Consider the following 72,089-nt stretch of genomic DNA (forward strand, 5'->3'; position numbering starts at 1 on the left):
CTTAGAATCCATAATGATAATTTATATTTCTCTATCTATGTTCTTGAAATAACATGTTTGGCAAGTTCCAGTTCCTTCCCATTTAATGCGTTTATAATTGCTAGCAGAAGTTTTAGAAGTTTCATTAAAATGGCTTAAGAGGAGTCTTCTAGTATGTTATAAGTCCCTCAGATTTAAAGTTATACCCTTGTTCTTATGAGTTATTTAATTAAGATAGAGTAAGTTGTATTTTTAGATCGTTGAATGTTGTGTGTCAAGTTTCTATCTCTTGTATTATGTAATCTTGTTATCATTATGTTTGTGAAAAATCAAAGTCTAGTGAAGTCGTGTGAGGCCTATTTTGATTCACTAGCATAGTTCCTTTGTTATTCATCTAATTCTTTTGTTCAAAATACAAAACCAAAGTCTAGTGAAGTCGTGTGAGGCCTATTTTGATTCACTAGCAACTTGTTGTTTATCTTTTTGTTCTGGAGTTAGTTGAAAGTGTGGGTTTCTGTGCAGTGACAGAAGTAGTAACGTTTAGTTAAAAGTTTTACATTAGTTGAACTTGTGGGTTTAGAAGTGTAGTGGAAAGAATGGTGTTAAGGGTGATTTATTGAATATGTATAGCTGAATTTTTGCTTATGATTGAATTAGTAATGAAGTGATATACCCTTGTTTGTTAGTTTAGTGAAGTTAGAGAAGGAGATTATTAGTTAAGGTGGATTGTTGTTTGCTTGAAGTATGAAAAGAGTTATTGATGGTATTTGTTGTGTTAGGAAAGTATAGGTTTTGATGGAAGTACTTGGTGGTTGAGTATTGTTAATTAAGGATTTCCTGATATTGCAAGAGAAAGTTTAGTTGAAATTTATAGAGATATGAAAGTAATTTAGGTGCGAAGATGGGTAAATAGTAATAATGTGAAGAAGGAGGACGTGTTAACGAATTATAAATAAGATAGGCCATATGATTATGATCAATTGTCATTGTGTACTAGTTTTTCTTAATGTTGTGTTCTACAGTTTTGAAGTGAAAATTGTGAGTGAGATTGGGTTGTAAATCATGATTAGCTCTAGACATTAAGTTTGAACAATTAATGGTTCGGTGATTGATGCTAGTTATATGGAGATGATCTAGTAGGCCTGAACAGTGTATGCAAGAGTGCAAGATCATGTGTTCGTAATTAAGTATGATGTAGATGTGTGCCCATGGTGCTATGAGGCTGCGTTATTTTTTTGAGAATTATTGCATATTGTGTGGTTAGTAGTAACGTTGAGTTGCTAGGTGGAGAAAGGCTAGTTAGATAATTTATGTTGTTCTTGATAGCTAAGTTAAGGAGTTATGATTGAAGATGTTGAGTCTTTTTAGAATGATTTTATTCTCATGGTTTGGAAAAAATATAAGTATAGAAGTGTGATGTTGGTAGGCTATGATTATGTGATTAGAGATGTAGATATGGTTGCAAATGAGAGTGTAAGTGTTTGATGATGATTATTGAAGCTAGAAAGTTAAGGATGGCACATGGATGGGTTGTTCAGGAATGAAGTTCGTAAGTTCAAAATTAGTTTATTCTTGTGAGTTTAGCATTTATATGTAGATAATAGAATGATGAAATTTTGGATTAATCTCAAGGATATGGAGTAGACCATCATACTTAGAATACCATCTTTGACCTAAGAGTGAGATGGTTAGTGAAGAACCAAACCAATTTTTGAGAATTAGATTGTGATACATGTCAATAATGAGTTATGATGATATAGTGATCCCTTCTTACTCTAGAGTATTCCTTAGATTACAGTCATTACAACACCAAATCCATCACTTGCTTGCCAAATCCATGCCACAAGCCTATGCTTATACTTATCATGTGTGCTCAAGCCCATTCTCAGCTTCTAGCAAGCATGTAACAGCTTCACTTTGTGATTCAAGTTATCTCTTATGAATTTATGAACTCCAATCTTATGTTGAATAGATCATGATAAGTATAAACTCATGTTTCAGAGTATGACCAGTTTTTAAACTAATGATACTAGTGAAGTTCACATTATATCATGCATGTCCTCAGCTTAGATTTCTTTAATGAATCCATATGCCTTTGATATTTTATTCCTCAGGACAAAGATAAGTATTAATGTTATGTATTGTAGTTTTCGTGCTTCTGGTTCATATGTGTTACACCTTTGGTGACCTCTTCCTATATTAAGATAGTGGTGATAATAGTGGATAAGCAATGGTTTATATGTGAGAGAGTTGATGACCCTCATTAAGAAAGATTATTTATGCTTTTCTATCTAAGGCTAAAGTGTGAAGTAAGATTGAGGCCAAGCCTTTGATACATGTCATGGTTAGTTAGAAATTGTGTGTATGTTTTTAAGAATAGTGCAATAAAATTGTTGTTGATAAAGGTCTAGAGAATATGCGAATTATGCCTTTAGGGGTATTTTCCTTAAAGTTATATGTGATTTTTAATGATAGGCTTGAATTTCATGTTGGGTGTAAGATGATGAATGCAATATGCATTAGTGAATCCATGTCAAGAGTTTTAAATTAGTCATTTAAGTGGTAAGGTATGTTATGCTTAGGGTGTGAGCTCTAAGAAGATATATAATATTGAACCTTGTTGTTTAGACTAGTATTGTGGTTTGGCATGTTGTATCTTGTGATTTAGTGTTAGGCTTGATCATGGTGAGAGAACTCAGTTTAGTTTAGACCTTATTAGAAAGATTTTGCAGTGCCAATATAAGATTTATAAGTTGAATCAAATGAGTATGGTATTTAAGGGGAATAGTATAGTTGAGAGAGCATTTAGGAAGTGATGCTCAGCTTGAAGTAAGAAGTTGTGTTGCCTGCGGCCTAGCAATCCTATCCTAGTTTATGAGTTATATAATTATATTCCATGCTATAGAGTTATATCAATGTTGTAATTCCTTAGTCAAATGTCTTGTTCAAAGCATGCCCAGAATTCTTTGCTCCCTAATGTCAATAGAATTTCATAGAAAAGTGCTGAAGAAATACTTCATTTGAGTATGGGTAGTTAGTATGATCCAGTCCGTATATCCTGTAATTTAGTTTAGCAAGCAAGGAGATAAGCTCCTATAGATTCGTAATTTTCAGCTAGTCTTACTATCCGCAGTCTTATACGTATGTACATTCCAAGAGGCAATGTGTTTGTGTCCAATTAAACTATGAATTCAGCTCAGTTCATGCATCAGTTTCAGCTTCAGATATTAAGTTATGATTTAGTTCGTAAGTATCCTGTGTAGTATCACAATATCTTCTTAGTATTTTCATCAAATTATTATCATTCGGTGACGAACGATCACAAGAGGGGGATGTTGTAATACCCTGAGTTTTCATGTCATAAACCTATCATCCTTCTCATGAGATCCAATCCATTGCAAAGTAATGGTTACTCATAAGTTGACACTCCCGTTTCTATCTTAGTCATATAGTTATTTTTCTTGAGGATTCATGCATTTGTAGACCAGTTCAGTAGATCATTATTCTTGAGATCCAGTGATTCAGTTCTATCAGTTACACATGATGGCTTGAAGACTAAGATTTCTCTGTCTTTCAGGTTAATTATCCACATTCAAGGACGAATGTTCCCAAGGGGGAGATAATGTAATACCCTATATTTTCGTGCTAGAATTCTAACCATCGTTCCTGTACGTCTAAGATCTAGTCCAAGTGATTCTCACATGAATACAAGTTGCATTATCATTATCCTAGTCTATGGAGTAGTTTAGAGGTGAGAAATGTTCATAGCAATAACCTAGAAAAAAGTTGAGCTAAGACCAATTGATTCATCCAAAGTTTGACATTTGATTCTACAAGGGTCAAAGTTAAACGTGAATATCTCTTAATATACATGGAATTTTTCATTCCAAGACCTATCAAATTGTAGATAATTGAATTATCTTTCCAAAGATACCAATTTCATCAAAATCTGACACCCGAGCAAGGAGTTATGGCTTTGCGAAGTTGAGTGCATCGCCTAACCAATCACACATGGCTACTGGAATAGGTGTGCGATAAGAAATGCAGTGCATACTTAAATGTGTGCAATAAGCAATGCGGAGCATACTTAAATGTGTGCGATAATCAATGCATCGTATACTTAAATGTGTATGATAAGCAATGCGGCGCATACTTAAATGTGTGCAATAAGTAATGTGTCGCATACCTCACTTTCAAGTGCCAAAAACACCCCTATATATGCCTATAACACGGGATTAAACTCCCATAACACCAAACTAAGTTTACTTTCTATTAAAATCACCAAGAACATTCATTAGGGTTTCAACCCAAAAATTCAAATATCTCAAGATTCAACCATGAGTTTTCAATAACTCTTCAAGATTCGGAATCCCCATTCCGAGGGCTACAAGAAACACTCATTATTTTCACGAATAGAGTCCCAAGTTCAAGAGTTCATTAAAATCTTCATGTTTAAGCTATGTGGGGTTTTTCAACAAGAACATTCTTTCATTCTTGTGCCCAAAATTTGTATTATTTTACAAAGATATATGATTTTACATACTTTGATATGAATTTGAGATTGAAACTATTATCCTACATTCTTGGTCAAAAGAATATTATATTTTTATGATGTCTTGAAGATAAATTCCTTGAGTTTTGATGTTAATATCATGTTTGAAGTTGAATCTCCAGATTTTCATCTGAATTACACATGTTTGCTACATAAAGTGTGAATCTTGAAATATTTTGCTCAAGTATTGATATATGGGTTTTGAACCCTATTTGAGAATTATGATTTTTGTGAAATTAATGTGTTATGCACAACTTGAGATTTGAATGATTTGACCTTTTGGTCTTGAAAGAGTTATTTTTGAACTCGAATGAGAAAAGATATCCATATTTTGATTTATTATGAAAAAGGGGTAGCATGATGGCTCCCGTTGAGAATTGCTGAATTATTTTGAGGTTGATTTTCTTTGAAAAGATCTGAGGTAAGTCCGAGAGTCGCTTTAGCACCGAGTGGGAGGTATAGCTGTGTTGGTACTTCCCTAGAACTATGTTTCCCCATAGGAGCCGGAATTGAGGCTGATTATAAAGAGTGATCACTAGTTTTTATATTTGATACTTATAGTCCTACTCCGATGGCAAGGATAGGACGACTCTCCCCAACGTGGGTTGTATGTTGGACTCCCTGTGGCTCACATGGTTTATGTTTGTTATGATATCTCCCAATATGTGTGTGTGTATTCTCCTATCTAATATGAAAAATCTTATTCTTCTATCTGAGATGAAAATATATTTTTTTGAAAGACTGAGTTTGAGAAAGTCATTATCTTCGAAAGATTTAATAAACATATATTCCAAAGAGAATTTTTATGAGATTTGATTTCTTTGATGATTTGGAATTGAGATGGAAGTGAATTGAGATTTATTATGATGACTCATATGTTTCACCCGATATATTTTAATCTCTTATGATTATGATGATTTTAATTTGAGCTAAGTGAGTCATTTAGATCAGCATGCAAAATTTTATAAACTGTGATAATATTAAGACATTATTTTATATATACATTGTACCCCCATATGCTTGGTATATTTCCATGGTACTGACCCACATATTCGTATGTGGGATATATTTTCTCAGAATGTAGGTACAAGGTATAGTGTACATCTTCAGATCCAGTTAGTTCGTGGCATCTAGTCAGCAGGTAATGAGTCCTTTTGATTTAAGGGCTTGAGTTAGTTATATAGTTCGTGAAGTGTCGTATTTTCTTTATTAAGTCATATTGATTTGGGTTAGTCGGGAGTCATGACCCGGATACCTACAGTCAGTACTAGTAAAAGCTTCATAGACAGTCAGTAGAAGTTGATGTATTCCGTTTCAGTTTTAGTTGTAAAAGCAGAGTTGTAATCTTGTAAATTTAGTTTTGTATCTATCATATTTAGATAAGAGTTATTTTTTGCAGATTTGTATAGATTTATACTTTTTGTTCAGTTGCTTATGAGTTATGCCAGTAGAAGGGTTAGCTTGGGGTCACTTGTGATCTTAAGCACCATGTGATGTCTCGGGACACGATTTCGAGGTGTTACACTTTGGTCCCTAAAGCCACTAGAACTCTATAGAAAGAGTGTCAAAGAAATGCTCCAATCAAATTCAAGTTTTCAGAATAAATTAATTGCCAAACCAGCAATTCAGTTTAGCTGTTAGGCGGATAATGTTCACATGGTTGGGGTTCCCTTCAATCCGTACATCTAGTCACACTATCCGAAGTCTCATGAATGTAGCTATTCTAAGACCGATCAACCATTTGGCTGTGAGTTTAGCTCAGTGAAGATGTCATGCCTTAGATTCAGAACCTCGATATGCAGTCATGTTTTAATTCGTAGGTTCCCTGTGCATCATCTTAGTTTTTCCTCAGTATCACAACCATGTCAGTATTCTTCAGGGGGCATAATATCCCTAGGAGGAGTTGCACTATAATCCGCAAGCTCTCATGACCTAAACCTTCTATCTTCTCTTCACGTAATGAATCCAGTTTAGAGTGGTGGGTACTCATAGGTGGAACCTCAAGTTCCAATCGTAGTCATAAGCCATGTATTCAAGGGCTCAATTTTATTCATGATATTCAGTTCCTATATCACGTTTCATGCTCAGTTATGTTCTCATGTTCCTGTTCATACGTATTAAGTAAATAATCTCAAGCTGGACATTAGTGATTTTGTATTCTTAAAAATCTCTCCTACGAAAGGAGTGAAGAGGTTTGGCAAGAAGGGGAAGCTTAGTCTCCGATATATCGGTCCTTATCAAATTCTCAGCTGTTTTTGAAAGAAGCTTATGAGTTTGAATCACCTTAAGACTTAGCTTTAATACATCCTGTGTTTCACGTCCCTTTTCTAAAGAAGTGCATAGTTAACCCCGCATTTGTAGTCCCTATAGAGGTTATATACATTTAGAATAGTCTTTCTTATGAGGATGTCCCAGTTGAAATCCTTAACTATCAGATTCGTACACTAAGTAACAAAAAAGTCCCTTTTGTCAAAGTTCTTTGGCAGGATCTGTCTATTGAGGGAGCTACTTAGGAAGTTGAAGCAGATATGCAAACCAAGTATCCTTACCTCTTCTCCGCAAACTCAGACTTAGCCTAAGGCAACAATTTTCCTTAAACTTACTCAGTTCTATGCTCAGATTTTCATTTATAGACTTGGTACCAGTTACCATGATATATTTAATTGTGAATTCATGCATCTTATATACATGTCTAGTATGAGAAAGTTAATTTATTAGATATCCCAGTCATGCATTCATAAATCATGTTCAAGTATGTTTAGATGCATCAGCTATGCATGTGCAGTATGATAATTTAGTATATCAGTAATTTCAGTCATGAAATCATGCTTCAATTGTGCATGCCCAGTGTCTAAATCCAGTCTGTCAGTATTCTCAGTTTAATCAGTCTCATTCGAGGACGAATGATCCCAAGGGGGAGATATTGTATGACCCCACAAAATAATAAGCTTAACTCAGTCCCTTAAAGCTTTTCAAGGGGTCCCAAACTTAGAAATTTTTTTTTAGCTAAGTATTCAGACTTAGCACTATTTTGGCCTTCATAATTTGGAATCTCTATTTCACAACTCTTATGACCATAAAGTATTGATATTTAGATTGATTCATGACCAGGAATGTCAGTAGGTGTTCCCAAATAAGTTTCAGATTTTTTGGACCTTGTTTAAACCATGTTGAGCGACAAAAATAGTGATTGAATGCAATATTGATGCATTGCATCGTCCATCACGTCGACAACTAATTTTTCCCTCAGATCAGTGAAAATTCTCATGAACTGATGTAGACTCAACGTGGCATGTTAACCATCGTATTGATGCCAATGACACTACGCATCAATCTGCGTGTCTATAGTCTGGTTTCCAATCAGTAAAACATTGTGTCATCAAGGGTATTTGGGTCTTTTTCCCACCCCTATTCATCCCTAAAAATTGAGATTCGACCCTCATTAAGAAAATATACTCACTTTCTCTCAAATTGTTCAAGAGCAAGAACCCTAGGTACTTTAATTTCAAAGCCAAGGCTCAAGATTTGAATATTTTTTTTCAAAAAATTTGAAACCAAGGTATATGAAGTTTTCATCCAAGGGTTCCTTCCACACCTGGAGTCCAAGAAATTCTTTTAAACTTCAAGTTGATTGATTTCATGATTTCCATGATTTGGAATTAAAGTGTATTCATGATATTTTAATTGAATTTTCTATTTCATGATTTATTACAAGATTGATGTAAAATTAATTGATATGTGTGATTTATCACATGAATTCATGTTGAAACCCATGGAGTTGTGAATTTGGAATTGAATCATGATACTCACGTGGTGTTTAGTATTATGTGCATATACTATGCCATCAAAGTGTTTGATGTACTGCTCATGGAAAGTAATAATGAGATTATAACATGATAGTACGTATACTAGTTCATGCCATGCAAGTATTTGATAAAATGACTCTATAGATGCATTATGAACAAGTATGCATTGTTATGCTATGCAAGGTCATGTGTTTCTTTACTTTTCATGTTATCGAGTCCTTGGGGTCTTTAATACCCGATAATTTAGCTATTTACCTAGAGCCATTGTTAGTTACCAAATAATCTCAGTCATGTCATAATCAGTAGTACTCTCTGTCAGTTACAGGACACAGGATAAACTTAGTAGACTTAGTATTAGTCCCGTCTAGTTCAGTATTCAGTTCAGACTTCAGTAAACTCAGTCAACTAATAGAATTCAGTAGTATTCCATCGGTCAACGTAATTCACTAAACTTAATAACAGTTCAGTATAGACTAGTATGAACTAGGAAATCAGTTCAGTGTCTATTCAGTTGGGAGTAAGATTCAACACCGAGCTAACCCAGGGATAGGGGCATTCCTACTAGTAGAGGGTTTAACCCTTAGTAGCAATCCCTACATTATAGAACTACATAGCTAGCATAGGTTGAGATAACTTCTTGCCAGATTAGGGTTGATACAGCTCATATGAGTTTTCTTGCCAACGAAGGTTGACGAAAGAGCTTTCTATCAGAGAGGGTTAACTTACAGCTTGTCTCTACCCAGGGCACGATACTGATACCCTTCCAACTAGGGTTATAGGTTGGACCCCTATCAATTTAGAGAGGTGCATGTCGGTTAGATAATTACCCCCTAAAATCTCAGTTTTAGTCTTCAAAATAGAACTTAGTTTAGTTCTGCAGATTCAGGACTATCAGACACAGTCACCCAACTCAGTATAAAATCTAGTTTAGTACGAAACTCAAAATAGTTCCACAAAATTAGGACTGTTAGATACAGTTGCTCAATTAATCCTAATACAATATCATTAAAATCAGATATCAGTAAATCAGTAATTCAAAACTTAGTACCTAGTGTAATCACGACCTCAGTTACAATATACGTATTTATGCATGTACTTTCATTCAGTTATACTCATGTTATTCAATCAGTATTGTTCATGCATATGAACCCATGCATCTTAGACTACCTCACTTAGCGTACCAGTACATTTAAAGTATTGATGCATACCTTTTTTTTTTCTCTATAATATATTATATTATAGGTCCAGACGCTCAGGATTGCGATCATAGTTAGCAACCTGATCCATTAACAATAGACTAGTTGTAAGTCCTCATATTTTGAGGACTTGATTATTACTTCATTATCTCAATTTATCAGTTTTTTCAATAGTTGGGGTTTTGTCCTATCAATCCCTTATTCAGACAGTAGAGGCTTATCAAACTAGAGTATTTCAGATAGATGTATCAGTATTCAGTTCTCAGTACTTAGTATTTATTTATAGTTTTGAATCTTACGGCAAGTTTCTACCTAATTTTTACATATTTACAGTATTACTATTCAGTTATTGTAGAAGGTACCATTCATGGGTTAGCTTGTGGTCCTTCGGAACTATGAGAATCGTGTAGCATATGGGGTACAAACTCGGGGTATTAAAAACTTGGTATCAAAGCCTAAGATTCAACAGAGTCCTAGGAAGTCTAAAAGCTTCATCTAGTAGAGTCTTGTGCATGGGTGTGTATAGCACCACACTTATGGACAGGAGGCTATTAGATGTTTTAGGAAAAGTATCTCTTCTTTCAGTATTCATGTCGGGCAGTGAGCATGAGCTCAAGTTAAACTCTCAGTCTAATTTATCTCTTATTTATGCTTCTAGAACATGTCTACCAAAGAAGTAATGAAAATCGGTCAGCCCCTCCGCACGTTCAGGCAGATCCGCTAAATGAACATGTTTCTCATGCTAAGTTTAGAGCTTCTTTTACTGCCTTAGCTCATTCAATAGTTTCTTAGAACAATCAGGTGGCTTTTATCCTATCTGTTCTTATGGCTCATGCTCCATAGAGTAAGGAGGATAGGCATAGAAAAAAAGAGAGAAAGAATAAGAGGGCCAGAATATCTAGGCGAAAGAGTGGCCAAACTAATACCCTTTGTCTGAAGTGTAGCAAAAACCATTAGGGTGTCTGTAGAGCTGGCAGTGATGTATGCTTCGAATTTGGCAAGCCAGGATATAGAGTCAGACAGTGTCCTCAGGTTGGTTCGCAGAGTCAGCATAACTGTCCCTCAGCTCATTCCAGTCGCTCGAATCAGTAGGGTGCCACTTCTAGTTCCACTTGTAGGCAATACCCAAATAGACTTTATACACTTCATCCCCTGTAGGAAAGTTCTCCTGATGTGGTCACTAGTACATTACAAGTTTATCATTTGCATGTTTAAGCAATTCTAGACCAGGGAGCTTTTTTTTCCTTTGTTTCTCGTTATATAGCTGTTGACTTTGGAGTCAGTCCCAAAATCCTATCAGAGCCTTTCTCAGTCTCTACCTTAGTGGATAAATCTATTGTAGCCCGGTGGATATACAAGAAATTTCTAGTTATGGTATCTCAGAAAGTCACTTCAGCTGACTTAGTCCAATTAGAAATGACCAATTATGATGTCATTATCGGCGTGAACTGGCTTTATTCATGCTATGCCTCAGTCGACTATAGAAATAGAATGTCTAGTTTCAGTTCCCAAATGAACCCATACTAGAATGGGGGGGTAGTACTTCAGCACTTAGGGGTCAGCTTGTTTACTACATAATGGCAAGGAAAATGATATCTAAGAAATGTGTCTACCATCTCGTTCTAGTCCAGGACTCCATATTAGAAAACCCTACTTTTTAGTTAGTATCAGCACCATGTGAATTCCCAGACGTGTTTCCTGAAGATCTTCCCAGACTTCCCCTGAAATAGAAATCGACTTCAAAATAGACCTTCTTCCAGATACTCAACCCATATCTATTCTTCCATATAGAATTTCTCTAACAAAACTCAAAGAATTGAAGGAACAGTTAAAGGATCTCCTGGATAAGGGATTCATTAGATCCAGTGCGTCCCCGTGGGGCGCACTAGTTCAATTCGTGTGTAAGAAAAATGGTTCTCTTAGAATGTGTATATACTACTATTATCTAAATAAAGTTGCAGTCAAGAAATAAGTATCCACTTCCCAGAATCGATGACTTATTTTACAAACTTTACGGTGCCAATTATTTCTCTAATATAGACCTTAGATTAGGCTATAATCAGCAAAGAGTTAGGGAATGGGACATTCCGAAAATAGCTTTCAAAACTTGGTATGGTCGATTAAAATTCTTAGTTATGTCATTTGGTCTTACTAACGTCCCAACATCTCTCATGGACATGATGAAATATGTGTTCAATTAGTACTTGAACATGTTCATTGTAGCCTTCATCGATGACATTCTTGTCTATTCCTGTAGCGAGAATAATCATATAGATTATCTCAGAATCATATTCTAGACTCTCAAAACCCATCAGTTATCTTGATATCTATTCATGTCTTATATTTCAGCTCTATGATCATAGCCTATACTCGTGCACGTTAGAAATCATGCACTCTTACAGTCCCTAGTATAAAAAGTTCTAGTTTACTCAGTGTTACGAATAATGTTCCATGAATACAGACTCAGGTACCCATGTCATGACTCAGGTACCCATGTCATGCTCATGACTTATGGTACCTATGTCATGAATACAACTCATGACTCAGGTACCCATGTCATGTTGTACACTATGCTTAGTTCCCATGACCCATGCTACACAATCGTGGCTATCGGCTAAATTCAAATTTGGTCATGCATATCCCCACTTTAGATCTTTTGATAAATCCATGGTGTTGATATTCTATTCCTCAGACCTTAGTAGGCAGAGTTATCAGAACCCAGTATTTAGTTCCAGTACAGTCTTTGTTTTAGTATTACTTACAATCTCAATCACAGTCCCAGTCCAGTAATTAGAACAGTAACTTAGTTTAGTTTCAGATTTTCTTGACCACAGTATATAGTTATCAGTTATTCAGTTATCAGTATTTTAGTAACTCAGTTTACAGATTACTTTAGAGTCATGTTATATGCTTGGTCTTGCCTTTTCAAATAATATAGTTTTCACGAATTTATGCTCAGTTATCTCATGTTACCTAGTCAGTCCTTACCTCGTATGCATGATACTCTACAGTTCTAGTCCAGTTATTCAGACTAAGTACAGTTCATTATTTCATCACCAAGTATTCAACTATCAGTCATTGAGATAATTAGAAAAGTTAGTAAGTTTATGAACTCATGCTCAATACCCAAGTGAATATTTTTATTAGTCTTAGGTGATGTGTTGTACTAAGGTGAAGAGTATAGTTGAGAGAGTATTCAAGGAATAAGTCTAAGCTTGAAAATTTGTAGTCCTAGTGCGTAAGGCTTAGACACTTTGTCTTAGATAATGTTTCGTATTCCCCAACTCATATTATAGAATTTTAGCCATGACATAATTATTTTATTCAGCCATTCCAAGACTCCTTGCTCCCTAAAGCCATTAGAACTCTATAGAAAGAGTGTCAAATAAACGCTACAATCGAATATAAGTTTTACTTATAAGTTATTTTGCAAAACCAACAATTCAATTTAGTTGTTAGGCGGACAATGTTCGCATGGTTGGGGTTCCCATCCATCCATCCATCCATCCTTCTAGTCGCACTACCTGAAGTCTCATGAATGTAACTATTCCAAGATCGACCAACCATTTGTCTATGAGTTCATCTCAGTGAAGGTGTCATACCTTAGTTTAGAACCTCGATATGCAGTCATGATTCAATTCATAGGTTCCTTGTGCATCATCTCAGTTTTCCCTCAGTATCCTAGCTAAGTCAATATTCTTCAGGGGGCATATTATCCCAAGGAGGAGATGCACTAAAATCCCCAAGCTCTCTTGACCTAAACCTTCTATCTTCTCTTCGCATGATAAATCCAGTTTGGAGTGATGGGTACTCATAGGTGGACCCTCAAGTTCCAATCTTAGTCGCAAGCCATGTATTCAAGGGCTCAGTTTCATTCATGATATTTAGTTTCTGTATCACATTTCAAGCTCAGTTAAGTTCTCATGTTCCTGTTCATGTGTGTTCAGTAAATGATCTTAAGTTGGAGATTGGTGATTTTGTATTCTTGAAAATCTCTCCTATGAAAGAAGTGAAGAGGTTTGGCAAGAAGAGGAAGCTTAGTCCCTGATATATCAGTCCTTACCAAAATCTTAGCCGTTTTAAAAAGATAGCTTGCGAGTTTGAGTCACCTTAAGACTTAGATTGAGTACATCCAGTGTTTCATGCCCCCTTGCTAAAGAAGTGCATAGGTAACCCCGCAGTTGTAGTCCCTATAGAGGGCATAGATGTTCAGAACAGTCTCTCTTACGAAGAGGTCCTAGTCAAAATCCTTAACTATCAGATTCGTACACTGAGGAACAAAGAAGTCCCTCTTATCAAAGTTCTTTGGCAGAATCAGTCCATTGAGGGAGCTACTTAAGAAGCTGAAGCAGATATGCAAACCATGTATCATCACCTCTTCGCCGCAAACTCAGACTAATCCCAAGGTAACAATTTTCCTTAAACTTACTCAGTTCTATGCTCAGATTTTCCTTTATAGACTTGGTACAAGTTACCATTACATATTCAGTTGTGACTTCATGCATCAGATATGCATGCCTAGTATGAGAAATTTAGCTTATTAGAAATCCCTATCATGCATTCATGAATCATGTTCAGCTATGTACTTATGCATCAGATATGTATGTGTAGTATGATAATTCTGTATATCAGTAATTTCAGTCATGAAATCATGCTTCATTTGTGCATGTCCAGTGTCTAAATCAAGTCTATCAGTATTCTCAGTTTAATCAGTCTCATTTGAGGATAAATGTTCCTAAGGGGGAGATATTTTATGACCCCACAAATTCCTAAGCTTAACTCAGTCCCTTAAAGCTTTTCAAGGGGTCTCAAACTTAGAAAAAAAATCTAGCTTAGTATTCAGACTTAGTATTATTTTGGCCTTCATAAGTTAGAAACTCTATTTCACGATACTTATGACCTTAAAGTATTGATAGTTAGATTGATTCATGATCAGGCATGTCAGTAGGTATTCCTAAACAAGTTTCAGATTTTTGGACCTCGTTTAGACCATGTTGAGTGACCAAAATAGTTAGTCAATGCAATCTTGATGCATCGCATCATCCATCGTGTCGACAAATGATTTTTCCCTCAGCCCAATGTAAATTCTAGTGAACCGATGAAGACTCAATATGGCACGTTAACCATCACATCGATGCTCATGACACAGCACATCAGTCTATATGTTGATAGTCTAGTTTCCAATCATTAAAATGTCCTGTAATTAGGGGTATTTGGGTTTTTTTCCCACCACTATTCAACCCTAAAACATGAGATTCAGCCCTCATTAAGAAAAACACTCACTTTCCAACCCTAGGTGACTTAATTTCATAGCCAAGGTTCAAGATTTCACCATTTTTTTTTAAGAATTTATCAACCAAGGCATGTGAAGTGTTCATCCATGGGTTCCTTCCACCCTTGGAGTCCAAGAAGCTCTTTTAAACTTCAAGTAAATTGATTTCATGATTTCCATGATCTAGAATTAAAGTGTATTCATGAGTATTATTTTAATTGGGTTTTCTATTTCATGATTTATTACAAGATTGTTGTAGAATTAATTGATATGTGTGATTTATCACGCGAATTCATGTTAAAACCCATGAAATTATTAAATTGAAATTGAATCATTATGCTCAAATGTTTTTTAGTATTATGTGCATATACTATGCCATCCAAGTGTTTGATGAACTGCTCATGTGAATGTAATAATGAGATTATGTCATGATAGTATGTATACTAGTTCATGCCATGCAAGTGTTTGATAAAATGCCTCTATAGATGCATTATGAACAAGTGTGTATTTTTATGCTATGCAAGGTCATGTGATGCTTTACTTTTCATGCTATCTAGTCTTAGGAGTATTTAATACCCAAAAATTTAGCTGTTACCTAGAGCCAATGTTATTTACCGAATAATCTCAATCATGTCACGATTAGTAGCACTCCCATTCAGTTATAGGACTCAGGAAAAACTCAGTAGACTCAGTATTAGTCCTATCTAGTTCAGTTTTTAGTTCAGACCTTAGTAAACTCAGTCATCTAATAGAATTCATTAGTATTCCATCAATCAATGAAACTCTATAAACTCAGTAACAATTCATTCAAGCCTAGTATGAACTAGGAAATCAGTTCAGTGTCCATTTAGTTGGGAGTAGGATTCAGCACCGAGCTAGCCTAGGGATGGGGGCATTCCTACTAATAGAGTGTTAGACCCTTAATAGTAATCCTTGCATTACAAAACTACATAGCCAGCATAGGTTAAGATATATTCCTGCTAGATTAGGGTAGATATATCTCACATGAGTTTTTCTGCCAGTGATGGTTGATGAAAGAGCTTTTTGTCAGAGAGGATTAACTCAGAACTTATCTTTACCCATGGCATGGTACTGAGACCCTTCCAATTGGGGTGATAGGTTGGACTCCAATCCATTCATAGAGGGGAATGTCGGTTATATGATTATCTCCTACAATCTTAGTTTCAGTCTTCAAAATAGAACTTAGTTTAGTTCTACAAATTCAGGACTGCCAGATGCAATCACCCAACTTAGTATAGAATTCATTTTAGTATGGAAATCAGAATAGTTCCACAAAATTAGGACTGTCAGATATAGTCCCTTAGTTAATAGTAATATAGTATTGTAAACTCAGATATTAGTAAATTTGTAATTCAGAACTTAGTATCCAGTGTTATCACGACCATAGTTATAGTTTATGTTTTCATGCATGTACTTTTATTCAGTTATACTTATGCTATTCAGTTAGTATTTTTCATGCATATGAACCCATGCATCTCAGCCTACCTCACTTAGCATACTAGTACATTTAAAGTATTGATGCATACCTTTATTTTGCGCTATGATGTCATGTGTCATAGGTTCAGATGCACGGGATCCCAATCATACTTTGTAGCCTGATCTATTAGCAGCAGACTAGTGGTGAGTCCTCATTATTTGAGGACATGATTATTACTTCGGTATCTCAGTTTATCAGTTTTCAGTAGTCGGGGTTAGTTGGGGTTTTGTCCCCTCAATCTATTATTCAGACAGTAGAGGCTTATTAAACTAGTGTATTTTAGATAGATGTATCGGTATTCAGTTTTCAGTACTCAGTATTTATTTAGATTTTTAAACCTTACGACAAGTTTCTGCCTAATTTCTATATATTTACAATAGTACTATTTAGTTATTGCAGCAGCTACCAGTCATAGGTTAGCTTGTAGTCCTTCAGGACTATGAGTACTATGTAGTATCTGGGGTACAGACTCAGGGCATTACAATAGCCATATATGCATAATCTAAAATACGAAAAACATGCCAACTAGTACGTACATGAAATCCTAGGTATCAAGTGTTCATAACCCACTAACTTTGGCTAATTCAACTGAACATGATAATAATTTAAAGATACTCATAGCAGAGAATTTTAAAAAACATATCACAAACTCAATAATTTATCAATAAAAAAGATATTCATGATAGGTTGTTTGGAAAAATCCTAATCCCATGGGAAAATATGTACTCGTGGTTTATTTACAAAAATAAACAGAAGGAATTAAGAAAAACTCTTATTTGACCTAGAATTCTATTCTTGGAAGGAAGTTAAACTTGAGGATTTAAAAGTTTTTAGGACTCAATGTGTGGAAGGGACCCATTGATAAAATCCCACATGCCTTCAGTGGAAGCCTTAGTGAAATCCTTGGAACTGAACTTGAGATGGAGAAACCCTTGCTTGATTTTCTAGATATAAGAATCACTTTTTTTTGGCTAAGTATAGAGTGATTTTAAGTTTATCAGGGGTTACTGTAATGGTGTATGTAGTTTTGATGATGAGCAGCTAATTGCAAGAGACCATGTCCCTAGATGTTCAAGGTACAGTATAGGTGGCACAAATTATATGCATTGTTTTGTCCTTTTGTATAACAAATATGCAGGTTCTATTTTGTACTGATTAGGACTATTGGCCTAATGATATTTCAGTACTAATCATCACTTAGCTATAAAAGAAACGCCTCTTCCTCAAATGGTTTTTTAAAATACAAAGAGTGAAGAGAGGCAACATAAACCTAGTTCTAATACTTCTCAAGTTCTTAGGTTTATGAGTGCTTAAATAGAAAGTGTTCTTGAGTGAGTTCTAATTTGTAAACAAATTACTCGTGTTATAAGAGTAATGAATTTTTCTCCTTGAGAAAAGAGTACTTTGGTAGAGTTACCTAAGTGTAAGACTGATTAAAGTTAATTAGTAAAGAGGGTCCTTGTGAAGCTACCAAGATGAGCTTGTAATAGAGTTGCTACTAGCAAAGGGAGCCTAGATTTGTGCTAAAATCTAGACTATAATTAGGAGGTTGATTATAGTGGAATTCTTTGGTGCTTATGAGGTTGAACCGTGGTTTTTCATTTCCTGGGTTTCCACATAAAAAGCTTGTATTTTTTAATCTTCCTACACTATATTTTGATTCTTGGATACTTTATTGTATTTTCCTCGTGATTGACTTTGAGGGACCTAGTTCCTCACTGTGTAGTGCAAACCTCAAGGTTTCAGCAATTGGTATTAGAGCGAGGTCCCTCTAAAAGGTTCACACCTTGTGTCTTGGCTAGCATAGATGCTCCACCTAATCTAGAAGATGTGTAATCTATCAGTAGATCACTAAGATTTAATAGGCAGTATTATAGGTGATGAAAAACCAGGATGTTTGACTTTATCATGGTTAATGATAGGGAACTGATGGACATAGTCCTTGATGGAGCTCATGTTAACGTTAAATAAGTCAAAGAAGGAGAAATAACTAGAATGGTTGTTAAGAGTAGGAGAGTATATAATGATGAAGTTAGAAAAAGAATTATGAAGAATTAAAAGACCAAGAAATTACTTGTCTGTGGCATAGCTCTGGATGAATACAACAAGATTTTAGCTTGTGAATTAGCTAAGGAAATCTGGGAATGCTTGAAGACAACTCATAAAGGAACAATTGATGTGAAGTATTCCAAAGTTGGCATTCTGACTACGCAGTATGAAATGTTCATGATGAAAGAAATAGAGACAATAAAGGAAATGCATACAAGATTAACTCCCATCACAAATGAGCTACACTACCTAGGAGAAGAGATTCCACTATATATATAAGTGAGGAAGATTCTTGAGTTCTGCCAAAATCCTAGGAAAGTAAAGTAGATTCTATTACCGAGGTAAAGAACCTGAAAACTATTACTATGGATCGGTTTGTTGGAAATGTAAGGCTCATGAACTCAAGAAGTAACAAAAACAAGAGAAGAAGGAAGGAAAAATCTTCTGGCACAAAAAGCATTTAAATTAGACTCTAATGAAGAAGACACCGATGTTGACTATTTGGTAAAAAGAATTGTCAGTTTTAAAGAAGTGGGAGTAGAAACAAAAAGGGATACACTATGGAGGTTTGTCATAAATATGGAAGTATTGAGTACTTTATTAAGGATTGTCCAATGCATAAATTAGACTATCAGGAATATCTCACGACTGGTGGTGACAAAGGAAAGAACAGGGACCAGATCCCTATAAAATTAAGCAAAAAGGAAGCAACTAATTATGCAGTAAGATAGGATCTAGAAATATGGGGAGACTTCTCTATTGAATCTAAGGAAGATAAAAAGCAGGAAGATGTTTCCATGATGGAAGTGGAGGATGAGAAAGTGACCTTTGATTCCTTATTTTCTTTTATGGCAAACACTAAAGATAAAGAAAAAAAGAGGTAACACTTTCTGACATTAAAGAAAACATAGAGAATTACTCTGCCAGAAAAATAATAAATACTTCCAATGTGCTGATTTGTTCCATGTGTGAAATAACTAATGAAAAAATGCTTTAGAAGAAAGGTAGAAAGTCAGGAGTTTGTGTTGATAGCTCTAACCCTCCAGATATCTAAAATCAAGGATATAATTGTAAAGATGAAATCTAAACATTAAATCTTAGTTAATCAATTAGATAAAGCCAATAGTGCTTGTGATAAAGTAAAAAATAGTTCTCTAGAAGGAAAGATAGAAGTTCTGGATATGGAATTGATAGCTTTTACTCTCCAAATATCTGATATTGAGCTATAGGTTGCTAAGCTCAAATTTGAAAATTTGAGCTTGGTGAGCCAATTGGAGAAAGTAGATGCTTCTAAGAGTAAAAGAAAGAAAGAAGCATCAAAATTTTAGGTTGAGATTGAAGAAAAATTGGAGAACTCTAAAAGGCTTCTCATGATTGCACTTCATTAGAATGAGGAGTTAGAAAGTGACCTTGTATTTCAAAGAAAAGAACTTAAAAAATCCCTGAAATAGACTTCATCTTCTCAGATCCTTTCTAAGTTGACTAATTAAGGAGTTAATTATGGTAAAGGGCTTGGCTATTAGTTAAAAACATAATCACCTAGATCTTATGGAAAGACTGCTTAAAATGCTGAGAACAAGGTTCACAAGCCTGTATGTACTCACTTTGGTACAAATGGACACATGAAAGAAAACTGTCAAAGCTAGATTAAAGAAAGAATGACAGATGTTAGGCATGTCTAAGGGGAGTATCTATCCAAAAGGTGTAAGACCTGTGAAAGACATTAAAAAATCTAATTACCTAGATGGATAAATAAGTATTTAATCCTGCTTCTTTCTTCCTTCTTGGAACTCAACTCAAATGGGTTCCCAAGTCTAACAAATGATATTAAGTATAGGAGGGAGAAAGGGTTTGTAATCAGAAAAATCTTTTTGTTATGTAATTGTTCAAGGCTATGAATAGACGGTTTGATTGCATTCTCTTTCCTATGACTTTTTGAGTGAATAAGTCTTATGTGATTAGAATTCCTGTCCCAATAATTAGCTCAAAAAGATGTGAAAGAGGTTGGAAAGTTCAAAACAATGCAAAAAAAACTTTGGACATTTGAAGAATGCCATGTCTAGGACCTAGTCCTTAGAACTTTTTCAAAATCAAGTCATGAAATAATGTGGTGTAATGAATCTAACAAGATGATGCTAGGATTGATCAGATAAGCCTGACCTACTATCAAGTTAATCCGGGTCTCCTCACAAAATTAGCTATGTTTAGGAGGTAGGTACCCTTGGTAAATTAGGTATTTGTTATCTAACTCAGTACCATACCCTTGTAGGTATACACCCGTGGGAACAACTGTGGAGGTGGATAGATGTGACAAGCTTAAAGTTGAAGATTCACTCAAACTAGAGGGGGACATGTTCCTATCTCTTATATTAGTATCTTGTATGTGCAAATTTTGTTTGTTTTATTAAGAAAAATCTATGTCCTCCTTTTCTTTGTGTCAAAAAAGGGTTGTACTGCTCTAAAAGAGAAGGCAAGTCACCTAAAAGTCTGAAATTAATCATCCCAGAAAACACTTACTTGTTCTTATTATTCTTTAAATCTTGTTTCACCTATTACTTCTCTTATCAAGAAGGAAAATCCAAATCCCAAATAGCCCTTCTAAGAAAATAACCTTCTTGATGGATGCAACTCTCCTAATTTCATGTCTTGGAAAGAATTCTAAGTTTAGTATTGTGAAAAATCCCTTCCCAATCCTTTTTGAAAAACATCCTTCTTCTCCTACTCTTCCAAATCTTAATTCCTTCATCACTCAAATAGTTAATGCAGAATTTTCCCTGAACCTTTAAAATTGTTCTGATAGTGGTGTAGTGGATGCAACTTAGGTTGCTAAAAATCTCATCTTGTTTTCCAAAAGCCTAGGAAAGATCATAGTTGATCATAAGAAAAACAATGTCAGTAAAACACCAAGATTTTGGAAAATAGTTTGGAAGTTTTACTGAGAAACAGTTAATTCTTGAGGTACCTGGTCCCAAGAAGAGAAAATAAGCTGAAAAAGAATCTGTGATCACTTATACTTGAAGAAAGAATAGAGAAAGAAGTGAGTTTGCATCCAATTAAGTTAGAAATAGGTTTTTGAAGAATCAAAAGGTTTTAACTGGAAGGATTGTTGATTCAAATATGGTAACAAAACCTGATATGGTGGAATTAGTTGAGATAGTCAAACATCAAGGTTGGATGCAGCTCATGAAAGGACCTATTCCCTCTAATTTTTATAAGATAGTCAGGGAATTCTATTTCACTTTAGAATTCTCAGAAGATAGGATTAATTTGACTGCACAGATTCAATAAAAGAAAATAAAGTCGAATGAGGAAACATTGATAAGGATTTAGAAGTACCTATATATGGAGTGAGAACTATCTCCAAGTAGCTACCACAATAGAATTCTTAGTAAATGCATCCAAGGTAAAAAAAAATATGTGGTTGCAATAAATAGGAACTCATTCAAGAGTGAACTTCAACTGATTTTTGACTTTATGAACAAGGTAATTCGGGCTAGGTCAGAAAAGAGAAACGTTGCCTTAGCCACTAACATATATATGATGGAATGCCTTAGTTGCTTTGAGTTTATTAATCTTCCTGGATTGATGATAGAATACATTCACAAAGTTGTTCTTGGAAAGAATGGAAAGAATGGCATGCCTTATGGATATTGGTTGAACAATATACTTGGTCATTATGGCATTGTCTGTGAGTTTGGAACCCAACGATCTATGGTTCAAATTCTTGGCATGAAATCATAAGTCAAGACTAAAAGTGTCAAATCAATTAGCATTTATCAAAGGGAGATCAAAAAGTAAATTGAGATGCTGAAGTTTATCCTAGCCGCCAAGGATGAAGAAATTAGAAAGCTCTAACTTACAATTGAACATGTCTCCAAAGGAAGTCCATTTGACAATGAAATGTTTAGAACTGAAAATGCTGAACTGAAGAAGAGAGCGTCAATCTCAACTGATGAGGTCCTTAAGTCAGATGCAGAGATAAGGCATCTCAATAACAACCTAACCATACTTCTTCAAATCTTTTTCCCAGTCCTTCAATTGTTGTTCCTTCTTTATTCATGTGGCTTTTTCCCTAATAAAATTTAAATTATGTTATGATACTTATTCTCTGCTTATGAATGAATCTTTTCATTTTGTATTATATTTGTTCTCTTTAAATTGAGAAGTTATTCCTCATGTTAGTATTGCCCAGTGGACATAAGTAACTAATTTATTCTTAATTTAATCTTGGTTTACTGTTCTCATTTTAAGTGATGACAAAAGAAGGAATACTGAGTTCATGTAGTAGGGACCAGTAAGTTAAAAATTTGAATGACATACTAATAGAGGAAGTATGTGATATGCTGAATATTGATAAAAGAGGGAAAACACATTGATAGGGGAAAAGAAGTGATGCTCTAAGTGAATGATAAGGCAACAGAGGGAAGAAAACAAAAAGTTCTTGCTACTAATGACAACAAGGGACCAGGTCCCTATGTTGCATGATAACAGGGGGAACATTTATCTTCAGGTGGTAATCACACTAATTAAATATGATGAATGTGCATTGATGCTCAAAGTTGTATGGTTGGTATGCCATAAAAAAGGTGAAAATTTACTATATGTAGTTTTGCTGATAAGCAACTAACTGGAAGGGAATAGGTCCCTTGATGTGTAATATGCAGTAGGCTGGCACGTGTTATCTGCATAGTTTTGTTCTCTTGTGTAAAAAAATTGCTAGTGCTATTTTTCTACTAATCAGGATAGCTGGTCCAATGATATTTCAGCCCTAATCATCACTCATCTATAATAGGAAAGAGAAGCCTTTTCATTAAATGGTTCTTGCAAATACAAAGAGTAAAGAGAAGAAGCATAAAAATAGTTCCAACACTGCTCAAGCTTTATGAGTTCTTAAATAGAAATTATTTTTGAGTGAGTTCTGATTTGTAAATGAATTACTTGTGTCATAAGAGTAATGACTTTTTAACTTTGGGAAGAGAGTTATTACCTAGAGTTGCCTATGTGTGAGATTGATTAGAGTTAATTAGTAAAGAGGGTCCTTGGTAGAGTTAACAAGATGAGCTTGTAGTGGAGTTGCTACTAGCAAAAAGATCCTATGGTTAGGCTAAAATCTATACTGTAATCAAGATGTTGATTATAGTGGATTTCTTTGGTTATTTTGACAGAAATCCATAATTTTTACCCTCCTGGGTTTCTAGGTAAAATTATTGTGATTTTTACTCTTTCTTTACTATATTTTGATTCCTAGTTTCTTTACAGTATTTTACCTGTGATTGACTTTGAGGGACCTGGTCCCTCATTATGTGGTGCAACCCTCAGGTTTTCAATAGGTAATACTAACCCTTAATAATTGGTTTTTGAGTGCCTAAATGATGTGGGTCTTTGGTTAGGAGAAGTCGTAGTCAGAGACTTGATTTTTGGATTTTATTTTTGTTATGGCGGTGGGTCCACCTAATAACTCATTAGCACTAGTAAAATGTCATATGTTGGACTCATCACCACTAGGCTAAAATTTAGGATTCGTCAATACTATAGAAATGACACCACACAACTACTCGTTATGATTGATAAAGGGTCGTTGCTAGAGTAGTTGTCACTGGCAGTTGATAGACCCTCAGTAAATTTTCCATAACTTTTTGCCACAATATTGGATTAAAGAGAGACTAGTGGAATTTGTATGTTAAATTAATGGACTATCTTTTGATGGGTCTAGATGTTGAAAATTTAGGTTAGTAAAATATCTCCCTCTTTGCAGCATTCATTCTCGAATGAAACTGACTAAGCTGAGAGGCAACAGGAAAGCTGAAATTTTACACTGAACAATAAAAAGTTCATGGGTGTAAAGTGCGCCAAACTTATGGGTGAGAGGCTATGAAATATTTTAGGAAATTCTCACTTCTTTCCTGATTCATATCATGTGATAGAGAGTGAACTCTATTAAAATTTACTTTCTAACACATCCTGTATTCATTTACAGACAATGCTTCTTAAGAGAACCAATAAAAGACAGAATGGGAACCAACAAGCACCGCCGCTAGTTCTCAAAGAAACTTTGAATGAGAAGGTCTCTCATGATGAGTTTTGGGCTACTTTAATAGTGCTATCCCAATCTATGACTAATCCCAATCTCCAGTATTTAATGAGCATCTCTCTTATACTATTTGGTTTCTTATTTTCTAGATCATCTTTATGTAGAAGTGAACAATTGCTTCCCTTTCATATGTAGTCAATAATAGCTTCTCTATACTAACTACCATATTCAGTTTTAATGACATAACATCTTAGTGCTTCCTGATCAATATATGGTTTTGTCATTTGGGAATTTGATGAAGTTCTTTCTTCATAAGTGGATCATGTTTTATCGCTTGATCTTCATTTAGAAAATGTTATTATTCTAAGATTTTTGGATATAGATTGCAATATATCTGCTTCCTTAGTGACGAGTGCACTACTCAACACCTAAATCCCGTTTCTCTTACTACTCTTTATTTCATACTCTTTAAATAATCTATCATTCTCTTGTCGCCAGAGCATGTTTTTTTTCCCTTGAACTAAGATCTTGATATAATCTTAGTTTTCCTTTGAAAAATTTTTTCTTCCCCGCTGATCCTCTCACTTATGGAATCCTCACTATGTTTAGAGATCCTAACTAAGTACGCTTGTTGGATCAACTTCTTAGTCTCAAGTTTGGGTTAGAATGTTTTATACTCAAATGATATATTTCTTGGTGGGATGTTAAGTAAAGGATGATTTCTTTTAGATTAATTTATATCTCATATGTACAATTATAGGAAGATACATTCAGAAACATCAAATAATACAAAGAAATAATAGAACAAAGGCATCTTACAGACGTTAATTATTGTCCAAAGTAAAGCTGAAAACATGATCAAATCTTTTAACATAAAGTTCCAGTAAGATTTCCTTCAGCATAGGAATTCTAACATCATTAATCCTGACCTAAAACATAATCATTAGATCTCTAATGAGTTTAAAAACCATCAAACATGGAAAATTTGAACACACAACAGAATTCTCTCTGATCCCAATGCTTTAACTGAAACCTTGTATGATGTCTCGGTATAATTAGTTCTTAGAGGTAAGATACCTCAAGTTATACTTGGACAACTTCTTGCAATTTTCAACAACTCCAAGCAAGTACACAGTCTTGACTATTTTTAGCACTATGTTTATCTCAGGGTTGCTAAGATTAACTTTGTGAGGTGAAGGAACTAATTTATCCACAGTATCAATGATTTTTATCATATTGATTCCTGTATTTGTTCGAGCTTCATAAAGACTACAATCTTCTTTGGGGTGTCACTTTCAGAAGGCAAATATTTTGTAATGAAAATTTGTATTTCCTTACCAATTTCCTTCTCTAATGCATAACATGTTACTTCAACTTGTAACACTCGCAATATAAACCATGATACATGTTTCTTTGTCAATGTAAGTGAGGACAAGATATGTTGAATAATTTCCTTAGGGTTGGGATCTCCATCTTTCTTGCTCATATGAACAAACAAAACACCATTACAACCTAAGTCAAGGTAGCTAAAATACCGCTTGCTTTTGTCTCCCAATTCAGCAAGCTCAACTTCAATTAGTTTATCAATAGATTTCTCCTCTGTCTTACAAAATGCAATATTTCTTGCTTCTGATGCTTCTCTTTCCACACATTGTTTCTCTGCAATTGGCACCCTAACTTCAATATAATTCGGTTCATGAGTTGTCTATAGCTCATTCTTATTCTTAGTATTTCCTTGTATTTGTTCATAATTAAGGATGTTATCCTTGCTGTCAGGCTGAGATTTACCAGTTTTTAAGATATCAATCTCATCATCAAGTTTCTCCAGGTGTTGCTCAAATTTTGAATTCTACTCCTTGGTCTAGTGTTCATCATTCCTATTATTGTCGTGTTCATCTTCATCATCATCATCACTACTAGAAAAATTAGAATATTTGAAATCAACTTTTTTATTTATAGGTTTTTTTGATAATTCTCCTTGTCCTAATGTTAAATTTGTCCCCTGGACCAGCTCTTCATAAAATTCAATAACATTAAAAAATTCTTGAGGAGCTTATCATTTCCTTTCGCTAACATAAGTAATATAGAAACCTTGTACTCTTGGATGTAAAGGGTATACACCTTTCTTCACTGCCTTAATTTTTGGATGATAACATTGTATATTCTTTGTTTGGCTACAATTTTTGTCTTTGATTTGTTATCTATAGCCATTGAACAAAAATGTGGCTACAGGGGAAAAGAGGGGACTTGAGAGAAAAATTATCAAACTATAAGTAAAGGAAAATTCTCTTTTCTCTTTTAGCTTCAATTGTTTCTTTTTGCTATCTGTCAGACTAATTGATTTTTTAGGTGACGATCATGTTTTCTCTTTTATGCTGCTTGGGGAATTCATAGGGAGAATAACATATGAAGGGTTTTGACATAGAGAAGGTATAGTTTCAAATGTTGTTGCCTTAACAACTTGGCAGATGTTGATCTATCTTATGGATTTTTCTTTAGCATGTTTTTTATTAATTTTTTAAAGATGGGGGGGGGGGTATATAATCAATGTGGAGAGAGCAGAACCCAGTCAATAATTCAGAATATTAGCAACCATATATCCAATTTGTAGCCATAGGGTATTGTCAGTAGGGAGCTGAGGGCACATGTGTTTGGACTACCAGCTATTGAGAAAGCACGAAATTTTACATTGATTAATCTTGCTAATCAAAATCACCAAACCTTATATCATTGTCCTCTATGGTGTATATATTGCATAACTGAGGTATTTGTGATGAATATAGTTTGAATGCAGATACTCTAAAGCTAACAAACTCATCTCCTTATGTGCAGTGTACAATTGGACTTTTTCATTTGTATTGCTAAATGTTTCTTTAGCATTGTTTGTGTAATGCCACGAGTTTATACCTTGGACGCTACACGGTTCTCATAATCCTAAAGGACCACAAGCAAACCCATGTCTGGTACCTATTGCAATAACTGAATAATAGTACTATAAATATATAAAAAGTAGGCAGAAATAGGCCATAAGGTTTAACACTGTATATAGAACTGAATACAGTATAACAATACCAAATCTAAAATATCTATCTTAAAATACTCTAGTTCGAAAAGGTTCTAATCTGTCTGAACTGTGGAGTTGATGGGACAAGCCCCCAACTAACTCTAACTACTGAAAGTGAACTGATAACTGAAATGCTGAAAGAAAAAATCATATCCTCAAACTATGAGGACTCACCACTAACTCTGACTGCTAAAAGTTTGAACTTCTAAGAGTTCTCGGGAGCCCGCATGTTTGAACCTATGATATGTACATCATAGCACAAAATAAAGGCATACATCAGTACTTTGAATGTACTAGTATGCTCAGTGAGGTAGGATAACATGCTTGGGTTCATATACATGATCACTACTAACTGAATATCATGAATATGATTGAATAAGAGTACATGCATAAATACATATACTGTAACTGAAAACATAATAACACAGGATACTAAATCTAAATACTAATTTACTGGTATCTGAGAATACTGATACTGAATTACTGATAACTGAATGATTGTATCTGACAATCTTAAATTTGTGGAACTGTATTGAGTTTTGAACTGAACTAAGTGACTGGATCTGATAGTCTTGAATCTGTAAAACTGAACTGAGTTATATACAGAGACTGAATCTGAAATTGAGACTGTGGAAAATAATCATCTAACCAACATGCCCCTTCTCTAACTGATTTGGGGTCCAACCTGTAACCCTAGTTGGAAGGGTGTCAATAATGTGCCACGGGTACATACAAGTTTTGAGTTAGCCCTCTCTGAAAGGAAGCTCTTCCATCAACCCTTGCTGGTAGGAAAACTCAAATGAGATATATCAACCCTAGTCTTGTAGGGATATATCTCATCCTACGCTGGATACATAGTTCTAGAACTCAAGGATAGCTTCTAAGGACCACACTCTTCACTGGTAGGTGAGCTCCCATCCTTGGGTTCACTAGGTGCTGAATCCTATTCCCAATTGAATATATACTATACTGATTCCTAGATTGTATTGAGCTTGACTGAACCATTACTAATTGTACTATATGACTGAACTGAATTGAGTTTAGTGAGTTCTATGGACGGATGGAATACTAGTGAATTTCCTGAGTTCTTTGACTGATTGAATCTCTAGGTAAACACCTAACTTTTCGATTATTGAATTCCCCCATCACCCGATAACATGACAGGTACATCATAGCATAAGTTTGAAAAGCATAATCATGTGCACGTTTTCACTACTCATTCAACTCCTAATGAGCATACATATGCACATAACACTAAACAACAAGTAGATATGATAATTAGGGTTGTACATGGATCCTCATGATACTACATACATGTCAATTAACCTCACATGAATTGTATCATAAAACATAGATTAGAATCCCAATTAATCATTATAAACATGGATATAATCAAACCTAACATGGAATTCATGAAATCCATAAAATTGAAGTTTAAAAATAGTTTCTAGGACTCCAAGGGTGGAAGGAGCCCTTGGATGAACACTTCACATACCTTGCTTATTACTTTCGAGAAGATTGAAGTGAGTTCTTGAGACTTAAATTCTTGAAGATGATGAGGCTAGTTCTTGCTCTTGAGAGAGTTTATAAGTAAAGAATGAGATTTTGCCCTATAGGCTAATTAATTTTATGTTAAGGATGAATAAGGATGGGGAAAATGACCCATTTGCCCCTATAACCCTATTAAAATAATGCTGAATAGGGATGACCTCGTGCCACAACCCTTCCTTAGGTCAAGTAGCTATCACAATATGATCCATACATAGGTTAAGTAGCCATCCTAGCGCGATCCTTACATAGGTTAAGTGGCCCTCATGAAATGGGTCTATCACAACCCTTCACTATTTTGGGCATCCAAACTCGCCCCTACGCTAATCTAAAAATTTCAAAACTTGCCAGTGATGATGTACAAGTGACCCTGATCATGAATCAATTTAAAAATTGACTAACTTGGTCGAGAACGTTGGAAATAAAATCCTCCAAATTTGGAAGGCTAAAATGATTCTAAGTCTTTATACTTCGCTAAAATTTTCTAAGTCTGGGACCCCCCTTAACAAGCTTAAAAGACTGAGTTAAGCTAAGAATTTTGTGGGGTCTTCGAATAAGAATGACTAATATGGGAGAACTGACAGACTGCAAGTACGTACCATACATACACAACTAAAACATGATTTCATGGCTGAGACTATGGTTATACTGGAATTTCATACTGAACATGCATATCTGATGCATGATTTCGTAACTAATATTACTGATAAGCTGAGCTTATATATATATACTGAACATGCATGTTTGATGTATGAGTACATGACTAAACATAATTGATGAATGCATGACTGAATATGCAATGGTAATTAATACCAAGTTCGCGAGGAACAATTAAGCATGGAACTGAGTAAGTTTTTAAGGAGAATTGTTACCTTGATCTGAGTTTGATTTTACGGAAAAAAGGTGGGATACTTGGTCTGCATATCTATTTTTGCTTCACAAGTAGCTCTCTCAACGGATTGATTCTGCCAAAGAACTTTGACTAGAGGGACTTCTTTGTTCCTCAGTCTACAAATCTGATAGTCAAGGATTTCCACTAGAACCTCTTCACAAGAGAGACTATTCTGAATGTCTATGCCCTCTATAGGGACTGCAGCTGCTGGGTCACCTATACATTTATTTAGCAAGGAGACATGGAACAATGGATGTACTTAAGCTAATTCTGAAGGTAACTCAAGCTCCAAAGCTACCTTTTTGAAACAATTGAGAATTTGGTTAGGACCGATATATCAAGGGTTGAGTTTCTCCCTTCTTTCCAACCTCTTTACTCCTTTCATAGGAGAGATTCTTAAGAATACCAAATCATCGATCCCGAACTCGAGATTATTTACTGAATACACATGAGTGGGAACATGAGAACATAACTGAGCCTATAATGTGATATAAGAACTGATTATTATAAATGAAATTGAGCCCTTGAATAAATGCCTTATGGCTGAGATTGGAACTTGAGGGTCCACCCATGAGTACCCACTTCTCCAAACTGAATTCGTTACGTAAAGAGAAGATAGAAGATTTAGGTCATGAAAACGTGGGCAGGGGGGTTATAGTATATCTCCTTCTTGGGATATTATGTCACCTGAAGAATACTGACTTGGCTGAGATACTGAGAAAAAACTGAGACGATGCATAGGGCACCTGTGAACTGAATCATGACTTATATATGGGGGATCTGAAACTAAGGCATGACACTCAGAGTGAGCTGAACTTGCAACCACCTGGTTTCTCGATTTTGGAATAGTTACTTTCATAAGACTTCGAATAGTGTAACTAGATGGAAAGATGGAAAACCACACCACACCAATTTATCCTTCTGACTACTAAATTGAATTACTGGCTTTACGGACTAATTCTTACTGAAAACTTATTCTCAATTGGAGCTTTTTTCTGACACTCTTTTTATTGATTTGCAAACAACTTTAGGGAGCAAGAAAAACTTTGCATTATCTAAATAAGATATCACAATGTGGCTAAAATTTTATAATATGAGGCGAGGCCTACTAATCATCATCTAAGATAGAGTGACTAAGACTTATGCACTGCAACCATAAATTTTCAAGCTTTGACATATCCCTTGAATACTCTCTAAACTACACTCTTTACCTTAGTACAATAGTTTACTTGGGACTACTGAAAAATATTTGCATGGGCGCTGCATATGAATGCATAAACATACTAACTTATCTGATTACCTAAATAACTGATAGCTAAATACTAGGTCTATAAGACTAAACTGTACTTAGTTTGAATAACTGGACTAAAACTGTAGAGTATCATGTATTTGAGGTAAGGACTGACTGGGTAATATGAGATAATTGAGCATGAATTCGTGAAAGCTATATTATTTAAGAATGCAAGACCAAGTGTATAACATGGTTCTAAAATATTCGGTACTAAAATACTAATAACTGACTAACTGATAACTGTATGCTATGGTCGAGCAAACGAAAAACTGAACGGAGTTCCTGATCTAATTACTGGACTGAGACTGATACTATAACTTATACTATAACTGAGTCTATGAGTCAAATGGTAGTTCGTATTGAACACACTGTAAGGCATGAGTGTAGAAGTCATGAACTACATGACCTAAGTTTTGGAGTTTTCGTGTTCATAGAGCATGATTTGTGCTACTGAGTGAACTGGAACTCCTCATACTAAGAAAAGGGAAACACACATGATTCTATGGAGAGTACGCAAATGTAAGTTGAGTTCATGGAGCTGAGACATAAAGTATGCGAAGGTATCATGATGACTGAAGTACAAAACTTTAAACTGAGGTAAAAACGGATTGGGCATCATTCTCACCCATTACTTTTCTAATATTACTACTGAAATCAGGAAGCCTGACTTTCTATGATATCATAACCGGACAGTTACTATATACCCGGAGGGCTATGATAGACTGACCCACTAGGGTGGAGGCTGAGAAAGGTTTTGTTAATATTTGGTCTGAGTTTAAAGTTAAATGTTATGCAAAGAGTTACAAAAGACATAGAAGCTCCTGGATCTAATGAGACATAAATATGTAAATGGGAGTTCTATAAAATACCAATGACCACATCAGGGGAACTTTTCTGATCTTACCTGGACTGAAGTGTATAAAGCCAATTTGGGCACTGCCCACTGGTGACACTGGAAGTTGTACCCTGCTGATTTGGGTGACTGGATTGAGCAAAAGAACGACTATGCTTACTTTATAGACTAGCCTTAGGACAATCTCAGACTCTGTGACTTGACTCACCCTATCTAAAGCACACATCACTGCCGACTCTACACATACCTTTACGATTCTTAACACATTCTACACAAAGCGGATTGTACGACCACCATTTGTACAACTCTGGGTTTTGGAGACTGGCGTCCCATCATGACTATCATTCCTGAACCTTGGTACTGGTGTACTAGCTGAAGATGGAACTGGGGCTGAGAACTTCTGACTAAATTAAGAATGGTTACCACCCTCTAACCTTGGCTAGGCAAAACTACAGCTACCTATTGTGGCTCTCTTATTTTCTCTCTTCTTCTTGAATTTCCGCTCCTTAAGCTATTGAGCTTGGACAATAAGCCTAGATATGTCCATCTCCCTAATCAACATCACAAGCTTGCACTTTTTAAACACTCTACCCGATACCCCAGACACAATCTTACTCATTCTGGATCTATTGTCTGCTATTACATGGAGAGCATACCTAGGTAACTTAGTAAACTTGAGGGAATGCTCTTTCACACTCATATTTCCTTTCCTAAGATTGATGAACTCTAATACCTTAGCCTCTTTAAACTCTAAGGGAAAGAATCTATCTAAGAAGGTCGTAGCAAACTCTTCCCATTCTATGGGCTCTACATTAATACCCTTGTCTACCTTTCACTGCCAAAACCACGTATGGGCTACATATTGCAGCTAATAGGTGGCTAACTCAACACTCTCATTAGAAGTCACTCCCACGATATTTGTGACTTTCTGAACCTGGTCGAGGATCTTCTATGGATCCTCTTCAGACTTAAAACCTAAGAATAATGGAGGATTCATTCGTGTGAAGTTCCTAATGCTGGCTACAGCAGTATTGACCACTAGGTTGGCTAGAAAAATAGCTGGCTGTTCATTCTGAGTTGTGACTAAATTGGCTAGAGTATTGAATGTAGCCCTAAATTCTACATGAGAGACCTGCTCATCCAGGGGATCTACCTGAACGGGCTGAGGTGCTGACTAATTTCTGATTCTTCTTTTTTAGTTCTTTTGGGAGGCATGTTCTATAAGTGAAAAGAAGAAGTGAATTAGGATAAGAGTTTTACTGGAGGTCATGCTCACTTACACGAAATGAATACAGAAAGAAGTTAATATTTTCCTAAACATCTCGTAGCCTCTCGTTTATAAGTGTGGCGCGTAACACACCTATGCACAAGACTCTACTATATATAGCTATCAGAATTTCTGGGACTCTATTGAACCTGGCTTTGATACTAAGTTTGTAATGCCCCGAGTCTGTACCCCGGATGATACATAATGCTCATAATCTTGGAGGAGCACAAACTAACCTATGTTCGGTACCTGCTATAATAACTGAATAATAATACTGTAAATATGTGTTAAGTAGGCAAAAATTGGACATAAGGTTCAACACTATAAATAGACTGAATACGGAATAATAATTCTAAAACTAAAATATCTATCTGAAAATACTCTAGTTTGAAAAGCCTCTAATCTATCGGAATTGTGGAGTTGATGGGACAAGCCCCCAACTAAATCCAACAACTAAAAGTGAACTAATAACTAAAATACTGAAATAAAATAATTATGTCCTTAAACTATGAGAACTCATCACTATCTCTGACTGCTGAAAGTCAGAACTGCTAAGAATACTCGGGAGCCCGCGCTTCAAAACCTATGATATAAGACATCATAGAGCAACTGAAAGGCAACATGCATCAGTACTTCGAATATACAGGTATGTTCACTGAGGTAAGCTGAAATACACGGGTTCATATGCATGAACAATACAAACTGAATATCATGAATATGATCGAATGAGAGTATTGATTAACTAATATCTGAGTATACTGATACTGAATTACTGATAACTAAATGAATATATCTGATAGTCCTAAATCTATGGAACTATACTAAGTTCTAAACTGAACTGAGGGACTGGATCTAACAGTCCTAAATCTATAGAACTGAATAGAGTTTCATACTGAGACTGAATCTGATATTAAGACTATGGAAAATAGTAATCTAACTGACATGGCCCTTCTCTAACTAATTTGGGGTCTAATCTATAACCAAAGTTGGAAGGATGTCAATACCATGCCATGGGTAAGGACAAGCTGTGAGTTAGCCCTCTCTGATAGGAAGCTCTTCTGTTAACCCTCGCTGGTAGGAAATCTCAAATAAGATATATCAACCCTAGTATTGTAGGGAGATATATCAATGTATACTGGCTACATAATTCTTGAATACAAGGATTGCTTCTAAGGACCACACCCTCTACTGGCAGGTGAGCCCCTATCCTTGGGTTCACTCGGCGCTAAATTCTACTCCCAACTAAATAAACACTGAACTGATTCCTAGACTGTATAGAGCTTGACTGAACTATTACTAATTGTACTATTTAACTGAACTGAACTAAGTTCACTGAGTTCTGTGGATTGACATAATAGTACTGAATTTCCTGAGTTTTATAACTGACTAAAGCTCTAGGTAATCAAAAATAAGGTTTTGGCGATTGAAAACCCCAAGGACTCGATAGCATGAAAGGTAAATCACAGCATAAGTTTGAAAAGCATAATCATATGCATTTGTTAACAACTCATTCATGGAAACATTTTATCAAACACTTGCATTATACAACTTGCACATAAGCTAACATGACATGATCTCTTTCCCTTATTAGTTCACATGCCTAATTCATCAAGCACTTAGTGAGCATTGATAATGCTCAAATTACACTCTTGAATGGGTGTAAGCGATCGTTGTCAATATAAAGCCCAACTAGGTTGGCTTCGAATCCCACAGGGAATAAGGTAAGAACCTAAGTTGTTTACGATTTAATTTGTAGTAGTTTACTGTTTCCTGAAATAGGGTTTAAGTTTTGCCGATAATTGATTGTCACTTTGAATTTGATGTTTGTAACCAAGATTTTATGAAATAACCAGGAATATGTTCACTAGGGCTTACGGTACATGACAGATGCTAAAATTTACTCAAGACTCTCACGGTGGTTAGGATCACAAGCTATCTTTATCGATGATATGCTCAAATGTCTCTCGACCTATTTAAGCATCTAATTTCCTAATCCTCTCAGACTTAGGGAATTGATATGCACTGTCTAGATTTTAACTCAACTTAATCAACATTGTTACAACGCTGATTATAAAATAAAGCCTTTCCGAGTCCCTGTTGATAATTCACTTTCAACAATTTATGATTTCTTTCTCAAGAAAACCAAAGTAGGTACGCCTACTGTTTGTACCCAACAAACATAAATTATAATCTCAGAATTACCAAAAAATCCTAACATCTACTAAATCTTGAGTGTTTAACACCTTATCATGACCTAACCCTAGATCCCATGATCAAAGTCACAGGTGTTTAGCCACTTATGATGCAAGAAACAAGTATGCAAATTGAAAGGATTAACTTACAATGATGAAGAAAATCAAAAGTATACTTTGAATTGAATCACAAGGCAAAGCTCCAAAATATTGGTCTTAGAGAGAGAGAAAGAAAAATCATATATGCTTTCTTGTGGGATATGTCAATCGATCCTTAGATAACCCTAAAACAAGGCTTTAAATAGTTAACCCTAAATAAGGAAATAAAACTAAAGTTATAGATTTTCCTCGGAATAGATGATGGCGACTGTGACGTCCTATCAGGAGTTTGATGGCCTATCATGGACGTCGTCAGATTTTTTTTAATTTTGGCTTTTTCTATCTCAGGCTGACAGCGACAATGACGTCCTATCAGGAGTCTGATGGCTTGTCATGGATATCATCAGCTCCTCTTCTATTTTGATAATTTCTGCCTAAGGTTGACGATGATCCTGTCGGCTTATCACAACTCTGATGCCTTATCATGACATGCCATCACAATGTTTAAGCAAATCTCATTCCCTTGTTAAGGATGATGGCATCCTTGAAAGCCTATCACCAGGCTGATAGTGTGTCATGGATGTCGTCATCCACTTTTTGTTCTTTATTTGCTTCCAATTTTATGCTTGTTGCTTCTTTTATTTGTGGTTCTCCTTCTTCTCTACTTTTACAGCAAAATCAAAGTAAACTAATCAAAAACAACTAAAGTTGCTTAAGACCTTACAATTATTTAGAGTTAAAAACTTCAAATGTGTTAGCATAGGCTCACACATCAACACCCTCAACTTAAACAATTTTTTGTCCTCAAGCAACCATAACAGAACTAAGAGTATACAGAGTACAATTTGGCAGCTAACTACTCATATTAGTTCAGAGTACATTTACCATCTCCAAAGTCAATCAAATTTAGAGAAACCATGTCTATCATTTAAAACAACCATGCAACTCACAAAGATCAAGATATGGCCAAAATTTAGCAATAACAATTAGCACATACCCAAATCACGCTATCCGAGCAAGTCACTGATTAGCAACATACCTAGTGTGCCCTAACAACAAAGAAATCCCTTTTTTACTTATATCATAATTCTCATACATAAACACAAGGATAAACACAAAACTCACTCTCATAATGAAGTTCCAAACATTGCCTGTCAAATGCAATAGACTTTCCCTTATAGTCAGTACCCAAGTCTTCAGATAGGTCAGATAGGATCACTATAGGGCTTTTCTTAAGCTTGTAACATTGTCCAGGGGCTGGTAAGATATTCATGGATATTTCAGAGTGGCTAAGCCTCCTTGACACTACTCTAAACTCTCGGGGATTCAACTCTTAACCTTATTTTCTTCCCCTCTTTTATTGATTACACATGCTCAAGGTGGGTGTGGCCTTTTCAATTATCATATTACCTTATTATCATCTTTTAAACATCTTTTTCTTTTCTTATTTTTTTTTGCTGCACCCAACTTTTTATTTATTTCTCTTATTCTCCCTCTCTTCATACTCATTTTGCATCATGCACCCCTATGATAGCCACCCTCAACTTAGGCTGGTTGCTTGAGTCAAGGTGCACAGTGTCCAAGGAGGACCAGGGTCAAAATAAGTTCATTGTGATATGAACGGGAAGGTACGAGGTATTGAAGAAACAAACAGGCTAATAGGCTCAAAAAGGGATTAAGGGATATTATGCACATAGGGAAAGTCATTTTGGCTAAAGTAAGTAAAAAATAAAAAATGGCCTATGATCCTTTCATAACGCCTATCCTATGACCATGGCCAGACTAACAGGGAAAGTTCTAGATTCAACACACAACGGTAACTAAGAACTTACACACACATGGCACACAAGTATCTCACATATCACTACTTATTCGGTTCATGCATTTCTTTAACAAGGGTTATTCAGTTGCTAGAGTAATGCCACAAAAATATACATCATGATCATAATGGATGCAATTTTCACAGTACACACTATACAGACCAATGGAGAGGTATTCAAAAATGACAACACAAGCTAACTGCCTCAAGTACTTACACTACTCCTAGTAATCTACAGAATATGTTACACAAACAACCTACCCTACACCCTTAACTTAAAATAAAAAATAAACTTCACTAAGGGTTAGGGTATACCCGGAGACAATCAAGCACATAGATCCTGGGTCTCCTACCCTACTACTGCATCATCTGTTGTCTTTTCTCCATTGGGAGCATCTGGACTAGCAGTGTTGGGAGCTTGGGTAGATGAAGCACCTGCATCCCTAGCTTGGATGGCTGCCTCCCATTTCTCTGTATCATCCAGGGACTCCGATCTTGCATTATTCAACTCTTTCTTTTCGGCCTTTTTTCTTGGCTTTCTTTTTTACTCTCTTTTCTTCCTTACTGTCTAGCTCTTCTCTCTTATATTTAGCTTTTTTTTCACCTTTTTCTTTATTTTTTAGGCAATCTGCGGTGAGGTCAAGTATGGGAATTTCTTCTTTAGATTTAGGCAAGGCCGAACTTGTTGGCATTATAATTTGGTGCTGTTGCAGCACCCCAATATCTGCTTTTACTTTTTCCAATGCTTCTCTAAATTTAGAAAGATCAGCTCCCAATATTTCTCTTGCCTATGCATCAAATCATTTCTCCTAATTTGCAACCCGCTCAGGAAAAGTCACAAAAGTCTCAAGGGCAGCCTTGATTCTCTTGTCCACAACAGCGACAAACTGTTTAGAAAAATCATGTAGCTGTTCCTTACACCACTTGTCCTGTTTAGCCACTTTTTTTATATCAATAGGCTAAAAGGTAAATGTTGCTGATATTATAGGAACTGAGGGGATGGCTTCAGTCTCAGGCACTAAACCTGCTTGTACTGAAAAAGTTGGCCGCAGAATCTCCGAATCTTGCACTTCCACATGAGGTGCTGCTCCTGTATTTTTAACTAGGGGGTCCGCTTCTACCTCTACACCTCTATCAAGTCTCAATCCTGGCTGATTCTTATCAAACCATATGGGATTGTGAGTCTTTTAAGAAGGAACCTCATCATTAACTCTTATAATTTTCGGCATATTATCAGCTTAGCACAACTCCATGATAAGACAACGAAAAGGATAAGCAGTGTCGGTTCTCCATATCCTAATATTCACCTCATTAGTAATGATTTCCTTGAAGTTTAAGAAAATTTGTTGCACCATGCTTCCTACTAAAATAGCTCGGTAATTACCCAGAATATTGTCTCCATCAGTAGGCATCAACCAGACACACACTATACCCTACAAAAACTTTGCCTCTTGAGTTAAAGAAGACTTACATATTCTCTCACTTGGGTTTGTCACCCATGATGGTTCTTTGTTATCTATGATGTTGGCCAACCACGGACATTATTTCTCTTTGTTCTTAATTCCAACATAAACTGATAGTGCAGTGGCCTAAGGAGTAAAGTTGGGGCTATGAAAGAATCTGTTGATATTTTTAATGGAAATATCAACCCTTACACCCCTTACCTGCACTCTATCCAATAGGGGTAGGTCTGCTACTCTTTCACCTGGCCTGCACATGTTTTCTAACTGAGCCTGGTAGTTCACGTAGAACTACCGAACCAATGTAGGACAAAATGATCCTCCTTCTTTTGTGGTCTGCCCCAATCCATACTCTTGGAACTTCTATTCTACCTCCGAGTACCTGCTCAACCCTTTTGTGATAATCAGCTTTTATTCCTGAAGTAGCCTTTTAGCTCTTCTTCTGTTAGTTTTGTGAAGTCCAATAGTGTAGATACTTTTTTATCTAGGAATTTACCACCTAGCATTGTCTCGAACTTCGGGGTTTATGCATTTGATAAGTGTTCCTCGAGGTGGAGACTCTTCCCCTTCTTGTTGTTCAGTGGACGGGGACCTCGATGCTGTTTCCTCAGACTCAGACTCCTAAGACTCTTCTTGCTTCTCTTCTTCAGATTCAACATGTTCAGACTCATGCTGTTCAAAATCCTCTTACTCAGAAGCTATTGTTGTTTTAGTGTCATCACTATCCTCCACTTTAATAGGCAGAGGTGGTGAAGGTTTCTTCGGACGTGGCTTTTTATTTTGCATCCTGAGCAAAGGTTTCTCCTCCTCATAATCAGATTCCTCATCGATGAACTTATGACATACACTTTATTTGCCCTATTTCTTTGGTGCTGTGGGGCTCTTTCTTATTGGTTTCATTGTAATATTCCTGGAGACAATAAAAGAATATTAGTCAAACCTCAAGAACACAAACACGCATTCATTAATCAATTAAGCTCATTCATGCCTCAGGTTCGACGTGTCATGACATTTCTTGATAAACCGTCACTACCGTGATAGGTTATTGCGATTGTCATCAACCTTAGAAAGAACCTTCAAAATTTGAACAACTTTTGATGACATTCTTGATAAGTCGTCATAATTATGATAGCCTAAGACCAATGCCATCAATCCTAAGCAGAATCCAATTCTTTTTAGCAGCTTCTGAAGACATTACTGATAAGCCATCACAATTGTGATAGCCTATCATAAATGTTGTCAGCTCTTATCAAAATCCACTTTTGATTTTTACTCAATTTTTGGTCCCCATTATTTCCCAAAATTCACTTGAATTCCAATTTGTGAGCTGACTTTTAAACCCTGGGGTCTGCTCAGCAAACCCTAGGTATGATTTTTCAGTTTTTTTTCAAGTTGAACTTGGTGTAAGCTTCTTCGGGACTTAGGTTGAAATTTTTATATCACTTACCACAAAAAAGGAAGAGTTAAAGTAGAGTATACCTGATAGAGCCTTTAAACTGGTTTCACGTACAAAAAGAGGAAGAAATAGGAAGAACTCCTTGATTGTGAAGTGTAAACCCACACAAGAGAATTTGTTTTCTTAATAGTTTTTTTAAAAGAGTAGGATATCAACTAACTAAGGAAATAAATAACTAAAGAAAAAGAAATAAAACTAGCAAAAATATGAAAAGGTTTCACAATTGGGCTGGGTCAGATCTTCTTTAAAATGGGCCCAGAATTCATCTTTTAAGGTTATAGGTTGACGGTGATTTATGACAACTTATCACGAGTGTGATATCCTATCACGAACTTCATCACCCTTAACAGAGAATGCCTCAAGCTTGGCCTAGATGACGATAATCGTGATAGCTTATCACAATTGTGATGGCTTATCACAGATGTCGTCAGGACCTTTCAGCTAACCTTCTCATTTTTCCACCTGCTCGTACTAAATCCTAATTATAAAAATATAAAAACACTTGCTTAAACATAAAAAATTTGGGTTGCCTCCCAATAGCACCTGATTTACTGTCGCGACACGATTGGGTTATCTTGACTACTCAGACTTAGCCAAGACAACCTATTGATACCTCTTTTCCATCATCATAGAAGACGTCAACGATTGAGAAGACACTTATATCTTTTTGTTGGGTCATGGGTTGATATATTTTGAATTTTGCCTCTTTTTTTCCATGCCTAAACATAAGCTCATTCAACTCTATGTCAATTATTACTCTTCCTGTTTCTAACAATAGGCCTCTCCAAAATAATGGGTACCTCAAAGTCTACATCATAATCCAGTACTACAAAATCCACAGGAAGAATAAAGTCTGCTACTTTCACCAACACATCATGCAAAATTCCAACGGGCTATTTTATCGACCTATCTACCATTACCAATCGCATGTTAGTGGGTGCTAGAGCTTCTAAACCAAGCTTCTTATATATAGCCAAAGGCATCAGATTCACGTTGGCACCTAAATCACATAATGCCTTTGAAATATCCCGAGACCCAACTTTGTATGGAATAGTGAACGCTCCTGGGTCGGCCATCTTTTGCACTAAGAATCGTGTGGAAACTATGCTGCAATAGTGGAGATTGTCCACCTACTCATTGCTGACCTTTCTCTTCTTTGTGATGAGGTCTTTCATGAAATTTGCATAGCCTGGCATTTGCTCAAGTTCCTCAATCAAAGGTACATTAATTGTCAATTGCTTAAGCATTACCATGAACTTGCCGAATTTTGCATCATTGACATTTTTCTTCAACCGTTGAGGAAAAAAAGGTGGTGGTCTAGGGATAGTATTTAACACCACTTCCTCTTCCTTCACATTTTCCTTCTCCAAATCATCAGCAGAACTATCTAGCTTCTCAGACTCCGCTGGATTACTCTCTTCGAGTTTATCAACAATTACCTTATCTTCTACAGATTTGCCCACAGAAGGGCCAAGTAATATCTTACTAGTCCGAGTGGTGTTTGCCATACATGAGCCATTATTCCATGGATTCTGAATCATATCACTAGGTAAAGTATCACTTTTTCTCTGATTCAGTGTAGCAAAAAGTTGACTCATCTACTGCTCCAACTGCTTAATAGAAGCAGAGTGTGAAATAACCAACTGACTGAGGGTAGAGAATTCACTCTTCATAGTAGTTACCCCTGAGTTGGTAGCTTCAACTTCCTTCAACAACTTTTCCATCATGTCTTCCATGGACATCTTATCGGAGCCAGTTGTTGCAGCATCCTAACTTCCAGGAGGAACATATAAACTAGTTATGTCATTCTTGCTTCTCTAATGTCCCAGCTCCCTATCTTTCTAATCAGGCTTGTAATAAAAGTTTTGAACTTGGTTCCCTTGGCTATTGCCTTGGAAACCCCCCTGATTACTCACATAGTTTGCCGCCGTATCAGCACTCATAGCAACAGTACCCTGAGATTCCACAGCCTTAACCATTTTGGTCTTACCTGATAGCAAGTTCTTGGTCAGAAAGTCCATCTGTGATTTTAAGTGGGCTATTTCCTGGTATCACTCCTCATACCATCTGCGCTGCCCCACAGTCATACTACCAAAAACAGTCGGGCTAGCCACCACAAAATCCCTGGTGTGCCAAGATCGACTTTACTTAGTCATTCTATTTAGCATGTCTGAAGCATTAAGAAAAGAGAGGTCAATGAACGAACCACCTGCAGCATTGTCTATATTTGTCTTTGTCACAGAGTTAAAATATCTGTACAAAGTCTCCATCAAGTCCAAGTCCGTCATATTACGGTTGGGACATTGTGCTAGCTTTTTCTTAAATCTCTCCTAAGTTTCATGCAATGCTTCGGTAGGGATCTTCCTGAAATTAGTGATTTTATCCCTCAACTGTACCCTCCTGAAGGGTGGAAAGAACCGTTCTAGGAACGCCTATTTTAACTATCTCCAGTTGGTTATAGAATCGAGATTTAGATTATTTAACCATATTGTTGCCTCTCTAGAAAAAGACAAAGGAAACAATCTCAATCGGATCGCATTTTGGCTCTCTCCCAGATTATCAAAAGATTTACAAATGGTGATGAAGTTCACCAAATGCATGTTTGAGTCATCACCAGGTAAGCCTCCAAACAACCTTTTCAGATTCTAGAGTTAGATCATGGTACTTGTTATACTGAATTTTGTACCTAGTGCCAATGGTGGAGGAATGATAGCACCCGTTGCACCAGCTCCATCCATTCCTTCATCATCTTCATCAGCCTTGTATTGAACAGGATGTTGACCATACCTTCCTCGGACTGGACGGTTTCTATTGACATTTCACTACAATGGTGCGGCAATTTGCTCAGCTCACCTTGGTTTTTGAGGATTCAGCAATTCCTCATCACCCAAGTCTTCATCATCAGGGTTCTAGTGACGTACTTGTTAACCCAAATTCTATACGTTCACCTGATCCCTGGCCAAAGTGGCTAGTCTTTACGCCTTCTGTTGTTCAGCCATTCTCCCAATCAATTGAGGTTCCAGATTAATTGCTAATAATAGTTCTCTGGAACTTCTTGTTTTTGGCATAAACAACTAAGAACCTGTATAGACAAAAACAACAAATAAACATAAATCAAGGAAACTTAACTAACAGCAAATTAGTGCACACAAACTTTTAGTTTACGATCGTATTCCCTGGAAACAGCGCCATTTTTTATAACGCTCAAATTATAATCTTTGATGGGTGTAAGCAATCGTTATCATTATAAACCCAAACTAGGTAGGGGTCTAATCCTATAGGGAATAAGGTGTGAACTCAAGTTGTTTACGATTTAATTCACCGATAGTTTACTGTTTCCTGAAATGGGGTTTAAGTTTTGCAGATAATTGATTGTCACTTTGAATTTGATATTTATAATAAAGATTTTATGAAATAACCAGGATTATGTTCACTAGGGATTATGGTACATGACAGATGCTAAAATTTACTCAAGACTCTCACAGTGGTTGGGCTTACAAGCTATCTTTATCGATAATATACTCAAATTTCTCTCGACTTATTCAAGCGTCTTATAGCCTAATCCTCTCAGACTTAGGGAATCTCCATGCACTGTCCATATTTTATCTCAGGTTAATCAAACTTATTACAACACTGATTATTAAACGAAGCCTTTCCGAGTTCCTGTTGATAATTCACTTCTGACTATTATGATTTCGTTCTCAAGCAAACCAAAGTAGGTACGCCTACTGTTTCTAACCTACAAACATAAATTATAATCTCAGAATTACTAAAAAATCCTAACACCTATTAAATTTTGAGTATTTAACAACTTATCATGACCTAACCCTAGATCCCATGATCCAGGTTATAGTTGTTTAGCCACTCATGATGCAAGAAACAAGTATGCAAATAGAATTCATAAATGAAAGGATTAACTTACAATGATAAAGAAAGTCAAAAGTGTAGTTTGAATTGAATCACAAGGCAAAGCTCCAAAATATTGGTCTTAGAGAGAGAGAGAAATCATATATGCTATCTTGTGGGATATGTCAATTGATCCTTAGAAAACCCTAAAATAAGGCTTTAAATAGTTAACCCTGAATAAGGAAATAAAACTAAAGTTATAGATTTTCCTCGGAATAGATAGCGACGACCGTGATGACCTATTAATAGTTTGACGGCCTATCACGGACGTTGTCAGATTCTCTTTAAGTTTGGGTTTTCCTATCTCAGGATGACGGTGACAATGACGTCCTATCAGGAGTCTGACGGCACATCATGGGTGTCGTCAGGTTCTTTTTTATTTTGAGAATTTTTGCCTAAGGTTAATGGTGATCCTGACGCCTTATCATAACTCTGACGCCATATCATGAAATGCCATCACAATATTACAGCAAATCTCATTCTCTGGTTAAGGCTGATGTCATCCTTGACAGCCTATCACCAGGCTAACGGCATGTCATGGATGTCGTCAGCCACTCTTTCTTCTTTATTTGTCTCCAATTTAATGCTTTTTGCATCCTTTATTTGTGGTTCCCCTTCTTCTCCACTTTTACTGCAAAATCAAAGTAAACTAATCAAAAACAACTAAATTTGCTGAATGCCTTACAATTATTTAGAGTTAAAAGCTTCAAATGTGTTAGCATAGGCTCACACATCAAGCATACATATGCATATAACACTAAATAACAAGTAGACATCATAATTCAACTCCCCATTGACAATTTCAAGGGTTGTATGTGGATTCTCATGATATTACATACATATTAATTAACCTCACATGAAACGTATCATAAAACATAGATTAGAATCTCAATTAATCATTTTAAAAATGGATATAATCAAACCCAACATGGAATTCATGAAATGCATAAACTTGAAGTTAAAAAATAGTTTCTTGGACTCCAAGGGTGGAAGGTACCCTTGGATGAACACTTCACATACCTTGATTACTACTTTCGAGAAAACTGAAGTGAGTTCTTGAGACTTTAATTTTTGAACTTGATGAGGCTAGGACTTTCTCTTGAGAGAGTTTATAAGTAAAGAATGATATTTTGCCCTATAGGCTGATTAATTTCGTGTTAATGCTAAATTAGGGTGGGGAAAATAACTCATTTTCCCCTACAACTTGTATTAAAATAATGCTAAATAGGGCTGACCTTGCATCGCGACCCCTGCTTGGGTCAAGTAGCAATCGTGACGTGATCCCTACTCGGTTCAAGTAGTCATCGCGGCATGACCCTTGCTTGGGTTGATTGGCCCTCGCGATGCAGGGCTATCACGACCCTTCACTGTTTTGGGCATCCAAACTCGCCTTTATGCTGGTATGAAAAATCAAAAACTCACCTGAGATGATCTATAAGTGACCCTGATCATGAATCAATTTAAAAATCGACTAACTAAGGTCGGAAATAAAATCCTCCAAATTTGGAATGATAAAATAATTCTAAGTCTTAACACTTAGCTAAAAATTTTTAAGTCTAGGACCCCCCTTAACAAGCTTAAAGGATTGATTTAAGCGAAGAATTTTGTGGGGTCTTACAGTATGTTAACTAATTATAATGCTTATTATTGCTTATTTAGATGCAAATCTTGCTCAAATATGGTCTATTTTGAAAGATAAATCATTTTATACACATCCTCATTAAAATTTAATTGAATGTATAAGATTACTAAGTGTGTCCATGTTGTTGCAATTTGTTTAAGTGCTCTATTTTGTTCATATTTTTACTATTCTCATAAATTTTTTTGTAGTTGTCAAGAAATTGTGCTACTGCCCAGCCAAAGAGCAAAAGTTAAGGTTAGTTATTATGTGAGATTGTAGATGCATTAGTGTATTCAATTTTTGTTTCTGGGAAAGGTCTTATTACTTTACAATGGTAATTTTTTTAAAGTATTAATCTGAGTCATTCCATATGCTAATTACTTGTAAGATGTCCCTCAATTATATTTTGTGCTACCTAGACAAAGCGCAATTTAATTTCTTTTTACAGGTTTTAATATATGAAGATACATGTTTTGAAGACCACGTACAAGTTATTCAAAGTTTATTATAGTCTTTGCAAAGAATTTTAGGCAAAATATTACAATATATCCTATTAATTTTAGATATGGGATTGCGTAAACAGTGCCATAAATATTATGTCATGGCTACACAACAACTGAGATGTAAATACATTAGTTTTTAATATATACAAAGTTATTTTTATATTTTGTTATGTGGATCTTGTTTTTTGTAATGTATATTTTATATTTCTTTTATGAAACCATAATTTATGGTCCATAAAACACAATTTTTGTGCTATAAATATTTTTTAGGATCAGCAGAAACTGGTCCCTAAATGTTTATAGGGATGAAAATAGCATGCAATTATTATATAATTAGGGACCAGAAAGTTGGTCGTCAAAACATATTTAGGGACCAGATTTTAGACGGTCGCTAACTACTTTTAAGGACAAGAAAAAAGATCTCGTTGTTATTGCCTTTTAGTGGTGAAGCCTATAAGGACGGTGGTGACCAAATTTTTTTGGTTGCTAATTACATTTAAGGAACGAAATTTGACTTCTAGGGACCAGATTTCCCTTCGTTAATAACCATTTTTCTTGTAGTGATACTAGACGAAAGCTAACTGACATAATTGATAGAAGTAATAATATAAAATTAAACGTTGATAAAAACTTGAAATAGAACTGTCTAACAACCTATTATTTTGATTATCTAAACATCTATCTAAAAGCCTTTAAATCATACTGAGTTGTTAGGACAAAGCCCCCAACTAACTCCAACTAACTCAAATTAAATGAAATACTAAAATAATTAGTTAATAACTAGCCCTTAAATTATGAGGACTCACCAAAGATGCTATTGAGTGATGCGGAAATGTGCTAAATGTTGTATAGGTATTAAGCATCTGAACCTATATAATGAGATAATATAGCATAGGAAAGTATGCGTTAAGCACTTTGAATGTACCGAGTATGTGAGATAGGAAACTAGCTAACATAAACTGAACATGTGTACATGAACATATGCTGGATAAAACTAAATACTGAATAACTAAACATCTAAATACTTTGTCCAACAAAACTAAACTGAACATAAACTAAACATAAACTGAAAAGTATGGGGGGCACAAAATAACCGACAAACCCCAATTTGAGCAAAATTGGGGTCCAACATGTAACCCCTGTTGTAATGGTGGTAGTACCTTGCCAAGGGAACCAACACTGGCTAGCGTGGATCCACTAAACTAATGTCCTAAAGGAGTAGGGTATCAGTCCTCAACTGGCGGGTGACCCCTTATATCCTATGGTGGTACTGTAGTTCTGTAACTTAGGGACTTCTACTAAAGGTCGTAGTCCTCAACTAGTTGGTAAACCTTCATACCTTCGTTCAGTCAGTGCTAAGTACCACTCCTAACTGAATAAAACTGAAAACTGATATACAAATATATATATATAACCACATATAATGAATTCATTAAAATAGCCATATATGTATAATCTGAAATGGTAAAAATTGTCAACTGTACGTGTATGAAATCCTAGGTATCGGGTGTTCATATCCTACCAGCTTTGTCTAATTGTTATGACCTAAACAAGGGCCTGGCCGTGATGGGTATCTCATGTCCCACCTGGAATAGAGATTACTCCCTCACCTAACCTAACAAACATGCCAACCACAAGTGATGGGTGAATTCCATCCATATAATAAGATAGATCAATATAAGACTGCCATTCATTACCACCACACACTAAAACATCACACCAAGTCCATATTAATCTATAAGGCCTCTACAATCTAAAGTCAATATAATGTAAGACATGCCCCTGACAATAGAAAAAATCCAAGCCTTGCAAAGTCTATTAGATAGAGTAAAAGGACCATGAAATGAATACCTTCTTAATTAAGTAAGCCTACCACTTTAATGTCAACTCACAAGCCACTCAAACACCTGGTCACTATGCAGGAAAGGAAGAAGAAGCTTTAGTTCCTGTATCACATAGGGAAACAACATTAAGAGATGGTTAGTGGTTGGAACTCTAACATATAACTCAGGTACAAGGATAAGATAATGCCATATGTAAAACTAAGTCAAAACTTTATATGGAATCACACGTATATATGTAGTGCCAAGAAGGGGAAAAAGACTTAGCATGAACTTTGAAAACATTGACCTGGGATATGTAGCGTAACTGTAATATAACAAGGCACACATGGGATATATGGGCCCAGCTTTCCCCTAGTTTGAAGGGCCCTTCTGTGAGTAGCCACACAAACTAGAGGATATCTATATCCAAATATACAATTATGGGGGAGTCGAACCTCCCAACATAATCAAGGTGACGTAGCACCTAGGTATACAATATGTAGGACTCGAACCTACCATTCATATATCTATTCAGGGGACTCAAACCTCTTGGACATATGCACAACCACACTGTCTAGTGCTGTTTCTAGTGTTAGTCCTTTGGACTCCACTTTCATGGCTCAGATACGCATCCTACTTTAAAGCCCAATTTAATACATCATTAATGCATACACACAATCATTAGTACCCTAATTACCTAAGGCATCCTATTGATATCTTCATACCAACCCTACTTGGAAGTGCACAATATGCCATAGCCATCATCATTCGACTTTCTTGAACCCATTGTCTATAAAAAGTCATCAATTCAGTTTAATAATTTAGGGACTCAAACCTATTTAGCCAATTAAACCACCAAGGTTAGAATTAAAAACCATTTATAACCCACAAGGTCTTCATAGAACCATTTACCAACCATTTACATTATTAGGACGATACCTTAGTTCAAACCACAATTCAATTCACTTTATGGTCATCAATACCTTTACAAAATCATTCATCCTGCATTAGCATTCTTATACCAAGCATTAGTTTAAAACACAATCCAGCATGCGACAAGATCATTCTGATAGACATTTTTACAAATAGGTTGAGGGTATACCATTATCGAACCATTATTCAAGTCCAAAACCATCAAGTTAGGGTTAATCATCACCCCTTAATTTAAGTTACAATTTCCAAGCACCCGCATGTGCAAAACTATTAGTAAATCATGCATAAACATAAGTTAAGGTATGAGTGAACAATACTCAACAATATACATTCAAACCCTCAACAACATATTTGAAAACCATTACTTATGATTCAAGAACAATGTTTGCAACATATGATATTTGAGAATTAACTATGAAGAAAAAGTTACATGTCTTATTAATGAAGATTCACGGAATGAACTTGACTCTTGATCCTCTGGATTAACACCTTGTGGAAACCCTAGCCCAATATTCCAGAGAGAGTTTAGAAAGGATTTTGATAGTGTTTTGATCTTTCCAAGTGAGGAATGAGGGACCAAGTAGTGTTTTAAGATGTGGGGTCATACGAGATTGCAGTGGGAAATGTCATAAATTATCCTCAGCTTAAGAACTTACAGGACTCATAGGAGGGTATGATTTGGCCTGTCCACTCATACCCACATCATACGAGTGGTATCCTCTACTCCTATGTTGATCAAAATGTTGGACACTATAATTAATACACCATACAACCCCTTAGCATGAGTCCTACCCTTCCACATAACTAGTACCCATTCAAATCATACCCTAGGCTAGACACTGAACAACATACGGTTGGCCTATACTTCACATATTATGTGCATACGACTTGTGTGTTGACTTCTTGTACCAAAAACAAAACTCAGCCAATATGACACTAAACAACATATGACTTGGTTCCTTGACCCGTACCTACAACATATAAGTAGTATGATAAGTTGTATGATGCATAGAATATCCAAGACTCATGAAATTTTGCAAGGGCTAAAGTTTGAGGTGTTTCAGTCTCCGTCCTCTTAAGATCATTCATCCTCGAATGATGGGGCGAGGCACTACAAGCATGATTAAAAACCAAATATCTCTACCCTTATCTTTAGACAGAAAACAAACAGTAAGATATTTATAGTCTATCATAAACAAACATAGAAAAAAATATTGAGAAAAACACATACCTCAAGCACGATTTTCTGAAATTGAGATTTGGAATGGATAGTTGGAGTTTATGTCCTCCTTGGACTTTTGGTTCTACCATAGAACCTTCACCAAAGCCATATCTTTCATTTGTAATTGGTAAACTTGCCTATCCAAGATCCTTACACGGGACCTTCTCATTCGACAAAGAATTCAAAATACCAATGTTCTCCAAGGGAACAACAACCAAAGTATCACCCACACATTCTTGTGTCATAGACACATGGAATATCGGATGAATAGAACTCATTCTAGAGAGAAAATCCAACTCATATACAATATTACCAACCCTTCTCAAAACCACATATGGGAAAACATACCAAGGACTAAGTTTCTCCTTCTTTCCCAACCGCATTACTCCCTTCACAGGAGATACCCTTAAGAATACCCAATCTTCAACCTCGAACTACAAGTCCCTTTACCTCACATCCGTGTAGGACTTTTTGGTGACTTTGGGTGGTCTAAATATTATCCTGAATTACCTTCACCTTATTCATGGCTTGGTAAACCAAATTCGAGCCAAATATTTGCACTTCACCAACCTCAAACCACCTAATAGGGGATCTACACCTTCTTCCAAATAGGGCCATACCAAAACTAGAATAGTATCTATTATTATAAACAAATTCAGTCAAGGGCAAATGATCAAACCAGCTACCACCATAATCTATTACACAGGATCGCAATATATCTTACAAAGTCTAAATGTTCCTTTCAACTTGTGCATCTAAATATGGGTAAAATGTTGAACTAAGACTTACTTTTGTCCCCAAACCACACTAGAAAGAGCACCAAAAAATGAGACAAGAATAGGGTACCACAATCCAAAATAATTGAGATAGGTGCACTATGCAACTGTACAATTTTATGAAGGTACAACTTTGTACAATCCTTGGCAGAATAGGTAGTCCTCACGAGCAAGAAGTGAGCAAACTTTGTCATCCTATCCACAATGACCAAAATGGAGTCACACTAGTTTTGTCACCTCATAAGACCGGTAAAAAAATTTATATTAATTATTTCCTATTTTCACCTCAGTTACACAATCCTTGAAGTAACCCACTAGGCCTCAATTGATTTACCTTTACTTGCTGACATACCATACACTTAGCCACAAACTCAGCCACATCCTATTTCATGTTATTCCACCAATATATCTCCTTGAGATCATGATACATCTTTGTTAAACTAGGATGAATCGCATACCATGACTTCTGGGCCTCGAGTAAAATCCTGCCTTTCAATCTATCAACATTGGGAATGCATAACCTTCCTTACTACATTAAGATACCATCTCCACCGATCTCAAAGGCCATCACCTTTTGCTTACCCATATCATATCTGATCTTCATCAAGAGAGTAACTAATACCTACTTCTTTTTTATTTCCAAACTAAGAGATAATTATGCTATAATTTTAACTATCACACCACCATCTTAAGAGTATAAGAGATGGACTCCAACATCAGCCAAATAGTGAATATTCTTGACTAATTCCTTTTTATCCTTATCCATATTCTACAAGATACCCATGGACAACATTTTAAGAGAATTATCAACCATGTTAGCTTTAATTGGGTGGTAGTGAAGACTCATATCATAGTCTTTCAGTAACTCAAGTCAACTTCTTTGCCTTAGATTAAGCTCCTTTTGAATAAACACATACTGCAGGATCTTATAATAAAAAAAGATATCAATATACACCCTATATAAATAGTGATACCAAATTTTCAATACGAACACCACAACAAACAACTTCAAGTCATAAGTCGGATAGTTTCTCTCATGAACCTTTAACTGTTTAAAGGCAAAGGCAACCATCTTACCATGCTGCATTAATACACAACCCAAACCAATCTAGGATGCATCATAATAAACCACAAAACCCTTTGTATCCTCAGGTAGAGTCAAGATTGGAGATGAAGTCAACTTATCTTTTAGCTACTCAAAGTTACCCTTGCAAGCATTAGGCCACTAGAACTATACCTTCTTCTGAGTTAATTTTGTAAATGAAGCAGTAATAGAAAAAAACCCTAAAAATTATCTGAGCATCTACCATAATGCCCTCGCTAGCTACAACATGACCCAAGAAAGTTATGAAATTAAATTAAAATTCACACCTGGAGAACTTAACGTAGAACTATTAATCTTTCAAGGTTTTCAACACAAGATAGCTGATCGACATAATCCTCCACACTCTTTGAGTACACTAAGATGTCATTAATGAAGACAACAATGAACAAATCCTAAAACTGATGGAAGACCCTATTTATTAAATCCATGACTGCCGTAGGGCATTAGTCAAACCTAACGACTCACTAGGAACTCAAAATGACTATACTGGGTGAAGAAAGTTTTGTGGGGGATATCCACTTCCCTTATATTTAAATGATGATACCCGAATCAAAGATCGATATTAGAAAAGTATTTGCAACCCTGAATCTGATCAAAGAGATCATTAATCCTCGAAATGGGATACTTATTTTTCACATTCACCTTATTAAATTATCGATAATCAATAAACAACCGAAGGGAACTATCCTTCTTTTGCATGGATAACACCGGTGCACCCCACGGGGATACACTAGGATAAATAAAATCTTTGTATAAGAGGTCATTTAATTTCTTATTAAACTCTGTCAACTCAAGTGGAGCCATTCTATATGGAAGAATAGAAATAGGATGAGTGTCTAGAAAAAGGTCAATACCAATGTTTCATTGATGTGGTTTCTTCATATTCTTCTCCACTACTTTTTGTCAAGCTGTTGAATAAGTTGGTTTCTTCACTTTAGACTTGATTTTGTTTGGTAACTTTCTTAGCACTCAGTTTGGAGGATGCATTATTCTTTTGAGGTATTGTACCTAAAAATACACTATTATTAGTAAATAAACAAAGAAAAGAAGAGCAAAATTTAAAACTAAAGTTTAATGTGCTCTGTCACCATTGAGTACGAGTGGTGGGTATCGATCGTATGTAATGGGTATGACTCGTATGCCTAAGTCATATCCTAGAAAGTTCATGACCTTTATTCACTAGACAGCTTACAACTCTTCCTTACTAGTCATATCGACTAGGTACGACTCATGGCCAACAGTCGTAAGCTGGTTAGAAAAATTTATTCCTGTTGAGTTTTTTACCAAGGTGGGTATGATTATGAGTCATAAGGGTATGATACGACTCATATGGTAGAGTTGTATCCTATCCGAAACTTGGAATTTGTTAGATTTCAATGTTAGTAGGCACGAGTCTCATAATAAATCCTGTAATAGTGTGTTCGAGTCATGAAAAGTCTCGTATCCACTGTAACATAGGAGTCCATCTTCAAAGTTTGACTTTGATAAAATTACCAAAGTACCCACTACTATATTCAGCTACTTCCAGCAATTTAAATGCAAAATCAAATAAAAATTCCTTTCTCGACCCTAGTTCTTTCCCAAGTTCTAATTTTCAACTAAAAATTTCTAACTAGGGTACTAATCAACTTAATGTTAGACTAATTCAATTCAATCCAAGATCTTAGTAGTAACAATTTCTCATTCCGACCTGAAAATAAAGAAAATGGGGTGAAATAACTTACTTGGTGAGTGGGTAAATTAAGTTCTTATGTTCAATTCTGTTTTGCTGCCCAAATCAGTGTTTAAAGCTCAAAAATTGAATGATTTAAAGTTGATGGTAGCTTAATCAAGTTGGAAATACTTCAATTTTGTAGTTTAAAAGTTAAAATTTGGTTGGGAAATGGATTTTGTACGGATGATGCTATCGGGTGCCCGATTGTACCCCTTTTCTTTATTTTAATTAAGCATTGAGCTAGGTCAACCCTAGATCTGATTTTGTAAGCTTGGGTATGAGTGGTGTATACAACTCATACCCAGGCTTACGTGTCATTTCTTTGACTCGTGTTGCCTGGTAACTTACCTGGGTTCTGGATTGAGTATGACTCTTGGTCATGATTCGTAACCAAAGGTAACAACTTGTATTAAGAGTTGTACTCATTCTATAACTTAATTTCTAATTTTGATTAATCTCCCAAGTCATTCAACTATTACTCACGAGTCATACCGTATAGATACAATTTGTAAAGAGTTCGTATGATACCATTTTATCTTCAATAGATTTTATCTACCTTTTTTTATTCCTTCACATTAAACAAACACCTTAGCTTATAATTAAAATAAGTATAAAAAACATGGGTTGCCACCCATGCAATGCTTGATTTAACATCACGGCACGACGTTGGTAAGTTGGATACTCAGATTTCACAAACTAGCCTCAGGGGTTGCCTCCCATGCAGCACTTGATTTAACATTGCTACACGACCCACTTGCATTGATTATTCAGATCTCATCAAGGTCAATATCATCTAGTTCTTTCACCTCTTCAATATTTCCCATATAGTGCTTTACTTTGTGTTAGTTCACTTTGAATGGACTTGTGCCGTCCTTCTTTATTTATAACGCACCATTGGGATAAAATCTTGTTACTGTGAATGGATGTATCCATCTTAAGTTAATCTTACCTGGATACAAATGAAGTTTAGAATTGTATAGCAGCACTTGGTCACCCTTTTCAAATACCCTTTTCTCAATCTTCCGGTCATGATAAAACTTCATCATCTTCTTGTAAAGTGTTGAACTTTCATATGACCAGAGATGGAATTTATTTAACTTATTTATGCCATTCAACCTAGATTTGACTGCATCTCTTGGCTCTAAATTCATCTTCTTCAATGCCCATAGTTCCTTATGCTCAAGCTTAATTGGTAAACAACAAAATTATCCATACACAAGTTGATAAGGTAAAGCACCTATGGGGTTTTTATAAACTATGCGGTAAGCTCATAATGCATCATCTAACTTTTTAACCCAATAAGTCCTATTGGCATTTACAATCTTCACCAATATGGACTTGATTTCTATACTGGACACTTCAACTTGTTCACTAGTCTATGGATTATAAGGTGTTGCCATCTTATGATTCAATCTATATTTTTCAAGAAGACTTTTGAATAGATTATTGCAAAAATGTGACCCTTCATCACTAATAATAGCATGTGGCATATAAAATAGAGAAAAAATATTCTTTCTAAAAAATATTGTGACACTCCTTGCTTTATTGTTAGGAAGCACAATTGCTTACACCAACTCTGGCACATAATCAAAAACAACCAGTATGTACTTCATGCCCCAAGAACTTTCAAAAGGTACTATGAAATCTATGCCCCACACATCAAACACTTCTAATTCTACGATAGGGGTTATCGATAGTTCATTTCTTCTAGTAATCATACCCTGTCACTGAAATCGATCACAGGCAGCAACATAGTCATGAGCATCTTTTAATATGGTCGGCCAATAGTAGCCGCATTGAAAGATCTTATGGTCTTTGAGGGCACCTACTTGATGACCCCCAACTAGTGATAAATGACACACTTCTAGTATACTTATCATCTTAACTCCAGTTATGTATCTCTGAATGATAACATCTGCAAAAAATTTTCACCGATAAGGTTCATCCCCAAAAAAATTTCTTACCTTATGCATGAACTTCTTCCTTTGCCGATATGATAGTTCTTCTGGACTAGATCACTTGCTAAGTAATTTGCATAATCTGAAAACCATGGAATTAAATCTTGAGAAATTGCCAATATTTGTTCATCTAGAAAACTATCATCAATCTCCAATCCCTTAGCAACCTTCTGCATAGCTTCCTCCTTTATTCTAGACAAGTGATTTGTAACTTGATTTTCTGTGTCTTTCCTATCCTTTACCTAAAAATCAAATTCTTGCAAAAGAAGCACCCAACGAATAAGCCTCAACTTTGCCTCTTTCTTGGCCATCAAGTTCCACAATGCTGCATGGTCTGTGTGCACTATAAACTTTGTGCCAATCAAGTAAGATCTAAACTTTTCAAAGGCAAAAAAAACTGCAAATAACTCTTGTTCCATCATGGTATAGTTCTTTTGAGAAGGATTTAGTGCCTTACTAGCATAGTAGATGGGATAAACGATCTTTTTTTTTATTGGCCTAGTATAGCCCCTAAGGCCAAACTACTTGCATCATACATAATCTTAAAAGTGTAGAACTAATTAGGAGACACAATGATTGGAGTAGACACCAACTTTTCTTTTAAGATTTCACAAGCCTTCTTACATGCATCATCAAAATAAAATTTTACCTCCTTCTCAAGAAGTTTGCAAAGTGAATTAGCAAAGAATCAGAAGTCCTTGATAAATCATCGATAAAAACATGGATGTCCTAGAAAACTCCAAATTCCCTTTATAGAAATTGGATAAGGTAGTTTTTCAATCACCTCAACCTTTTCTCAATCAACCTGTATGCCTATCTTCAAAATTTTGTGCCCAATTACAATTCCTTCTTTGACCATGAAATAACACTTTTCCTAATTAAGCACCAAGTTGCATTCGTCACAACTTTGTAGGGCCTTTGCAAAGTTTATAAGACAGTCATCAAAAGAATCACCAAAAACTGAAAAATCATCCAAAAAAATATTAGTGGTTTCTTTTACCATATCAGAGAAAATAGATATCATACATCTCTAAAAGGTGCCTGGAGCATTACATAGACCACATGGCATTCGATTGAATAGAGAGGTCCCATAAGAACATGTAAAAGTAGTCCTCTCTCAGTCCTTAGGCATAATATAAATCTGACTAAATTTTGAGTATCCATCAAGAAAACAATACCATCATCTCCCTGCTAATCGGTCTAATATCTGATTTGTAAATGACATAGGAAAATGGTCCTTCTGATTCCATGTATTCAAATTTCTATAATCCATGCACACTCTCTATCCCATGACTAGACTCATAGGTATAAGATCATTATTCTCGTTATGGACCATAATTATTTTACCCTTCTTTGGTACGCATTTAACTAGACTAACCCACTTACTATCAGCATTGGGAAATACTACACCAACATCCAACCATTTGATGATCTCCTTCTTTACCACCTCTATCATAGAAGGATTGAGTCGATGCTGATATTCAATAGATGGAATAGAATATGGCGTAAGCTAAATTTTATGAGTATATAAACCAGGCAAAATACCAATAATATCTGTTATGGACCATCTAATAGCCCTTTTGAAATTCTCCAATATTGATAATAATTCTTCTACCTCTGGCTGGATTAGATCAGCTACAATGATAACTGGCAAGATATTGTTGTCCCCCAAAAATGCATATCGTAAGTAGATAAAAGGGCCTTTAATTCTAACACTAGTGGTTCCTCAATGTATGGGCGAGCAGGTAGAGTTGTTCTATTCTTTTAATCTAGATTGATCTTCCTTAGTGAATAATTATAACCATCACCATACAATGCACTCACCAACTCCTCATACTCTTCGATACCTTCAGTAAAAATTCATAATCGAAGCAATAAGAGCATCGACACGTAGCCTCTTTTTCACAAGAACAATCGTATCAGAACCATCATCCCAAGGAATAACTGCATTAGCATCATAGAATGAATATGTCTCCTCATCATCTATATCAATACATACACCACTCTCAATTTATTAGACTACTATCTAGATTCTCACACGTTGAATGTCATATGTTTATTGTTGAGTTTCAGTATTAGATATCCTTTTTCCACATAAATCAGTGTCCTATCTGTAGCCAAAAATGGTATTCCCAAGATAATGGGGACTTTAAAGACTACTTCACAGTCTAATGTATGATAATCAGAAGGAAATATGAAAGAATATACTTATACCAAAACACCATAAAGGATACCAATAGGCTTTTTTACTATCCTGTTTATCATTACTAGTTTCATGGTGGTTTGTTTGGATGCTCCCAACCCCAACTGCTTGAATACAACAAAGGGTATGAGTTTGATGCTAGCCCCCAAACCACATATGCTCGAGTGAATTTGAAAGACCCAATAGTGCAAGGTATTATGAAAGTGCCAAAGTCCTTTTTTTTCTCTACCAATGATCTAGCGACTACAACACTGCAATGACGTATATTGTCAACATGATCATGACTGAATGACCTCTTCTTGGTGATCAAATCATTCTTGAATTTTGTATATCTTAGCATTTTCTCAGTTCCTTTATAACCGGTATGTTGACAGTTAAATCTTCTAAAATAGATAAAAATTTCTTGTACTTACCTTCTTCTTATTTTTTCTCAATCTTTCTGGATAAGAAAGACGTGGTCTAGGAATAGGTTTCAGTACAGGCTTTGTAGCCTTTTCGTATTCTTCATTTGGTGTGATGCTACTTTAAAAATCAACCAGCTCATCCTCGCTCTTTGCTTATCAACTATAGGTACAGGTGGATTTGTAGTAATCCTACCACTCCAAGTGGCAATGTCATGGCATTGACTATCATTTTTGGGATTCACCACTGTATTACTTGGAAGAGTGCCAGGATGTCTTTGGTTCCCTGTGTCTGACATCTGACCAAATTGCTGCTCCAACTGCTTGATTGATGTAGCATGTGACTTAGCTTTTTACTTTAACCCCGAGAAATCAGTTTTTATATCATTCAAGAAGTTTTCTTGACTCTCTTGACCTTTGACTAGCTTGGTTAAGAGTGTCCATTTTTGACCCTATATCTCGACTCCCTAATGGAATATATTTGTCACTTTCCTCTTTATAGTCATCCTTACACCGCCAGTACTATCTCTATCTCTTCTCTTATCTTTGTATCTATCTTTATAATAGTTTTGGCCTTGATTCCCTTGCTCTTGAGCTCAGAAATTAGCCAATCTACAATCAAGATACTTTGCCTATTCTTCATATTTAATCTAGAATGGTTTGGAGGCCGACCCTTGTGCCACAAGTACATTCACCTTCTCAGCACTCATTGACATAAATTGTTTTGTAAGCAACCCAATACATGTGTGAAGTTGTGCAACCTCTTGTGCTACTATATCATTTATTGCTCCATATGTATTTGTTTTTCCAATGGCATAATTACCACCACCACATTCCAAATCTCGATTATGCCATCCTCAGTTGGTAAATGCAATATCATCTAGCATTTCTAGTGCAACTTTCAAGAGAAGACACATAAATGCTCATCTTGAGATAGTATCTATCATAGCTATTGAGCTATCATTCTATGATCGATAGAAAATCTCAGACAAGTTAGATACCCTAATTCTTTGATTTTGTAGCATGCTTAGCTTTTTCTTGAATCAAAATCATTCCTCATACATAGACTCTATAGGTAACTATCTGAAATTATAAATTTCATTCTTCAACTGTAAAATCCATAAAGGAGGAAAGAATCTACTCTGAAACTGTGTCTTCAATTCATACCAAGTAGTGATATATCCTTTTGGAAGTTCCCCTAACCATAAAGATACTTCTCCAGTTAAAGAAAATAGGAACAACCTCTATCTTATTACTTCTTTATTAACTCCAAGAATATTGTAACTTGTTCATATCCCGAGAAAATTTATAAGCTGAATGTTTAGGTCATACTTTGCAGCTCCCAAAAACACACCCTTCAGATTTAGCAATTGGATCATAACACTAGTGATATCAAACTTCACATTAAGGGCTAAGGAGAAGGAACAATGGCCCCAAACTCCGTATGCTTAAAATAACCTAAATCTTTATCCCCTACCTCTCTGAACTTAATGATCAATAGCTTGTCATGTTCGTATCAATCATTGCTGAGCTAATGCCACCTCTGCAGCAAGTTTGGCTTTTTCTGCTTCTCTACGTTCTAGCTTTAACAGTTCTTATTTTTGTAGGTCTAAAATATTTTGTGGATATAATGGGCCATACGGGAGTGCCATGTTTGGGACCACAAGTGGAGGATCTTGCACCCCATCACAAACTTGTCCTAACATCCTTCTAGGTTTTTAAAGGATTTCTTCTGGCTCTTGATCAAAAGGGATTAACAAATTACCTTTATTATTAGTACTTAGTATACATCGGTGTATGCCAAATTAAAACAAAAAAGTAAAAACTCATGAACTTCACCAATTAAATTCACTACTATAACTGTTTTGCCTACAATGATGCCAAAATTTGATGTCGCCCAAAACTATACCTCTATAAGAAGTATAATACAGTAGATTTAAAATGTAGTAACCCAACAAGGTTGGGGTCGATCCCATAGGGAAAATGTGAATAGTTTCTTACCTTGATGTAATCCTCAAGCACTATAGGAAAGTAAATTGGGGGAGTTTTGTTATCAATTGCTATTAGTAACCATTTATTGTGTCCCCCCTGGCTTTTTAACTGCATAAATTTCTCGTGTTCAACCCAATTATTCTATTGTTTGTCATGCAAAGACTACAATATAGGCATTATCACCTACTTAGAAGATAAATTTCACCCCTTTTGACTTGGTTATCATCTCAGGGTGTCATCTTATTTTATGGCCTTAATTATAGTTGGTTATTGTATCACTGTCTTAATTTTATTTTCCCAATTGCAAGCTTCTTAGTTATTCAAAGGATGAAAATACAGGCAATCTCAAGATACTAAAGTTACTTGAGGATAATTATTGTAAAGAAGCATTAAGATACGTGTAGAAACCCTAGACCGGTTGAGTCTCACACTTTCTCTGGGTAGATAATCCATCAGGGTTCCCACACCTCTAGATAGGGATATTAGCCACTCATTTTTGTGCAATAAACCATGATTATCAATAAAGAACACATAAAATAAATTGCACTAGAATAAGATGAATAAACTCCAAGGTATTTAATTGAATAAAACCCTCCAATCTTAAGAATAATTGTAAAAGACTGTAATAATATGTAATCACGCATAAAAGAATGTCGCTATGCATAAACTAATAAAATATAAACCCTAGGGCATTTATAGTATCTCAAAATAAAATAAAAATCCTACTAAAAATGAGAAAGGTAAAGTTAAGTCGACAGTCGGTATGACTCGGTCTTCACTCGTATACTCAGCTTACGAATCATACCCTGCCTTATTGTAACCATTATAGTGTGTAATCTTTCTATGGATTCAATTCTCTTTTCATCTGAATACTTCGGCTTATGAGTCATAACTACGTATACGACTAATGTCCTAGATCCGTATCCACCTGGGACATCAGTATTTTTCAGTCTTGAACACTTGTTTGTATACAACATCCCTATACAAGTCTTACTCAGAATTCCAACTTGTATCCTCCTGATACTTCAATTCCTGGATAGTATCTTGGATTATTTTATGTTTACAGCTTCAGGATACTATTCATATCATGGCTTAGGACTAGGATACTTATGTCATTTCTTCTTTGAACTTGGTTTCTTGATTTTGATTTTTTCTTTGTTCCTCATATGTTTCTGTATACGAGTCATATAAAATGGTTATGACTCAAGGGCATACTCGTATACTGATTGGAGTTGATATTTTTTTCCTATTTTCACTCAAATAATGTTATAAATTTGTTTTACCTGCAACTCACACCAAAATGCATTATATCTAACAAAACAACCAAAGTTCATGCATAAATTCATAGATTTATGCATCTAAAATTCCTTGTTTCTACATCATATCAACACCCTTAACTTAAACTTTTGCATGTCCTCAGGAAAAAAAAAATCAATACTATTTCCTAACACAGAGGAAATGCTTAAAATAGAAAGATCTCAAGTAACTCATGGCAGTGATTTTGGATTCAATTTTTAAATCTTGTTGATCCCCTCTCAATTTTAAAATTTTCAACTCATACTTGCGTACAATAATTTAGCATATGTAGAAACATAAAAGAATCTGATGATGGAATTACATTAGCCCGAAACACTTGGGCATATATGTGCTTTGTATCCATCAAACAATCTAGAAACCTAGTAATATAACCCATGTGCACTCATAGTCAAAGAAATCCCATTTACTCCTCATGGATAGACTTATCTATTCAAGGATATATAAATGACTCTCTCTCATACAAAGAAGTATCACCCGTGTGCATAAAATACTATAAGCTTACCCTTATGATATTTTCCTAATTTGTCAGACAATCATAGTAGGATCATTACAGCACTTTATTTGGCTTGTAATGTAGGTTTGGGGCTGGTATGATACGTATGGACTTTTAAAGTGACTAAGCCTCTTGGACACTACGCTCTTTTTGGGGTCTACTATTTTTTCTTTAGAGCACATTCCACTTGGGTTAGGTGTTTCCTTCTAGAACTTATTTTTCTTATTCCTTATAATTTTTCTATATCTTGTACTTTCCTTTCTTTTCTTTACATCACGCTGCCCATGTTTCAAATATTTCCCTTAAACACACTTTTCTTCATTCTAGTTTTCTCTTATACACCCCAATAAACAACACCCTCAACTTAGGTGATTTTCCTGAGTTGAGATGCATAATGTCCCTAGGAGGACCAGGGAAAGAACAAGTTCATTGTCAGTTAAACGAGAAGGTGATAAGTAGAACAAGAAAAATTGGTCTATTAAAGCTCAAATATTCGGATCAAGGGGATTTGTTCATTTTGTTTTGGCATTTTAAGCTTAAGTGGACTAACATAAAAATAACCTATGATTATTTGTTACCTAACTATACTTAGACCTAGGAAAAAACAATCAGTCAAGTTCTAGATTTCAAACAAGCGGGAACTAAGTAAACCGTGCACGCACACTTGCATAAGGCTGTATTAGCAAGTACTAGTTATCCAATTATGCAATAATTTTGTCCCAAACTATACTATCCCTAATCCTAGTACCATTATCAGATACTCAAGAATCTCACACAACTACATAAATCACGTAATTCACAAAACAATGATTTCGAAGGAGCTCAAAATTCTTAATTTTTTCAGCACAGTTCACACCACTTTTCACAATCTTATTTTATACATCATTACAAAATCTATAGTTTTTTTTTCAATCATAAAATAAACATCAAAATCAAGGTCAAAGTATTTAAGTACATCCCAACTTTTCAATAATCCATAAAAATTATCATAAAAAATTAAGAATATCTGATGCCATAGGCAAGCTGATCTACTCCTTATCTCAGTTGCTAGTGTTAGACATACAATTCATAACATACTTTTAGTTTTAGCTACATCTAAAAAATTTTAAACTACACCCAGAATTTTTGGTACCCCTACCCTCAACTTGAAAATATTACACTATCCCACGTGTTACAAGAATAAAATAGAGTAAGGATCAGGGTCCTCAGATCGGGTCCCATTATCATCTGCTTCTTCCCCATCCAAGACTAGATCAACAACAGGAAAAGGTAAAACATCAACCCCCACAGACTTTGGAACTAGAAATCTAGAACTACCAGCTCCCATATCTATCTTTTGGACCTATGTCTGATATTCTACTCATACTGGATGTTATCTAGTCTATCCTATTTCTTCATAGCTTTACAATATTTCTTCTTTCTTTTCTATATTCCTCGGTCTTCTCAGCTTGCTCATTTACTAATACTGCCTAAATTTTTGGCACCTCTACTATAGGAAAAAGGAGTCTCTATAATAGGCTCAATAACTATTGGCCTCTCGAATAACTCAGTGACGACTTTCTTATTCTCTGCAATCTCGACTCTGATGTCGGCAACATTAGACACCTATCCACTACCCAATTACTAAGTAATCCTTGACTCAAATACATATAGGTATTCTTGGACTCGCCTATCCCATGCCTCCAATTGCTCGGTCATCCAAATTTGTACTCTTCCCTCCATATGACTTTCTATCATAGTCAACGTTTTTATCTGGGTCACCACTTCTATCCATGCAACCTTATAAATCAACATAACCCTAGGTGCCATACCCCATGGCCTAGGTGGCATGGACTAGACTGGCGGTGGGGCACTTGAAATCTCCTTTGTATTTATGAGTGTAGTTGCAGTCTGTGCACATGCTTCTGTCATCTCAACTTAAGTAGGGGCATCCATATTCTCATCTTATGGGAACATTCCCACCATAGCATCATTGGCCTTCCACAACGGTTAGGCTAATAAGTTAGTTACATCTCAAATAAGACCAATATCAAACATTCTATAGGCCACGATCATCTCATTGATCTGGGTATCTTTAAAACTCCCACTTTCAAATAGATATAAGTAATCATACAGAGGTAGGCCAATAGTTTCTTCTGACCCCCAACAACCCTGTCTCTTATCTCTCGGGCCAGGGACTCAATAATGTCGAACGCATAGCTGATTGTAAAACTAGTTATTATAGCTTCCCGTACCAAACTCAAGACATTATCTCCAGTATTTAGACATATCCTATGTTGGGCTAGTGTCCACCAAGATTTAACCTTAAATTTTAGGGTACCTTTCTTAATTTGCTGGGAATCTCCAAAACCACCTTCCACCCAAGTAACATGTATTTTATTCAAAGCTATCTGCTTTGCCATTAACCTAAACATCACTAGTTTATCATTGATACCTAATTTTATATTGTAATTTTTCTCATCTCGACCATTCTATAATCTCTCTCTTTCTCTTATTTGCTAGGGCTTAATATTCCTACATATATAGAAATTTCTCAATGGTGTGGGGTGAGATATCCATTGTGGCTCTTCAAATTATGAGGAAGGTAATAGGATCACCTTCCTTTACTGGCATACATTATGTATATTTCCACTAAATTTCTCCTTTGTATACAATATAAAACTCATGAACAAACACCTCACTATATTTACCCGGTGCTCTCATCATCGAGTTAAAACCATAGTCCTTGAAGTGCTCAGCGAACTCAGGTAACTTAGCCATCCATGTATTAGTCATTCTTCTTTTCGAATACAACACTCTTCTTATCTTACGACCTCAAAGAAGAGAAAACCCCAAGTTAAACATCTCCTGCATGATGGGGTACCCCCATCATTCTATGATGGGAACCAGTGCAAGTGTTAATGCGAGTGGGAGGTCCTATCTATCTATCGAGGTAACATCAATCTTGGTCTTCTGACCCTCATCAAAACTCTCTTTTACTGAACTGGATTCAGCTTCATCATTATCATCCTCATCTTCATCGTCCATAGACTGTTGTGTATGCGAAAGAGAGACAACTGCATTATTTTTTTTCGACCTTTTCATGGTGGTGTTTCATATTCTTAGGAAATGGCCTTCTTTCTCATTGTCTTACCAGATGGCTCTCCTTTCTGACCAGCTTTCACTAATATGGTTTCATCATATTCTTCTCCACTGCTTTTCATCCATCTTTTGGATAAACTAGTTTCTTCACTTTCGACTTGATTTTGTTTTGTAACTTTCTTAGCACTTGGTCTGAAGGATGCAGCATTATGTGGAGGCATTGTACCTAAAAATAAACTTTTATTAGTAACTAAACAAAGAAAATACAAGAAAAATTTAATATTAAATTTCAATGTGCTTTGTCATAATTGGGTACAAGTGGTGGTACCGATAGTATCCAATGGGTACGACTCGTATGCCTGAGTCGTATCCTAGAAAGTACATGACCTTTGTTCACTAGACAACTTAAGACTCCTTATTACCAATCATACCAAATGGGTACAACTCATGAGCAACAGTCATAAGCTAGTAAGAAATATTTATTCCAGTTGAGTTATTTAGCTAGGTAGGTATGATTAATCTGTACAAGTTGTAAGGGTAGGATACGACTTATATTGTTAAGTTGTATCCCATTTAGAACTTTGAATTTGTTAGTTTTCCATGTTACCAGTGGGTACAATTCACATTATGACTCCTGTACTATTTAGTACTGACACACCCAAGAATATGGCCTTGCAGAATTCTTGATTGATTGATAGTGATCATGATATGTGACCTGTGTTGTTTCCTTATAGTGTGTTGTTTCTTAGTTTAGTAAATATTTATTTGGTGTATTTTGAGGTTTTAACTGGTACCTATACTTACCTATCAAAGTGGGAGAGAATTGAGGCACATAGACCTTGGACCATTTTGAAAACAACAACCTTTTTGTGTCTCTGGAGTCGATATAGTTAGGGTGCTTGAGTCGTACCCTATGTAACGACTCATAACCCTATCCCCCTTCCCTTTCATATACTATATAGTATATTAGGGTAATGTACTGTATTCCATATGACAAGTCCATTCCTTAGTCGTAACTAATGCATACGAGTCATATGCTACTAAACCGTATAGAGTGAAACCTCAAAACTAAGTGGATTATTTTGGTCACTGATCAAGATCACGATTTGGACATGAGTCATACCCTTGGCTATGAATCAAGGGTTCTTTTTCTTACCTAAAATAGTGAAGTTGGCCTAAGGGAAACCTAGGGTATGAGTTAGGGTACCACTCATACCCTAGGTCACGATTTCCATAGGACCTGTACGGGGGAGTCGTACCCCAGCACGTGTGGAATTTCTAGATATTTTAACCAAGGACCTTTTTGTTATTTCATATCCCTAAAACCATAAACTCTCCCTATATAATCTATTGTAGCCTCCAAAGTATTTATTTACAATACTCAAACACTCTTAAATACTCTAAAGGCTCTTGCTAGCAAGATGAGAGGTTAGGGTTTGGAGGTCCTCATCTAGTGGCAAGAAGAAGAGTCAAGATTATTTATGTGTAATCTTGTTTATGGAATATATCTCTTCCCCTTTTTAAATAAATCTAAGCCCATGTATTTCACACATGGATTAGTAAGTGTACATGGTTGTTTTGAATCAAATAAAAAGGTTTGGCTACTTAATAATGAATGACGATGATTCTTGCTTATACTTATATTGATACATGTTATTTATGGTAGGATACATATGTGAATTATTGTTATATGATGTTTAACATAAGGGTATTTATTAACCCTTGTCTTAATGATATCTACGATAAAAATAACCTTGTTATAAGTATGCACAAAAGGTGTTCGTGAAAATGTCTAAGTGAATTGTCTTGTCAATTATTGATGATGTGTTGAGCTAGGAAAGTGTCCCAATGTGTATAAAATTTTGGTAAATGTTACTATAATAGTATGGTAAGTCATGTAAGGTATGATGATCACCTTGTTGTTTTAAATGACCAATAGGGAGTTGAAGTTCCTTAATTTGAAGATGAACTAGAATAGTGTACTGAACTAAAGTTTGGTATGGCAATGCTACTAAAATATGAATGTCTTGTGAGGGTCTTGTGGACCATAAAAATATTAGTGTGACAAATTAAATGAAGACATTGGCCAAATGAGATGTTTGAGCATTGAAGGCTCCCATAACGATCATGAGGTCTTATATAGTGTTGAATTAGCTAAATAAATAAAGTACCTAATGTCGTATTGAGTATGTGTTGATGGATAGACAAGACGGTAAAGTACCAAATATCAACTAATCATGGTTGTGATGGCTTGAGGTAAAAGTCTATTGCCTTACGTGATGGATTATTGTAGAAGTCCCCCTCCCATTATGAATGCAAGGTAAAGTCCGTTGCTTAAGAAGAGCTCTTGGGGTCAAAGTACCTCATCTTATGTAGAATCTTCTGGTAAAGTCCTAATATGGTATGCGGCTAGAGTCCCTTTTTTAACAAATGGGCATGAGTTTGGAGTCCTTTCCCTAGATGAATGTATGTGGTTAAAGTCCCTTGTTTGAATAAGGGTATGTATGGCTAAGGCCCTTATCATAATGAATGCGTATATATGGGCAAAGTCCCTGGTCTGATGATAATTTGAATGTTGCTAAAGTCCTTGGTGTATTTATCATGATCAATCTATAAGGGTGGAAGGTGGTAGTCCTCCCCTTTATGTCTAATGAATGAATACTTGAGAAGAGTCTTGAACCTTGATATCGTGACTAGCATGAGCTATATCTTTATGTATGGATTAGTGTATGAATGTGATCAAATATGGTTTATTGACTTGTTATTTATTGATGATGTTATATTGTCACTTATATTTGAATGACATGCTAGCATTCCAACTGATAACCATCTCTGGACACTACATCCCTACATGATGTAGGCACTGGAGCATCTTCTTCTTTTCCTGTGCAGTGATTTAATACTTGGTTTGACTATAGTTTGGGGCTTATCCTGACATATACATTTATTTACTCTAGTTTTATATAGAGGTATTATGAACAACTGTGAACTTAGGCATGAGTGATATTATTAGTATGAATCTAATTTTGACTAATAGTATTATTCCACGATCTTATCTTGTGAATTGGATTTCCTTGGACTCCTAGGATGTAAAGAGGTGATTTGGTTGGGTTACGGGGCTGCCTATAGTACATGTGTTCTTGAGGTGCCCATTTGACATAGCCCAAAGTTTAGGGGTGTCAAGTTAGTATCAGAGCCTAGGTTCATGGTCAATTGGGTGTTCACAATATCATTTCAAGTAGAGTTTCTTTTATGGGTGTGAAGTGCACCATATTTATACAAGAGAAACTATGAGATATTTTCTCCTAAATTTCTATGATTTTACTTGTTATATTTCATATCATGCCTTAAAGGTGATCTAAGACTCAGACAAACACTACTGAGTGTCCTATAGATAAAGCTCGTCCAACTTCTGGAGTTCAAACTCGGTCTAGAGATGCGGCATCTAGCCGTCCTCAGGGGGTTCCACCTACCAACCCTGTTCATAAGAGTGGCATTCCTCCTTAATCACCTAAAGAGATATTACTAATGCCGAGTTTTATCACTTTATCAACCTCTTAACTCAATTATTATCTTCTTAATTAGAGTATGGTTCTCCAACTACCGTTTCTTCTGAGGCCATGAGAATTTGCTAATTTACAAGGTTGAGCCCTCCTATGTTCTGTGATACAAAGGTTGAGAAAGATTGTTAAGGCTTTATTGATGAAAATGAGAAGTTGTTTCAAATCATGCATGCTATGGAAATTGAGCCATTGAGTTTGCTTCCTACTAATGAAAAGATATAGCGTACAAATAGTATGAAGGGTGGGAGTTATCTAGGGTGTTGATGCTAGCCTCGCTATATGGAAGGATCTTTCTGAGGCTTTCTTAGAATGCTTCTTTCCTCAAAAAGTTAGGGAAGCTAAAGTAGAAAATTTCGTGAACTTAAAGCAAGGAAGGATGTCCGTTCAAGAGTTGCCTTAAAATTTCACCAATTATCAAGGTATGCTCCCAAGATGGTTTCTAAAATTGGGGCTAGAATGCATAGGTTTATATTGAAATTATCCCGTGAGTTAGTTCTCAAAAGTAAGGCAGCCTCGTTGATTGAGAATATAGATATTTCTAGATTAGTTGTGTATATACAATAAGTAAAAGATGAGAAGAAGAAGCAAGTTAAGCTTATTGTGAAGCAAGGAAGGAAGTTTAGGCCTTTCGAGGGTAGTGGTGAAAATAGTGGCAAGTGGTAACAAAAAAAGTGGGGGATTTTGGTTTCGTTCTTCTCTGCTTGTGTTTTTTATCCTTACCTAAAGTTCTCAGGTGGTAATCGATCTTAGTTCATTGGCAGGTCTGGGTACAAGGTACCAAATTTTAGACTAGTGGTGTTCGGTCAGCTCCGCCCCGCCCTCTTTGCAGATTCTATGGCAATAGTCATCATGGTGAGTGTAAGAAAGGGAGAGAGATATTTTCATTGTGGCTAGCTTGGTCACAAGAAGCGTGAGTTCCCTATTCGAGCAGCCTTTAGGGCCAATAGGGCCTCTGTTGCTAATCTCGCTGCTCCCACACCAAATGGTGCTATATTTGCTGCTCCTTCTATTTTTTGCATTGGGCATTGGATGAAACTGCTTGTATGTACTTGGTACTCGCCAGGATTCTGAGGCGTCTCCGGATGTTCTCATGTGTATGTTGGGACTTTTCTCTTGTAATGTGTATTATTTGATTGATTTAGGGTCTACTCTTTTTTATGTAACCCCATATGTGGTTTTGCACTTTAATTGTGGTCTCAAGAGTCTATCGGTTCCTTTATTTTGTTTTTACCCTGATTAGAAACCCTGTGATTGTAGAAGGGTCTATAGAGGGTGAGTGATATATATTGGTGATAGAGATACTCTTGTTGACCTGATCGAGTTAGGCATGTTTGATTTTGATGTTATCTTGGAAATGGATTGGTTGCACTGTTGCTATGATTCAATCGATTGTTGGACCCATGGGGTCATGTTTGAATTCCCTAATGAGCCAGTCATTATATGGGAAGGTGGTTTGTTAGTGCCTAAGAGAAGGTTTATTTAGTATCTCAAGGGCTGAAAGTTGATTTCAAAGGGGTATTAGTATCATCTAGTTTGAGTTTAAGATTCTAAATTGGGAGAGCTTTCTCTAGTGTCCATTCCAATGGTAAATAAGTTTCTCGAGGTATTTCTTAATTATTATACCAGTGTTCCTCCCGATAGGGAAATTTATTTTAGGGTTGATCTTGATCCAGACACTAGTCCAATCTCTATCCCTCCTTAGAGATTAGGTCTAGCAAAGTTGAAAAAACTTAAGGAGCAATTGAAAAACCTCTTAGATAAGGGTTTTATCTGGCCTAGTGTGTCTCCTTGTGGTACTCCCATGTTGTTTGTGCGTTAGAAGGATAGTTTCCATCGTATGCGCATTGATTATTGTCCATTAAACAAGGTGATCATAAAGAACAAATATCCTCTTTTGAGAATTGATGATTTGTTTGATCAATTTCAGGGTTTAAAGTATTTTTCTAAGATTTATATTAAATTGGGTTATCATAAACTTATAATTATGGATGTGGACATCCCTAAGACTGTCTTTAGAACCTAGTATGGTTGCTATGAGTTTCTTTTTGTGTTTTTGGGTTGACCAATGCCCCTGAGGCATTCATAAATTTGATAAATATGGTCTTCTGTCTATTCTTGGACATATTTGTCGTTGTCTTCATTGATGACATCTTAGTGTATTCTACGAGTGACACAAATTATGTAGATCACCTCCGTTCCATGTTACAAACCTTGAAGGATCATTATTTATTTACAAAGTTCTCCAAGTGTAGGTTTTAGTTGAAAGCCATAGCTTTTCTTAGTCTTGTCATCTCTAGTGAAGGGATCATGGTAGCTACCCAAACTATTGCGGTAGTTAAGAAGTGGCCTTGACATACAACTCCAACCAATATTTTGAGGTTCTGGGGTCTACGTCGTTAATATAGAAGGTTTGTGGAGAGTTTTTATACTATAGCTGCCCTGTTGACCAAATTTGCACAAAAGAGGGTCAAGTTCTTATGGTACGATACGTGTGAGGATAGTTTCAAGAAATTGAAAGATAAATTGACTTTGGATCTAGTTTTGAGCTTACCTGAGGGTAGTTATGATGATGTGGTTTATTATGATGCTTCTTAAGTCGGTCTTGGTTGTGAGTGGTGACCTACTCTTCAAGGCAATTGAAAGTGCATGAAAAGAACTACCCACCCATGACTTAGCATTGATAGTCATGTTCTTAGCTTTGAAAATTTGGTGGAATTATCACTATGATGTTCATGCTGGTATATTTTCCGATCATAAAAGCCTTCAACATATGTTCAACAGAAGTTGAATCTCCAGCAACGAAGGTGGCTTGAGCTATTGAAAGACTATTATATGAGTCTTCATTACCATCCCCATAAGGAAAATGTTGTCACCAATGCTCTTAGTAGATTGAATATGGGGAGTTTGGCCTATGTTGATGAGGATAAGAGGCAGTTGGTAGAAGATATTTTCTATTTGGCAAATTTTGGGGTTCGACTTGCATACTTTAAGGATGGTGGTGTGTTTGTGTATCCAGTATCTCAGTCATCTGTTGTTGTTTAGAAAAAGGAAAAGCAAGTATTGGACCCATACATGATGAAAATCAAGGGTAATGTGGGTGAACACAAATCCACAGACTAGGTACCAATTTAGGCTATGTGTTCCCGACTTTAAT

General features: G+C 35.8%; 1 protein-coding gene across 1 annotated transcript; it reads right to left on the reverse strand.

The window, feature by feature from the left end:
- Positions 1–25,438: 25,438 nt before the first annotated feature.
- LOC124889673 (THUMP domain-containing protein 1-like) lies at positions 25,439–41,400 on the reverse strand. Its single transcript, XM_047401654.1, is given in 4 exon segments — positions 25,439–25,653; positions 25,656–26,060; positions 39,715–39,778; positions 41,245–41,400. Coding segments are annotated over 4 exon segments (840 nt in total).
- Between the last annotated feature and the right edge of the window lie 30,689 nt (positions 41,401–72,089).

This window comes from Capsicum annuum, chromosome 12 (assembly GCF_002878395.1).
Source record: "Capsicum annuum cultivar UCD-10X-F1 chromosome 12, UCD10Xv1.1, whole genome shotgun sequence".
NCBI classification, from domain to species: Eukaryota; Viridiplantae; Streptophyta; class Magnoliopsida; order Solanales; family Solanaceae; genus Capsicum; species Capsicum annuum.